The following is a 72,089-nucleotide window of genomic DNA, read 5'->3' as shown; positions in this document are numbered from 1 at the left end:
AAAGTAATGTCATAATTTTACAGAAACTTGAATATAAACCAAAACTTTTCTCTAAATCGAAAGAACTATACATATAATTTCAGATTAAAATATTTCAAAATATTTTTAGTGAGGAAGAGAAAAGTCAAAGATCCCAAAAGAGAAGTTAGTGCTTCTGAATTGAAACAGACAGTTAGATTTTCTGGAAGCAGTAACATCTTCCTAAGAGGTCTGTAAGGAGCGTGTATAAGTGCACCATCGTGCCTCCCGTCCCTGTCCTATTGTCCCCATTTATTCGTACCTATTTTCTGTATTCTTACTTATGTTTATACTTATACCTATTATCTTGTAAACGATTGACAAATCAAATAAATAAAATCATGAGACAGAAAGTAAAATTTGCAAGTTTCATAATCATGTTCCATTTACCTGAAAATCAAATTACTTAATTAGATAGTATTGGACAGTTTCTTCATCAACAGTTTCTCCTATATACATTTTAAGACCTGTACAAAGAAAAAAATAAACTGAGGAAAAGAACTTGTCAATCAAGTTTTTCAACTTCATACTTTAGTTTGTGCTTTTAAAGAAAAGAATGCACCAAGAAATAGTGCTTTAATTTAAAATCCATACTGCATACTACAGAAGTACTGCAAGATCACCAGCAGTTATTCCTTACTTTTAAAAATAATCTTTTACACAATCTTATCTTTGATTTTAACTTGACAAATAACTGTTCACTTATTTTTGTATCTTAAATTGGATACTGAGAATATTTGTTCCCTTGCTTAGCATATAGCTTGAACTACATATAGATTTTTTTTAAATTCAAGAACAATGTGAATTGCTCTCTAAACTCTAAAGCATTACTGAATTATATAACATGTTCATCATACCATGTGCCCTTTCAATGCTTATTGCTAATGTTGCATGGACAGCATATAGAATCCATATGAACTTTATGCCTGACTTGAGACATATGTCCATTTCAAAAGATCTTTTTAAAATCTAGCATTTGTTCACAGTTCATAACAGAAAGCTGTATACTAATGTCCAACATATATATTTCATAACTTTTTTGTGCATTTCTATTTTTCCTTCTTACAGAAGTGCTTTAAAAGGACATGTATTATTTTCTTCACATATGCACATACAATTCCATTTTATTCTTGCTGTAATTCAGTGAAGGTTGTTTATTTTGTTTATAAATCATATTTATATAGCCACCCACTTCACAGTCAAGTGACTTTTTAAGCCAAAAGCCATGGAGAGGTTAATCCGGTTTGCTGATGGGCTCAAGAAAGATTTATTTCAGACTTTCTTAAATTACTCCAAGAAATTCCCAGTTAAAAACTGTAGTAACAACATAATAATTTAATTTTCTATCATCTCTTTAAGTGACATCTTTTACTCTTACATAATTTACCTTAGTTTTTATGCTTTTCATTTAAGAGGATGCAACAACACATTGGGTGAACTGAGTCAGCTTACATTCATCTCTAACTTGGAACTGAAAGGAGGTTAACATATTATAAGGAACCTTTTATTACTTCCATAACATAGGTAGAGTCAACCTTTGGTAAATACCAATTTGCTTGCATTTTGGTTTTTAAATGTAATTATATAAAACGCAAAAGTGTTGAACGCTCTGTTCCACGTCTTGACTACATATCTGTTCCATGTAATTTGCACAGTAGCATTTGTAGAAACTGTTTCTTTTAAGATCTTGAAACTATAAAAACATATGCTATGTTTAGAGTATTACGTAATTTAGGTCCTTGTCATATGCTATAGTCCAGAAATTTCTTCAGAGTTGTAGTGCAGACAGCAAAGCTGGGAATGAATTCTGAGACATAATTTATCAATTCTATGATACTCTGAATCTCATTCTGATTTATCATTTTGTCTACTTTGGTCTGGTTTAATGCCATCTTTCATAAATAATTCTCCCATATACGAGACTGATCTGAAAATTAATTTAAAAATGACAGACTACAGGAATGATATGGAAAAAGATGCTATACTCAGGGGTGGGATTCTACCAGTTTGCACCTATTCACTAGAACCGGGTTGTTAACATTCTAAGCAATTTGGAGAAACCGTTGTTAGAAGAAATTACTGGCCTAATCCTGTAAGGAAGGCAGGAAGGAAACATTCAGGTGTTGCTTACAGAAACTGCCTCTCCGTTAACCCTTATTACATTCTTGGCAGGACTAGACTTCCTGTCTCTGGAACTTCTCTGGAGTTTTTTCCCCCTCCTTTGCTGGTACTTTGCTTGTGTGGAGTGACCATTCAAAGTTACAATGGCACTGAAAAAAGTGACTTATGACTGTTTTTCACACTTACGACTGTTGCAGCATCCCCACAGTCATGAGAGGCCAGGCAAGGAGATGCATGCCTCAATGTGAGTGATATTGAGTTGGCCACGCCCAGCCAATAGCATGGCCACCAAGCCACATCCACTCAGTCACATGACCACCAAGCTATTCCCACCAACTAAGCCACGCCCACAGAACCGGTTGTTTAAAAAATTGAATCCCACCCCTGGCTATACTGGTTGGACAAATGAAATTGGCTGATGTCTTAATAATTTAAAAGGGATGATATACCAATAATAAAACAAACAAGTGATATGGATAACTATATTGGATTTACAAAAGAGACATGTTAAAGTTTTGCAGAATTTTGTGAGACTGAACCAACAAGCAATGACATCTAAATCCTTATTTCAAGGAATTAAAGATCAAGATAGTTAAAAGTAAAAGGAAGGAACAAAAGTGGGTTTATTTGATTCAAATAGATATTCTGTTATCTCTGGCAACCCTTAATGAGGGTTTATAATAAATTAGTGATCAAGACTAAACAATGAGGAGTTAAGAATCTTTGTAAACATAAGAAATGGGACATAGAAAAAACAGATCATTTGTCATATTTTAAAAGATGATTGGTTACTAGAATTGTTTATCCTTGGTGATGAAGGTGTAAGTCATTATATACTGTATTTCTTTTCTTTTTGTGTATTTTTCTTTTTTCTTCACTTTCAATTTTTCCTTTTAATTTTCTTAGTTTGTATTAGTTTTTCTTTTTAATTGCAATGTTTAATAAAATTACACAGCCTGTAGCTTCTTGTTGCTTGCTTATAAATACACCCTCTTTTCTTGCATCACTGTCTTGCCTGTGGAATATTGCTGAACATGTTCATGCATGCTTCACCTGGTTTTGCAAACCCATAATAAAATATTTGGAGACTAAAAAATGGAGCAGCAAGGTTACTGGCATGGCAATTGCACCAGTCTAGAATAACAGCTTTTTAAAATTGGTTACCGGGAAGCTTTCAGAGCCAATCCAAATTATGTTAATTATGTTTGGAGCTCATACAATGTAATAATGGATTACATCAAGCAATGTCCTGCCAGACTAGATTCTGTTCTTCCAATAATCTAGTCATCTACAGAGGGTTTTCTGAGTAATCCTTCTTCCAAGATCCAGGCCCACAATTATATTCTCTTTCCCCAGGGCTATAGGCAGCCCCTATCTTCCTTGCATTTTCAAGACAACAAGCCTTTACTCAGGACTGAAAATACCAGTTTTTATAATTTTATGTTTTAGTGCTACATTATATTTATTGCTTTTCAAGATTTTGATGTTTCGACACAACATTATTCTTACACATTTGCTGATTTTTCTGCTTTCAAATGGCTCTTAGCCTAGAATTCTGATGAAGATTGGCCCAACATTTTCCTTCCCAACTGAGTCTGAAAAAAATCTCTAATGAACAGGGCAGTTGAATTCTGTAATAAGTGACTGAATCTCTCTTCATCTTGTGAAATAATCACATAATTTGTTTTAGGAGATAGGTCACACAACCTTTAAAATATGCACCATCTCAGTCCTCACTACAAGCATATATAGGTAGTCCTCACTTAGGACTAGTCAGTTAGTGACTATTTGAAGTTATAATGGACCTTCAAATGCTACTTACCTGGTTCTACAGTTCCAATGGCTACATAGCCCTCCAGTCAACATGACTGCATTTTTGCACTGCATAACTGGCTCACCTTTATAGCCAGTTATAATGTACTGCAGCCACGTGACCACAATCTACTATGTATTTTGCTTGTTTCTGGTGTTTTTGGACTTGTTTACAGCAAAAAAATCCATTCATAGAAATACTTGGATTAATTTAACAACTGCTGCAAAAAAAGTTGTACAATCTGATCCACTCACACAGATGCATCAACTTATGGCCATCATCACTTACAATTGCTCCATTGCCATCGTACTGAGAGGCCAAACACGGCCACCCGTACTGAGATGCCAAACATGGATTCCATTTTCTCCCACTGTTGCAGAGATAGGACACAGATATAAGACAACTTATCTTTCTGTGTCATTGCATACTTACCCCTGTGAACTTGCCTGAGGAACAGGGAACTTGCAAACTTGAATTGGAGAAAGAAAGTCTGGGCAGCCTGTTTTTGGAGAGATAAGACTGGTTATCTTGCTAGAGACATTTACATTCAACATTATCCAACTCTTAAGGCAGCTTGGTAAGTATTTAAGGCACCAGCAGGACACTGTGAGTTCAAGTCCCACCTGAGCCACAAAAGCCAGTTGGGTGACTTTGAATAGTCACTTTCTCTCACCTCAACTCACCTCACAGGGTTGTTGTTATGGAGAAAATAGGAGGAGGGCAGTATGTTGCATACGTTTGCTGCCTTGAGTTATTTGTAAAACTAATAAAAGGAAACAAATAAACAAACACTAAGGCTTTTTTTAAAAAAAAAAAAACTTAGGAACTATGGGAACAAAACCCTTTTTTACTTTTCCACTGTTTAAAATTTTGTATATAAATTAGGTTTTTTTTTTAGCTAGCTTGCATTTTTTAAATCCCCTTTTGTCAATTTCATCAGAAAGAATGGTATAAAGCAAAACAGATCTAGCTACAGTGTGAGTATATGATGGCAGAAATGAGATGCACAAACATTTCAGTCTAAATATGTGATGTGCGGGGACAGAAATATTTCTACAAAGTCTTCAGTAAAATGATTTATTTCCATATCTTTATCCTAGTACATTCATACAGTAATAAATTCCTGGAAGTTCATTTCAAGCAATAGGAATAAATTAAAATGACTACAAATGCAAATTTCCTGGAATGGCAATGATCCTTTGGATTCCATCTGAACAAGCTTTATACTTTGATTTCATAATGGACCATAGTTTTTATCTATTTACCCAGTGCAAAATTGAAAACATGTGCATCATTATCACATTCACAATTTTGCTTTCAATTTTACTCTGCTTTTCCTTCAGTTCCCCAAATCAGATGATCTAATTCTAAAGATAGGACTGTCTTTCTTTTTAAAGTAATATAGCCACACTTTGTTACCAAATGCTAACAGTTCTTTAATAGTTTACACAGCAGAAAAAGGGATGATATCCAAAAATCTCTCTACAGCCAGCTGTACAGTGACAGATAAAACTGACTACACAAAAGCAAAAGGAAACAATGGTGGAGACTGAAATGAAAAAGATATACTGGGAATGAATAATACACAAAAAAATGAAGACTGGGAGATTCACAACAGTTTTTTTTCCAGAATATGCAATGAAAAAAAATGGAAATCATGCCTTCATGATTTCAGTTTCATATTATGTTAATGGATTTTAGCCAGCTGTCAAAAAAATAACACTATTTTTCAAAAAGAGCTACAGCAATCAATAAGTACCGTAATTGAGACTATTCAAGTGAACAATACCTAAAACTAAATCTTCCTCCAAAAGAGACCTTTAATAAGACTAAACTCAGCAACTAAATAAAAACTACCACAGGCACAAAATTATCTCCATTTTAGAAAAAATTATTGCTGTCAAAGAGAGTAATTAGAACACACAAATTAAACTTTAGCGAATTAAAACTATTCTTGCCAGTTTTATAGTCTTCCATTTTTAATATCAGGTTTTTTTAAAAAAAATATTGCATAGAGTTTGCCTGCTTGAAAATGCATATATATTTCTCTGGTGAGGAAGATGATATTACTGATAGAGTAATATATATGTGTGCAATCATTTCTCCCCACTGGCCATGCTAACTGCAAAGTGGAAATATCCTTGGGTGGTTTAGGCTCTATAATGGTATGTGAGGAAAATCAAAGAAATTATCTTAGGGAACTGTCAGATAGGAGACAGATGGATACTGCAGATGGATAGCGGACAGAGCAAAAGTTCTGAAGGATCTCTTCCTGGTTAGGCTATAAAGGGAATGGGGAGTAGGAGGGAAGAGTACTTTCAGACTTGCAAGTTTCTATTAATGTAGCTTTGCAATAAAGTAGAATTAGTTTATCTGTTTGTATTTTCTACCAGGTAAGCTGATAGGCTCTTTTTTTTAACTATCCTTTCAACAGGAAAATAGGCTTTTCTGCTACAGAATTTACAAAAATAGAGTTAACATTTCCAAACCGAGCTTGTTTGATATATTCTTTCTTTTCATGCCACAAGATGTCAGTAGAGTACATTTTCTTCAGAATGAAACTGAATTCCTGAGGGATGTATTAAACCCATATAGGAAAAGAACTTACATACATTCAGTGGTTTAAAGGTAGAATGCACAGCTTTCAAGCAACGCAAATTGGTCCTCATATTGGGAGTTCAAGACAACCAGTGGGAAACGCAATATTCTTGTACAACTGGCTAGCTGATGCTGTTCCTTTTCCAGATAATGAGAAGAAGATCGTATACAGATACAGATTTTTTTTTAAAAAAAAGATTTAGTATCATATGATCGTCTTCAGGTTATTTCTCCTTCTATTTGGTGGGTTTTTTCCTTATATAGGTTTTCCACGATCCCAATAAGCATCTTGGGACTTGTATTGCTGTATTTGGAAGCTGGGTATTTGCCATACCTTAAAGGGGTGACAAACTGGTGGCCTGTGGGCCAGATGCGTCATGCGCAGGCCACACTCACCCCAGCTCCATGAAAGGGAAAAACATCACGAAGTGTCACATCATGGTAACGTGACGCTGCAAGTTTGACACCCCTGCCTTAAGAGAAAGATAAACATGTTTGTCAGTTGCACCAGACTCCCACGATGTGTTAAGGATCAAACTAAAAGAGGAAGAACAGGGTGCATTGGGAAGGCAGTTTCTGGAGTTTTAATTATCGAAATTGATTCTTTGTTCATATTTTTCTTTCTGCCAATTTACTGAAATGGAAGAAAGAGGGACACAAGTTTCACTCTACCCACTTTGCATTAAAATAATGGAACCCAGGAACTTCAGTGATATACAAGCGCTCATTGCTCACCAACGATAATTACGATCAGGAACTCCATCGCGAAGAAAAATGGCCATCAGTTATGACATCACGTGACCACACCAATTTAGAACAGCAGTTCCAGTAGTCCCAGTTGCTGTCATTAAGCTAAACACATGCAGCTGCAACACCCACAATCACATGATTATCCTTTGAGAACTTCTGCTGGCTTCTTTGCTGTTTTTGCTTATCAGAAGCTGACAGTGTAGTTCGCAAATGGTGATCACATGACCGCAAGAGGGCTGTGATATCTTAACTGCAGTTGCCAAGTGCCCAAAGCACAAGCATTTAACCACAGAGATGCTACAGTGGCTGCAACTATGAGGACCTGCCCTAAGTCCCCCTCGTTCAGCACTGTCATAACTTTGAGTTGTTTCTAAAGTGTGTGCACTAAACAAGGACTACCTATACACTATGAATTTACTTAAGAGGTACAGAAACTGATTTAACATGAATCTTTTACATCAAAGTTTACATTCATTTTTCAAGAGAGGCTACATAAGTCTTTTAAAATCTATAAATAAATCTGCCTGAATATATCAATATTTACCTGGACTATAATCACTATCCTTACCTGCTATAATATATATTGCCTTTGGAATACCAGATTGGATTGGATAAGAGACAACAGTATTTCAACAGAAGTGTTTAACCCTCTTTTGACCTTGGCCAGCTTAGTCTCCTCTGTCTCTCAGTCAGGGCTGCCAAGAGGATTATTAAGTCCTGGAACAAGACTAATATGGGCCCCCACATCTACACTTTAAGTTAACATCTCCTCATCCCCTCCCCACCACCCTGTGGATTTCACTTCACTCTCTGCACCGATATAACTCCTAACCAACCGAGAGGCTTGTTTACAAGGCGGGGGGCTGCCAGAGCAGCGAAGCAGATCAGGAAGTGCGGGGGGTTGAGGATGAAGTACAGAGAAGCGGTGTTGGAGTCCGTGCAGCCCACAAGTAGATACCAGTTACCCTTTGGCATGGCTCTCTTCATATTCTACATAAATGACCTCTGTGATCATATCAAAAGCAACTGCGTTCTTTTAGCTGATGATGTAAAGCTGTTCAATACCACAGACAATACTGCTACCCTTCAAAAAGACCTTGACTATGTATCAGAATGGTCAAACAAATGGCAACTTCAACTCTCAACAAATAAATGCTCTGTCTTACATATTGGCAAAAAAAATCAGAAAATAAAATACAAGCTGAATAGTCAAGATCTTGTTGATGATCCAAACTCTGTCAAGGATCTTGGAGTCCTCATCTCAAATGACCTACGTGCTAGAGCCCACTGTAACTACATAGCCAAAAAGGTGTTAAGAGTTATTAACCTAATCCTACGTAGCTTTTTCTCTGGTAATATCACACTACTAACTAGAGCATGCAAAACATTTGCTAGACCAATACTCGAATACAGATCATCAGTCTGGAACCCACATTACGTATCTGATATTAGCACAGTTGAGAAAGTCCAGAAATATTTCACAAAATGAGTTCTCCACTCCTCTACTCGTTGTAGAATACTTTATACCACCAGACTTGAAATTCTAGACCTAGAAAACCTTGAATTACGCCGTCTTCGGTCTGACCTAAGTATGGTATATAAAATCATACAGTGCAATGACTTACCTGTCAATGAATACTTCAGCTTCAACCATAACAACACAAGAGCACACAATAGATACAAACTCAGGGTTATCCTTGATTGCAGGAAATACGACTTCAGCAACAGAGTGGTCAATGTCTGGTATACTCTACCTGACTCTGTGGTTTCTTCCCCAAACCCCAAAAACTTTAACCTTAGATTGTCTACTATTGACCTCATCCCTTTCCTAAGAGGTCTGTAGGGGGCGTGCATAGGCGCACCAACGTGCCTACCGTCCCTGTCCTATTGTTTCTGTTATTTTTCTTATATGTACCCATTTCATGTATTCATAACTATGTATATACTTATATCTATTATCTTGTAAGCGATTGACAAATCAAAATAAATAAAAATAAAATAAATAAAAATAAATAAATGGCTGGCGCGCACAGATCCTCCAACAAAGCTAACAGTGGCACCTCCTTCCTTTTGGCATGAAGGATTTCAACAGGGTGAGAAGTGGGCAGGGCGATCATTGCTGCCACTGCTGCAATGCCTTTCTTCCTTGCCATTTGTCCTCCAAGGAGTTGATTTGATTCAGCTTTGGAGTGTTTTGCTGCAAGGCCACCTCCCACCACAACCCACCCCCGCCCAGGTGCATCCAGGTTGACACACTGTCCTACTGTTTTTAAAAATTTGATTTCGTAATTTTTTTAAAAAAAATATTCCCTTCATGGGCCCACTTTGAGCTCCAGGGCCCCCAGAACAATGTACCGGCTGAACCCCTCTCTCCTCAGGCCTGCTCTCAGTTCCTTCACCTCCATGGAAGGCACACTCAACAGTAGTGCAGTGTTTTGAACCTTGACAACTTAGCAAGCTGGCTAGGGAACTTCTAGGAATTGAAGTCCACATATCTTGCCAAGGTTCAGAAACACTCATGTTGTGTTACCACTGGAAGCTGTGTGAAGCATGTTCACCTAATGCCACATGAATTAAGCCAGTTTTCTGTTAAACGATTCCTGTCTCAGATGTAATTGAACTTTCCTGAATGAACTGCTATCATTATGAAAGTCTTCATTTCTCTGCATCACAATTTCAGCAGTCACTGACCTGGACAAAAAGATCTTACAACATAACTCATAATGTCACATCCACTGGGGAAGATATTTTCAGTTACATTTCTATGGTGATGGAAACATGTGCTCTGTTCTAACCTTTCGTTGGCAAAGTACAGAAAGTACGTTTAAGTAGTGAATTTATTAAAGATTAACTCTCTGCAAGTCTTATAATCAAACCAAAATGTTTTTCAGTATAGCTTGCCTGTCTGAAAGCATCTATAAAAGCTTTATATATTACAAGTTAATGTATACCTGTAGCATATTTTACTTTGGTATAGCTAAAACTAAAGTTCAGGGCTGATCTGAACTCCTGTGTAAATATGATCATGCTGTTCTGTATAAGCTAAGTAAACTACTTCACTGATTTTATTGAACTGCCTTTATACATTTCCTTAAGGATTTACATATGCGAAAATGATAATTAAGAAAATTGTTAACTACTCTGCTAGCTTACAACAGTGTACTTAAGTAGATGGCTCTAGGTCAGTGTCTCTCAATCTAGACAACTTTTAAGAGTGGAGAATTTCAATTCCCAGAATTCCCCAGCCAGCCAGACCTGATGTGAGAATTTCTGAAATATGCATGTAATGCATTTAAATAGTCTAAGACAGGGGTGTCAAACTCACGGCCTGTGGGCTTGATGCATCACATACTGGCCATGCCCGCAAACGGGGAAAGTCGTGATACGTCATGTGACAATAGCGTGATGCCTCGAGTTTGACACTCCTGGTCTAAGATATTACAAAAAGATACAGGGGTTGCCACAAAGAAGAGGGAATCAAGCCATTCTCCAAAGCACCTGAGGGCAGGACACGAACCAGTGGGTGGAAACTAATCAAGGAGAGAAGCAACCTAGAACTAAGGAGAAATTTCCTAACAGTTAGAACAATTAATCAGTGGAACAACTTGCCTCCAGAAGTTGTAAATGCTCAAACACTGGAAGTTTTTAAGAAGAGATTGGATAACCATGTGTCTGAAATGGTATAGTGTTTCCTGCCTAAGCAGGAGGTTGGACTAGAAGACCTCCAAGGTCCCTTCCAACTCTTCTCTTCTCTTCTCTTCTAATTATTTTACAGGTTTGTGCAAAGCATTCCAGATGGAAAGCTGGTGAGCATAAGCAAAGCTTCTGTCTTCCAAGGGTTAAAATAGCCTGATTCTCTAGAATGCTTTCTCAGCTGCTTCACAGCTGTCTGTGCATACATAAGCATGCACAAACAACTCTTCTGCCAGGATCATCAATGAAATGAAGGGACTGTATCACTCTTTAGAAGGCACACATAAGAAGACAGCTGAGGGCAGCCTTCTAAAGAGGGATATACAATACAGTTCTTTAAACTGGAAGGTGGGCTGCTAGCACGATTTACAAAGCCTGTCTTTCTAAAGGTCCTGTACAGACCATTTACATTTTATGTCACTTAGCCTGTACCTGGTATCTAGTATCGTCAGTCTTTTGCACAAATAATTACATTGTGTAATGTAAACAAAGTAAAAGCAAATTAACACCTGGACATTTTTTTCAGGATTTAGTGCCTCACTTCCCATTATAGGCACACTAGATATTTCTGCTGTGTCAACTGCTCTCCGGGGTTTCAGAAAAATGGGCTCAGTGATATCATTAGAGACACCATTTGCATTTTCAAACTAAAATAAAATATGTTGACAACTATGAAATTCCAAATAAAAATCCTATGGGGCATACCCAATGCTAGTACATAGTAAAAACTAATTATTTGTATATTTTTATGAATGTTTAGGAGACTATTTCTTTTTCATTTCAGTTCTGTCCTGTATTCAAAAAAACTTTTCCACTTCAACTGCAATCATTGGTGTGTGTTGAGCTTTGCACAAGGACGGTGTGTTGTGTTCCCAATGATAGGGAGGAATAAATAAATTGTGATTTACTTATAAGGAATAGAATATTTATAAACATGTTACCAAAACCAAGTATTTTCACTGAGAATGCAGAAATTTTCAACTTACTTACTAGGAAGTATGCCTTGCAGAACACGGCATGAGTCTTGAATACAATATTCAAACAAAAAATTGTTGACATCAAAAAATAATGAATGGAATTAGAATAAGTAACATTTATTATTCCTTCAATAAATTAGTGCCATCTTAAAATCCCTTTCTCTAAAACAAGGTAGAAGTATTAGTTATTCTACATTAGAGAATGTTGTATATACAGAGCTGGATAACAGACATGGAATGGAGCCCAACGCAGCGGTCCTGTTATAAGGAATGAAGCTGACAAGGCAATTCTCTTCTGAGCTAGAGACAACTTTGTCTTATGTCAACAAAAACTTGGTTGGTGCATTTCAAGATTCTCAAGAAAATGACAAGAATTTGTTGCTTCAGTAAAAAGAGAGAGAAAAAGCCTAGACTGTAAAATCTTGAGTATAAGTCTGTATATATGCTTTAATTTCTGCACCCTGCAGTAGGTAAATCTTTTGAGTGTATATGGCTTCATTCTTGTCTGCAACAAAGAAGTTAATCTTATCCTTATCCTGCCTGAGAATCTTGTCCCGAATAAGCCAATTTCTGAATAAAGTATTATGTTTGGAGAATTGAGATTAAGAGTTGAGCTTCCTGCAAAGCCTGATATATGCAGTACATCCTAATGTATACATTGTAAATTCAGATAACTATCCCAAACATGTGTTATGGTTGTGGAGATTTCAAAAAATGACTTAGAACTACTACATACTTCACATACACACAGCAACTCTCAGCTATACATTAACCTAGCTTTTGTCAAACTTCTATAATTATCTGGGAGAATGGTACCAATCAGGGGTGGGTTTCAAAAATTTTAGCAAAGGGTTCTCTGCCGGGTTGCTGGGTGGGCGTAGCCATAGTGGGCATGGCCTAGTCAGCCTCCTGCACCACGGCGGGGAGGGGATTTTTGCCTTCCCAGGCTACGCAGGCCCATTGGCCTGAAGATTCCTTTTTTGAATAGGAAATTGAGCAAGAAACCTACAAGGTGCTTCCAATCTTATGATTTTATTATTATTTTTAACTCTGCTCAATTTCATTATTCTTTACTTTTCCATTTTTCAGAGGCAATAGCAAGTTCAACTACACTAAGCAATAATTTTATTATGACCACTCAACAAATTTTTCTTTTTGAATTTACTATATTATGTAACACACCAGAAGCAATAAATTCTTACATTATGTCTGAGGAGAAACAGCTTACAGTCAATACACAATTATAAAAGTTTCTGGATGACTTTTGGCCAGTCATTATCCCCAAGTCCAAACTAGCCGAAAAACAGAATTTGGGAGTAAGTTGCAGAGATCTTTTTATTTTATTTTATTTCATCCTGTCTTTATTTTTATAAATAATTCAAGACAGCAAATGTAACTAATACTCCTTCTTCTTACCATTTTCCCTAAAACAATAAACCTATGAGATGGGTTGGGCTGAGAAAGAGTAGCCCAAAGTCACCCGGTCAGCTTTCATGCCTAAGGTAGGACTAGAACTCCCAGTCTTCTGGTTTCTAGCCTGCTGCCTTAACTACAAGACCAAACTGGCTCTATTTACCTGGAACTTTTAGAAAAAACGTAGTATAATTATGTACCTCTGTAACAACAACAGTAATATAACATGAGTGATATCTACTGGGGGAAAAAACAAAACCCTGCAACAGCTACAGCTTCTATAATTAGCACTCAATTGTCAACATTTCCAAAGCTGTAGTGTATGGCAGGGTTTTTAGTCACACCCAGGAGAGTGATAAGCTCTGACAGAGCTAAAAATATGAAGCTGCTTGAGCTGATCAACTAGTAGGCAAGAGGAGAAACGGCTAGATAGAAGGTATTATCTCAGGATTCTGTTGTGTTCAAAGAGATTATCAGCACTATCTCATCAATGGAAAAAATTGTTCTATGCCATCGGGTGAAAACTCCAGTGCGGTATCAGGAGCATTTTCCTGATCAAGATTTGGAAGCCTACAAATTAAACCACTCCTTGTTTGCATTGCCAAGTCCAGCAGGGCCAGCACAGATAAGGAACGTTCACGCATCCAAGAGTGCGGCTGAAACAGAGCAGAAAAGCATAGATGAAGCAACCCCCAAATTTCAAGTCTTACTAGATGTGGTGCAGTTTCGTCCTGAAGATGTCATAATACAAGTCTTCGAAGGGTGGCTCCTAATCAAAGCTCAGCATGGACCCAGGATGGATGAACAGGGCTTTATAGCAAGAAGTTTCACTAGGCAATATAAATTGCCAGATGGCATTGAAATGAAAGATCTGACTGCTCTCTTCTGTCACGATGGCATTTTGGTTATTGAAACTAAGACATTTGGCAGTAAATAAATTCTTGGCCGTTTTGTTACTGGTGAGACCATCTTATTCCTCCTTCTGATGTTGAGCATGCATATTTAGAGTTAAAGCAAGCTTTCACATACTTTTATTCAGTTTGTTGAGAAAAAAAAACGTTTGATGAACTTGTTAGCATGATGTGAGAGACAATATTTTTCTCCTTACAGCTGCATGTATACAGTCAGACATGCTTAACAAATTTGAAATAGCTTAAAAGGAAACAAGGCAGATCTAAAACAACATATAGGTTCTACAAAAGAGAATGAAAATGGAAGGCTGCATTTCAGGTCTCAAAGTTTTATACAGAAGGAAAAAAGTTACAAAGGCTTTAATTAAATGATCTGCTGTATAGGTTTTGCTGCAAATCAGTTCATACTCCTGAAGAGACATGGCTGCCAATCTAAACAAAGCTAAACAGTCTCAAATAGAGGCAAATACTTATTATTTATTGCATGTAACAATTCAACTTCAAAGAATTATTGTTTCCTCCAAAGATTTTTTGTATGTTGTTTCTTTAAATACTTGAGTATTCTTCTTTTGGTAGATAACAGCTGTTTAAATCTGACTGCCTTTTTTCAAGCATAGTTATTATGATAAGTATGATCACCATTCTAAGTATAGTCAAAGAATTCAGAAAAAGATCCAAACTAAATACAGGCTTTTATTAGAGGCATATTTGGAGACTCTGAAAGAAAGATAAATCAACAGCAACTTTGTTCTATGTTTTAACATATTTTTGAGAGATCAACTCTTGATATAGAAATACTGATCAAAGAGTTCCACCAACACCGGCTATAGTTTCTATTAGATGATCTCTTGGAAGAGTGGAAAGGGGGGAAAAACTTTTAAGAGTCCTGAAATCCACAGTTCCTTCTCTTAGAGATGATCAGTATGGATACAGGGCTGACTGGATTTTTTTTTTTTTAAATGGGCAATGCCCAATTCAATTCAAACCTTTATTTTCAGTGCACAACATGTGTACAATAAGATTGGCTGAGCCTCCCTTAGTGCATAGTGATTGTTCATTAAAAGCTTCCTGCCGTTTCCACTTTGTTCCATGGCTTATATTTCAATGGAATTATGAACAAATAGGTATACCTTTTACCATATGAGTATCATTGGCTGGGCTTGTGTCAAAAGAAAGTTGAATTTTGTTTTTAATGAAATGCTTAAATGCTTAAGAACCATTTTGTATACCTTCCCCACTTTACTTATACATTTACAGATGATATTCTACATGTGCACTTAGGATGAGAGCTGTATATTTAGATTGTAGGATACCACACAAGAAATCACACTGATATGTTGAACAAAAAGAAGCCCATATCAATATGGAAAATATATCATCATCATCTTTATATTAATATAATTTTTAAATGCCTTTTTTCTAAATCTTCTTTTTAAAATAATATATGGCTACTTGGACACACTTAGACATATAATCTGCTAATAAATATGAATTATTATAACATATGTAATATTGTTGGAAAAATTATGCAGAATTTATGTTTAGAAATAAGGGTTGTATTTTTTTAATTTTTGCCAAGGGCAAAACTGCTACATAGTCAGAAATGCTGTTGTAATTAAATGATGCATTTGTTTACCAAAAATGTCCAGCTTCTAAGACTCTGAATGATAGTAAGATAATTATTTGCAAAACAAGAAACAAGAAATATTGTATGATTTATAGTTAGATTTTTCTTCTTATTTCATTATGTCCAATGTTTTGTTGATATTTTATTTCTGTATTCCAGTGGTAGGATTCAAATTGTTTTACTACCGGTTCTGTGTGGGTGGCTTGGTGGGTGTGGCAGGTGAAGGATACTGTAAAATCTCCAGTCAGGGGTGGTATTTGCCGGTTCTCCGAACTACTCAAAATTTCCACTACCGGTTCTCCAGAACTGGTCAGAACCTGCTGAATACCATCTCTGCTGTATTCTATTTACTATACATTGTGATTATTTCTATAATTTGTTACAATCTCATAATATTGGACTGATCTCAAAGTATTTTAAATATTTTAAAAGAACATTTGAAAGTATAACTATATGTGACAAGTTTGTAATCTGTTATGATACGGAGATAATGAGATGTGAAAAAAATCTACTAATACTGTTTATGAACAGAACTGAGATCATGTTATATTACCATGTCACTGCATGATATACAGTATATTTCTTTACCAAATTTATTAAGACCCCCTTCTCCATAATGACTCATGGTACTTCAGAAACCAGGTATCTCTCAGAGTGATAATCAGCACTCTGATTTGCATTCAGAAGCAACAGAACACAAATGCTATGATGGTTTGCCCATAACTGCCTGGGCTGTTCATTTCGAAGTAGCTGCAGCTTCCATGTAGTTTTCAGTCCCAAGTAGATTGCATTACAATAGTCCATATAGAAGGTAACCAAAGCATGAATAACTGCCCTGAGGCCTTCTAGACCAGAAACATCACAGCTGCCACATCTGGCATAATGAGACACAGAAATATACTTTTGAAACTGCATGTTAAATTTCTTCAACTGCTTTGGGCATAAATAAAATCCACATTTCATTAAATAAATTAAAAGAAGATTTGTATAAGATAAAGAAATCACAAAAACCAATAGAAACCACAAAAACCAATCCATAAATACAAGATTATTTCTCAATCTGAAATTTTAATGTTCTCTTTTGGCACAGCTTATCTTGCATTTATTATTTACTTTTGTTAAAAATACAAACTTTATGAACAGTGAAACAGCAGTTTATCACAAATAAGGAAATCAGCTCCAATCCTATTCAAATACAGGTGATTTTTTTTTTAATGTCATCACTTCAAAGAATTGCTTCCGTATCAGCAGTCAGTTCAGTCCTATTCAATCCCTTATCTCAATTCAGAAAAGTAAATAGTCTCCAAATTGATTCAGAAGGTTAATTTGATTCAGAGATTTGGTCAAACTGACTTTGAATGTACTCTCCAAAACAATGATATGTACTATTTTCATCCTTTTTACCTGTAAGGAATTTTGACAGCCAGATGGTGTAGTGGTTAAGGCATCAAACAAAAAACCAGGATACTGTGACTCCCTCTTCCCCTTAGGCACAAATCCATCTGGGTGACCTTAGGCCAGTCACTTTCTCTCAGCCTTAGGAAGAAGGCAATATCAAAGCATTTCTGAAATCTTGCCAAGAAAACTGCATGGACTTGTACAGGGAATCTCCAAGATTCAAACACGGAACAGCAGATTTTTTAAAATTAAATCATCACTCATTGTTATATGGCAGCAATTTTGCAGAATTGTATTTAACTCTTGAGCAGATGTGCTGGGTCACAGAGTGCACCATTACTGCTTTTAGCTTTTTTGTTGTTGTTGTTTTGAAGTCTTTGCAATTTTGGTGACCCCAACCTAGAGCCAGCCCTGTGGTGCAATAAGCTAAAGATTGCAAGTTGTATCACAAAAGTTTTTATTCTGCAGTATATTTATATACTGCATTCTAACCACTGTGCCTTGGTGACGCAGTGGTTAGAATGCAGTATTGCAGACTACTTCTGCTGACCGCTGGCTGCCAGCAATTTGGCAGTTTGAGTCTCACCAGTTTGGCTCAGCCTTCCATCCTCCGGAGGTCGGTAAAATAAAGACCCAAATTGCTTGGGGCAATAGGCTGACTCTGTAAAGAGCTTAGAGAGGGCTGTAAAGCACTGTAAAGTGGTTTGTAAGTCTATGTGCTATTGCTATTCAATTTTGTTTGGTTATAAGGCATGCTTGGAGAAACTTTTGCATTTTTAATAACCCTGTGGACAAATCTGGAAATAGGTTGAGATTTGCCTCATACTCCTTATATCTTATACTTTTGCATAAGAATGCAAAAATTTGCATTCTTCTTTGCTTGTAATGCTGTGTCATGTTCAGAGGTGCAAAAAAAATTAAACAAGAGATTTGGAAAAGTATGTAAAGATTTCTTTCTTGGAGCATCTCATAGATTACATCATTCCAGTGAACACAGTTTGATTGAAACAATTCCCTGAAAGCATTTTTCTATGACATCTGCTAAAGCTTCTTTATATTCCAAGAAAGGAAATTGGCATGGTGATTTCTCTTCTCCCACATACAGGACATGGATTTTATTCAGAGCATCTTGGCAGGCATCAACTCTTTCTATCTTGTTTAGTCTTGAGAAATTAACAAAAGCCCTCTTCCTTTTCCTTGGGTGAAACTGGCAGGCCAAAGAGCAGAGTAGTCATTGGACAGCATCACCCCACTAGCAAGAAGGTTGATGATAGCTTTTCCCCCCACCACCCCTGCCTCTTACCCTGAGCCTGAATGAGGTTCAGGCCTGGGGATTTGCCATCTGCCTGCCCAGCCATTCTTGCTTTCAGGCTGTACAAAATCAAGCAGCAGGATGGATTTGGCCCATGGGCCAAGGTTCTCTTTGGCCCTGATCTATATGATCAATATACTCTGAGAAGTGCTGACTTATTGCTTGTAACTGCACCACCATCTCAGAATTGGTTATATCTTGAACAAAAAAACATTCGGTGGAGTTTAGGATATTTCTGTATATTCCATTGGAGTTTAAGCCAGAGTCAAAACTTGAGAAGAGAAAGGGAATGTTGTCCCTTGAAACTTTCTTCCAACTATGCTAAAAGAGGTATGGTGGCTCAGTGACTTAAAGAGACTGGAGAAGGTCTGTACTCCAGGTATTCGAATCCTAGCACTGTGTGATGAGGTGAGCTCCCATCACATGCCTTGGCTTAAGCTAACCTAGAAGTTTGAAAGCTTGGTACATGCAAGTAGATGAATAGGTACCACTGTGATGGGAAAAATAATGGCGCTTCATGCAGAAGTACGAACCTAGGTGATGTTGGACTCCTGAACGCAAAGCAACATTGGTAAGGAAAAAAGCCCCAGATGATGCTGCAGAATGCCATTAGCCATTCTGAGTGTGGAGCTAGTTCATCACCTGTGGTTTACTTCTGGATAGCACACAAGTGTGCTTTCAAAAGGATACATGAAGAATATAATTGGCCAGGAATTCAGTTAAACAACAATTCAGTTTTATAGACAATTGCAGAATGTTATTAAATATATATGGATAATTCTGCATACAACAAAAATTGAACACTGAATTGCAATTCCTTATTTTACAAATGCAATGGTCTAAAGAGTAAAAAAAAAACGATAAATACAACTTATCACCTTAAAAGGAACTTAATTCATCAAAAATGTTCAGTTCTAAGGAATTCAAAGTTTGTTAAAACATTGTTGAACTGGTTTTTGAAGAGTGTTAAAAAGGACTGGACAATATGATTTCTATAGTCAAGGTTTATTAACCACAATACTACTATTGTTCTATCTGATTTCTTAAATTTCTGTTTGTTATTTGTTATCTTAATTAAACCATTCAATTAAGGCTAATTAAAAATTAGATGATCATGTAATGTATACTCAGTGTCCTGATATGTTTTTATGGTTTAAATTGCTTGGAATAGAGCTGCCATTAATCTCTTAAACAGGCAACATACAATGAAAATAAATAAACGAGAAATTTTATAAACTTTGTGAGAACGTTTAACTTCATCCTATATAATCAAGTCTTCTATGTTTCCCCGACCCCAAGCCAATTTTTATTTAAAATCATACAATTTATTAACTTCAGGAGCAACAATATTATTTCCCCTTGGCTGCTGATGTCATGGTAGATATTATTGTACATAATATTATGTACAATAATATTATTGACTTACAAACATTTCTTTAGTGACTATTTGAGATTATAACAGTACTGAAAAAAGTGGCTTATGAATGTTTTTCACACTTATGACCATTGCACCATATGGTCACATGATCAAAATTCAGGTGTTTGGCAACCAGCGTGTATTTATGTGGGTTGCAGTGTCCTGAGGCCGTGTGATTACCTTTTGCAACCTTCTGACAAGCAAAGTCAATGGGGAAGCCAGATTTATTTAGCAACCGTTTATTAACCTAACAACTGCAGTGATTCACTTAACAACTGTGATTGTCAACCCTGAAGTAAACCTGGCTGAAGCCATCTTGGAGGCTTCAGGGTTGCACCACAACAGAGGGAGGGGGAAATAGTTAGATGGGGTTTTGTAGCCAAAAATAATAAAGTTTTCCTGTGGGAACCAAAGTTATTGTCACAGGTGGCTGGCCAGAGGAGGAGTGAAGTAACCAAGCAACCGGCCAGCACCTGGATTGGACAGTGTGACCAGTGACTTGGGGGGAAGATGGAAACTTTTATTTTTTTAATTAGGTAAAACCATGGGAACTTTCAGAGTCAGCTTTCACCAATTGTGCCAATATGATGTATCCAATAAATTGTTTTTTGAGGAATTTGCCTACCTCAAAGTTCTGCTTTCTATGGTGCATTACTTGGAACACTGACAGTGATAAGAAAGGTCATAAAATGGGGCAAAATTACTTAACAACTGTCTTAGAAATGGAATTTTGGGGCTCAGCTGTGATCATAAATCGAGGATTTCCTGTATACTCATCCTATGGCTTTTAACTTTAACTAGATGGCACCAAAGGGTTTCAGAAAATCAGGCTACAGCATAACTTTATGCTGTAGCCTGATTTTCTGAAATCTTTTGGTGCCACCTAGTGGCATTATGAGTTGCTAAAGTGACAAGGCACACTGATAGGCTACGAACTAGATAAAAAGTAATTTAAAAATAAATTAAAAGTTTTTGCAGCTTAGCAACAAAAACAATAAAAACGATTATCAAAGGAGCTACCAGTGGGAAAAGCAAAACAAAATTGGCAACACTTTTGAAGAAAAGAGAGCTGCTGAGCAGAGTGGAAAAGAGAGCTGCAGAGTGGAAACAAATATTTTTGCAAAAGTCCAGAAATTCCTCAGCCAAGCTACAAACCTCCATTACCTTGAGAGAAAAATTATGCTAAAATGAAATAATAAATTAATCAAACATTTACTCCAACTATCAGGTCATAAGTCATTCAAATAAGAGGTTAAAAGGTATTAATTCCAAGCAGCAAATCATAAAAGTATATTATTGCTAGAATAAATTAGAATCAATATTGTTTGCATTTCTCAAAGCAGTGTTTGAGCCAAAACAAGTTTTCCTTTAACATTTATTTCTTTTTTCAAATTATGTAGTGAAGTCTTTGAAACGTGTGTAAAAATCTTTATTTACTTAATTTAGTGACTCTTAGAAATGTAAGATATGTAATACATGTTGATAGGAAGGGGTATATAATCCATACTCAAATTAAGGATATATTTGTTATTGTGTGATATTGGGGGACACAGGGGATGCTTGAAGCTAATCAAAGGCCAAGATCCAGTGGACAAAGGAGATATAAAGATGAGATAGCATGGCTGGGAGAACTATACAAAAATGAGCCTCGCATCATTTCCACATGTACAGATAGAATCAGCAAGCTGGAACATGGCATCTTGGAAAATGAAATTTAAAGAGACATAAAATTTTGCTAATAATAATGCTGCAGGCATTGATGGCATGCCAGCAGACCTGTTGAAAACCATACGACATGAGGACATGTTGCTCACAGTTTGTAAGCAGCTATAGAAAATACATCAGTGACCAAATAACTGGAAAAGAGAAGGGTATATTCCAACAGAAAAAAAGACAGTACTAAACTTTGCTCAAAGTACTGAATGGTTAAGCTTATCTCTCATATGTTAGTCAGAACATGGTTAAAGTTTTCCAATGCAGACTTCCAGAATAAATGCATAAATGAGACCCTAGCACAAGTTCAAGCTGATTTCAGAAGCAGCAGAGGCACAAAACATCCGGTGGGTAATGGGAAAATGTAAGTTCCTGAATTAAATTTGTTTTTGCATTATTGAACATACTAATGATATTGATGAGAGAGAAATAAATCAAATTGTGGGCACCTCATCTGCATCCTAAGGAATCCATAATAACTAGGAAGCAACAGCCAGAACAGCATATGGAATAACTCATTGGTTCAAAAGTAGGAAGAATGCCAAAGTTATACATGGTCACCCTTTCTGTTTAGTCTATATGCAGAACATATCTTGAGAAATGCTGGAGTAAAATAAACAGAAATCAGAATTTAAAATCCTGGAAAAATATTAATCCGATTGGCTTATGAGACCATAATGAAGTAAGGAACATTAAAGAACCTCTTGATTGGTCTGATATTTAATATTTAAAAGAAGCTAAAATTATGTCAGTTGTATCAATCTGATACAAATATATGAAAAAATAATGGAAGTAATAATAGATCTTTATTTTATTGGTCTCAAAAAGCCAGACATGTGAGTAAAACTGTGAAACAAAGAAATATCTGCTTCTTAGACAATACTATGACAAAGCCAAGCAAAATCTTAGTATGTAGATATATTATGTTGACAACAAAGGTATGTTTTGTAAAGGCCATAATTCTAGTTGTAATACACATCTATGGAAGATGAAGCCCCATAAAGGCTGGAGAGAAAAAAAGCAATGCTCTTAAATTATGGTGCTGAAGAAAATCATTAAACAATATTTTGGAATACTATTTTTATATAATTTAGGGTGGCCTGGCCAGTAGTGAGAATGTTGAATAAGGAGGGCCCGCAGTGTCCATGGATAGTGAGAATATCTATTAATATTATATCTTCCTAGGTATAGATCCTGCATGGTATTTTAAATAGTTTGGTTTTGGTGGATTCTGATTTGAAGGAGATGGACATTCTTTCACTCTGAGTGGGCGTGAGTGGCCCCTACATTGCTGAGTAGAGGCAGAAGCTTGGGGCAGAGAAGACATGGGTCTCCATTGCCCACATTAGGTTGGGTTGGGTTCAGGAGTACATTGGATTGGAGGGGAACATGGCTGCAATATCCTGGTTTTATTGAGTCAAGGAAGTAGGCTAAGGGGAAGAGAAGATTCCAATTGGTTTTGACTCATTTTTCTGACCCAGTCCAGATCACTGGGGTGCCAGCACTCTATTAACGATGGTTAAAGTCTGTCTGTCTATAATAAGACCATGTCCATCTGTTTTGACATATGTCACTAAAACCCAATTGGAGGAAGGTTGCTCTCTCAGAAATTTGCCCAACCAGGTTTCAGGTCCTTCACCAACCTCAATACAAGGGCCAAAAAAATGTGGTGATGTTAATCTGTTATCATATTTTATCTGAAACTAGGATCAGATTACCGGTACCTAACACTAAGTAGCTGATTATGAGTACTTGTGTGTTACATTAGGCCAATCCTAAAAGAGCAACTTTCAGCTGTAGAATTAAATGTGAATGTCTCATATTCATTTCTGTCTAAGTACAGGGAAGAAACTAATTCAATTCTAATCTACACAATTTTAAATATAAAATATATTTAAAGTTGATCACCAGTATTTCCATTTGTACTTTATATTGGGCAAAAGGCAAATAGTGGAATTAATAGTGGAATTAATAATATTAAAAAACACATCCCATTAAAAGCATTTTACCCAAATCAAATTAGGGAAGGAGGGTATGTCCATAAGTTATTAAAACGTATGTCAATTTAAATTAACATTCAATTTAAGTCAACTTTTAATTTTTATAGTTTCAATCATAAATTTTAATTTAAATCATTATATGTTTAAGTATATTGTGTGTTTAATTTCTTTATGTCCAATTTCATTTTTCCTCTGATTTTCCTACCATCTGATTTCCCTACCATCACTACCAGGATTATTAATTTTTGTTTAGTCTTTATGTATAATCTCTCTATATATAAACAGCAACTACCCAGACTTGGATGATCTTAAAAAGATAACCAGGGTTTGGCCTTTTAAGAGGGATCCTTAATGTGGGAAAATCATTACAAAACGCAAAGAAAACAGCCTTATGTTGCCAAGAAAACAAACAGGGAGATATGCTCTTGATGCCAACAATAGTGCTCCGATATTTAAATCCTCGACATTTGAAAACATAAAGCAGAGTCAGAGGCTCCTAATTAAGATTTGGATGGGAGACCATCAGGTAATACCAGGGCTCTAAACTGAACACAAAATATCCCGGGTTTATACAAGAGATTAGCAAGAAAACTGTACGGCGCCTGACTGGAGTTGAATCGCTATTGAGGGTTTCCCGTCGAAGGGCCCTGACTCAACCTCAGCTTACCGGTCCCCGGAGTCAGACCCTATTTTCCAGCGCCTGAACCGGTTTCAGCGGCTGCGGGCTTCTCCCTCGTTCCGAGGCGGCGTCCCTCCCGCGCCGAACGCCAGAGGGCAGGCGGCGCACCGCGAAGCCAACCCAAAGCATCGGGCCGCCGCTCCGGCCCCATCGATGGGGGCGGCAGCTCTGGGCTCGGCTTCCCGGCCCTTTCTCTCGGCTCTGGATTAGTGAAACTGGCGACGTGGGACAGTCCCCCGGCCCGGCCCCTTCCCTGGGCGCCTCGAAGCGGCACTCGGTTGGGGAGCGCGACCGCCGAAGGAGAGGGCAGCCCTTCCCGCCCGAGCAGCGGAGAGGGAGCGGGGCTCGGGTTGAGGCGGAGGAGGCGCCCCGGGAGAGAGAGGCGGACCGGCCGTTGGCCCGCCAGAGGGCGGGCAACGAGGCCGGCCGGCCGGCGGGGGCGCGAGCTGCGCCCGTTTGGCGGCGCTGTGAGGCGGCCCTTCGGCTTCCATCCCTGCCTGGGCGGCGACCAGAGCAGCGGCGGCGGCGGCGGGGCCATGGCTTTGCTGCGGGCCCGCGCGCTGTACGACTTCAAGTCGGAGAACCCGGGCGAGATCTCGCTGCGGGAACACGAGGTGCTGAGCCTGTGCAGCGACCAGGAGATCGAGGGCTGGTTCGAGGGGGTGAACAGCCGCGGCGACCGCGGCCTCTTCCCGGCCTCCTACGTGCAGGTCATCCGAGCTCCGGTGGCCGAGCCGGCGCTCCCGCCGCCCGCGCCCGCCCCGGCCCGCTACGCGAACGTGCCGTCCGGTGGATTTGAGCCTCTGACGGCGCCGGCGACCGCCTTCAACCCCCCGCCCGTCGCCACCACCACCGCCCAGCATCACCAGCTGCCTCCGCCGGCCGCTGAGCCCTTCCAACTGCCTCCGCCGGCCGCCTCGTCGGGCTTCTCTTCCTTCCCGACGGCGCGCTCCTACGGCGGCGGCTCTTCTTACCAAGCCAGCCAAGGCAGCGACGACGACTGGGACGATGACTGGGACGACAGCTCTACCGTGGCGGACGAGCCAGGCGTCCTGAGCTGCTCCTACCCGGACTACGAGAATGCGGCGATGGGAGTCGGCGGAGCCGGAGGCTCTGCCAGCAGGTATTCCCTTTCCACCCGGTCCGATCTGTCGCTGGGCTCCCGGAGCAGCCAGCCTGGCGGCCCCTTGCATCACCCGGCCGGCGGCGCCAAGAGCTCGGCCACCGTCAGCCGCAACTTGAACCGCTTCTCCACCTTCGTGAAATCCGGAGGCGAAGCTTTTGTGCTGGGTGAGGCGTCGGGTTTCGTGAAGGACGGGGACAAACTCTGCGTAGTGCTGGGCTCCTATGGGCCCGAGTGGCAGGAAAACCCTTACCCTTTCCAGTGCTCCATCGAAGACCCCACCAAGCAGACCAAATTCAAAGGCATGAAGAGCTACATTGCCTACAAGCTGGTGCCAAGCCACACAGGACAGCAGGTGAACCGGCGCTACAAGCACTTTGATTGGCTCTATGGCCGTCTTGTGGAGAAGTTCCCGGTCATCTCTGTACCCCACTTGCCAGAAAAACAAGCCACGGGGCGTTTTGAAGAGGACTTTATCTCCAAGCGCCGCAAAGGCTTAGCTTGGTGGATGGACCATATGTGCAGCCATCCTGTGTTGGCCCAGTGTGATGCCTTCCAGCATTTCCTCACCTGTCCCAGCACTGATGAGAAGGCCTGGAAGCAAGGCAAGCGCAGAGCTGAGAAGGACGAGATGGTGGGTGCTAACTTCTTCCTGACCATTAGCGTCCCTGCTGGTGGCCCTGCTGCTCTGGACTTGCAGGAGGTAGAAAGTAAAGTAGATGGCTTCAAAAGCTTCACCAAAAAGATGGATGAGAGCACCATTCAGTTGAACCAGACTGTCAATGAGTTTGCCCGCAAGCAGGTTGCTGGGTTCAAGAAGGAATACCAGAAAGTGGGACACTCCTTCAGGGGCCTCAGCCAAGCCTTTGAAATGGACCAGCAGGCTTTTTCAGTTGGCCTCAATCAGGCCATTGCCTTCACTGGGGAAGCTTATGATGCTATTGGTGAACTATTTGCCGACCAACCCAGACAAGACCTGGACCCAGTGATGGATTTATTAGCTCTGTATCAGGGACATCTGGCCAACTTCCCAGACATAATCCATGTCCAGAAAGGTAATGTAAAGCTTTAACTGTATAAATATGCTTTTAAAAAACTGATATAAATGTCATGGACACAAATCTTTCCTCAGTTTTTTTTTACTTATTGATAAAAACATCTCAGATGAGTAATTCACATCAATCTATTAAGAAAAATATGAAAGTGTTTTGAACTGTAACAACTTTATTATGGCATAGATTTCTATCCATTTGATTCTTGTAAGCTGTGACACAGGCTGTGTTCTCTAGATTTCCCGATCTTTTGATTTCACTGCTTATATGTACAGAGGTACACAGAAAGAAAGAAAAAAATTCTCTAAACTGAAAATAAGTTTCTTCATCTTTGCCTCAGATGATGTACATTTTAGGTTGCAATCCTACATATACTTAATTAGACCTGAACGCCACTCAAATAGTAACTTCCATTACATCCATTAAAGTATAGACTTTATTAACAATCAGATGATTTTTACAGAACCATGAGATTTACAGTGATGGATGGAGGATGGGGTCATAACCGGAGCCAACTACATCAAGCTTTTTACTCATTGTTCACTTGCAAAATTTTAGAAGTATTTACCATCTTAATTACTATGGATGTTCTGGTATAATATTGTGTGTGCATGTGTGCACATGTGTGTATTGGAGAGAGGAATTCTCTAACCCCCATCATCCTCCCCCCAATATGTATTTCTCTGCTCCAGACGCTTAAGGCATGCAGAACCTTTGTCTTTTATCTCACAGGTTTTAGCAAGGAGGGAGATGCCTGTTATATCCACAGCTAGGTGTGGAGCTCTTGACCAAAATTTTGGATCCTTTAATTGAGGAAAATCCTAATGAATCACTCAGAAATTAATAGTGGCCAGCAACAATCACAACACAACTAACTAGGCATATATACATGACTAGAAATGCTTATTGGCTCTTTTTCCTCATTATATTCATTTAAATGTGAAGCTGCATATTGGTTAACATTGGCAAATATATATTTGAATGTGAAAATTCTTACAAAGAAGGGAACTGGGGACAAGAGAAGAGAAATTAGTAGTTGTGTGTTTACATGGACATCTGAGATCCATCCTTCATCTGCTGGCATTTCATTTATTTTCCTTATTTCATTAAGTTAATTGCGTGCGCACGCGCACACACACACACACACGTCAGTAAATTTTGGGCAGTTTACAAAACCTGATACTTAGTAAAAAGTTAAAAACATAAACAAAACCAGAGCCCTAACTAAGAACAATCAAAGTAATAGAGACATACCAGCACCATACACACAAACATTAACCCCAGGCCTGTTCTCAGCCTAAAATTATTTTGCTTTCACTGCCAATTTAAAAATTATTTCTTTCTTTTAAATTTAAATAACAGTTGCAACTCATACATGAAAACTCAATCACTCTTTCTCTGGCTTCATTATCATACTGCTGCTACCCTGTGTATCTGACACAAATCACAGACTCTTCCTGTTTTTATTCTGTTCAAGTACAAGACTAGAGAACAAGGCTGTTGAGCTATTCTGGGCCAATGCCAATTTGTGTGTGTGTGTGTAATCTGAGGCAGTCATGGGCTCTGAGCATCAACCAGAGATGCTCAGTTTACAAGAACAGAATAAGCAACTCAAGTGATCAGATTGGTTTTGGGGAAATACAAAAGTGCATCAGAAATCACATTTGGCAAACAGTTCTGTCCTTTTATGTACTCTGCCTGTGTGCCTATCATTAGAATGTGCCACCATGGCAAAACAATAACATTGCCAGAGAATGATTATACCACATGTGAATGATAGCAAGAGACTAAGAGTAGATCTTATTGTTTATTTGCTTAGATTCAGAATAGGCAAAATAGAAGGGGGGATCTCTAGGTTTGGAGAGAAATGGGTTCCTCCATTAACAATAAAAATGTTTTTGTAAAATAGCATATATACTTTTCAAAAAAAGACTAAAATTCAGAAGAAAAATTTGTAAGGATACTTTTAAAAAGGTTATATTTCTTTAAACAAAATACTGCTGTAGATGTCTATTCATTTAATGTATGTGCAGCTTGAAGCTCAAATACCTTATTATTTTGAAATATTTTGTTTCATTTTCCATGAAGGCCTGATACTCTTTGTAGTATCAATTGAGTAGTATCTTAATATGTTTTTATGAAGGAAAAATAAGCCAAATATCTTAATCAATTTCAGACCACATATGACTTGATTGCTTCATCAATTACTTATTTTTTAATTAGCTGGGTAATTATCTTTGGGCTAGGATCCAGAGTACTGTATATTATAAATCCATTATGATTGTAAGTAGTAAGTTTCATTGATCTAAATTTGTCAATGCAGAAGAAGATTTAATTTGGATTTGAGCCATATTTCTTGGCTCATTGCATTTTTGTTTTTGTGTATTCTTCTTCCCCAAGAATCAATTTCTGTGTTTAGTTTCTATGTAAGTTATGATACTGAAAAATTACATGGATTCTAATGTTTTGTCATTAAGAACTCTTCTGTGAGAACTTTCTTCAGATAAATTTATAGTTAGTTTTCATTTATAATGGTATGTTTGTCACACTTGTATCTGATTTCCTTTTTAGTTTTAATCAGCTGATGTAATTCTGAATAAGTAGGAAAGGATAAGGGAATCTGGCTGGTATTGGGTTTGATTTAAGGGTTTTTTTGCCATGCAGATGGAAACACTTGATGTAACAAAACATTGAGGAGGAAGAGAAAGATGGTGATACTTAGGCTGACTGTTTAAATAAGATCTCCGAGGAATATAAAGAGACATTTATAATAGTTTAAACATGAGTAATTCAGATTTAAATACAAAATATATATTGTAATTACTAATACAGTATTTTATCATTAGATGTTATTCATGTATGAATATAGCAAGACTACTGTGATTAGATGGATGGATGGATGGATAGTGATAGTGTTATATTATCATTCTGATTTAAAATTAGAATCAATATAGATTTTTCAAAGACAGATTGCTTAATATAAAACTGATAAAAGGCCACTGTCCTAAACATTAGTTTGGATATTCTCATGGGTTTTGTGGCATCCTAACAAGAGAACAAGAAGGGCAATTGAATTGCTTTCCTCAGTTTTTCGTTCTTGAAGAATTTTCTGAATAAGCCAAGTGAGGGATACTTGTTTTAATCAAGTAATCTGATCTCTATTATATTTCAGTGCTATTCTTCAGACTCCTTTAAGGTAAGGCCTGTTCAATCAGTGCCAGTATGATTAGTGCTTAAATACTATTACATTACAGCAGACTAGCACAAAGTGACTTTATGGTATTAATTCAGCCACTTAATATTTGAAGAACATCAAAATATGGAGATTATATATATATATGTATTCAGCTTTGTTCAGGTTTTTCCCATAGTTGTGCTTTTAAAGTTGTACCAATGTTTTGGCAGAATCTTATCTGCCATCATCAGGCTTCTGTATTGTGTTCGTCTGTGAGTCAGACTTTCACAGCTGTTTCTGTTTTAAATTTGGGGCTAGCCTACGTTGTGCCAGAATGGTTTTTTCTTCATCCTGATTGGTTGGGAGTCTTGGTCTGTGTTTATTGGTCTTGGAGTTTGCTGTGTTCTGCTTGATTGGTGTTTCTAATATCTTCTGTCTGTTTTGTAGCTTTTTTTGTCTTGATTGGCTGCCAACATTGTGTTTCCTGTATTGGAGGCTTTAAGTGCGGCTTGACTCCGAGTAAACGGATGGCTATCATTTATTAGGAAGCTAAGTTTCATCTGGGTGCCTGGTAGGGGTGTGTTTGAGCTGGAGGTATCGGGGGGGGGGTCTGTTTGTGCCCAGGTGTTTGGCTGGCTTGTGGTGTGGATATTTTTTTGTTTGAGAGTGCAGGCTTCCAGATAATTTACAGTCTGGTGGAGTCATCTCTTCTATACTCGGAGCCAAGCCGCACTAAAAGCCTCCAATACAGAAAACACAATGTTGCCAGCTACGAAGCCGAAAGCACCAGCCTGAGGATGGCGAGTGGGACCTCGCCGAAACGTCGCCAAGATAATCTTACACAGGAAAAGACCCGAACACACCTAGACATATATATATATATATATATATATATGGCATTCAGCTTTGTTCAGGTATTTTCCCACGTCATTGCAGTTGTGCTTTTAAAGTTGTAGCAACGTTTCAGCAGAATCTCATCTGCCATCATCAGGCTTCTGTATAGTGTTCATCACGTTGCTGCAACTTTAAAAGCACAACTGCAATGACGTGGGAAAATACCCGAACAAAGCTGAATGCCATACATGTAAGTACCCGCGAAAACTTAAGAATATATATATTTGTTGTGGCTCCGGGCTTGGATTCAGCTCCTGTGGCTGATATGAGTGAGGAGGACATGGCAGAAAAATATGAGCCGGCAGGGCTCAGTGATGGGAATAGTAACCAGGATGAGGAGATGGATGTGACAAAGGAAGACAGACCTGAAATATTAGAATTGTCAGGACCTTTGACCTCCTCTGGTTCCTTATCTGATCAACAGCCGGGAATGGCTGACAGGGAAGTTTTGAGAGAGTCTTCTAGTGGAGATGAGAACTTGGAAAACTTGTGGTTAAATGTAAGGAACAGAAGAGCGATTAAGGAGGCAAACCCAGTTAGAGCGAAGGAGGAGGGCGAGTCAATAATTAAGGAAATTAGCACGTTGCCTCAATGAGTATAAAAGGACACAGCTGGGCTGGTAAAATTTGCCAGGAACAAAGTGACTTATTGCGTGAAGACGTTACAGCAGAAGCTCTGAGGCTTCCAATGAATGCAAGCAACTTGTAGTTAAAAAAACTTTAAAAATTGCTTTTAGGTATATGCATCTATATATATACACACACACACACACACACACACACACACACACATTTTAGTATATATTTGCATTTTCAGTAATGTGTCTGTATGTGTGTGTATATATATATATATATATATAGATAGATGCATATACCTAAAAGCAATTTTTAAAGTTTTTTTTAACTACAAGTTGCTTGCATTCGTATTGGAAGTACCAAGGTGCTTCCGGGTTGAAAAGATTAGCTGGTAATATCATTGTTGCTCAGGGGACGCCAGTTGGGGCTCCTTTTATGCCCCATGTATGTTAATGTGCCCACTGAAGTGGTACCTATCTATCTACTCGTGATTACACTCTTTCAAACTGCTAGATTGGGAGAAGCAAATGGCAGGAGCTCACCTCGTCATTCAGGGTCTCAAACACGGACTTGCTAATCATCAACCCAGTGTCCTACCCACGTAAACTACCTTCAGATTTTAAGTACAAACTACAGATTTTAGTATTGTGTAATCTGACAGTGCCAATCTCTTGATAATTGATTAAATTGCTAGTTGGGACTGGGTTTTTAATACCTTTGGTGGAGGAACATTGACCCATAAAGCAAAATATTTGTAGCTCAGAGTTGCAATGAGGGGTCCTTGGTGTTCTCTTGAGCTGGGGCTGCTTTCTTTTCTTGTGTTTTTTCAGACACTTTATTACTCAAACTAGGTGCACTGCAAGAAAACAGTCCCAGCTCAGAGAGCACCAAAAACATTGACACATTAATGGCATTCTTCACAAAACCCTGACAACCCTAGTTTTGCCAACAGGCCTGGGGACTAAAGAATGGGATAGAGCCTATCAAGTGACTTATTTGATTGATTGAGTCAGTAGTGGTATTCTACCGGTTCAGCCCGGTTATACAAAGCCGGTAGAGGCGATGAGCAGTGGAGATGGAACCGGTTCTCTCCGCCACTTTGCTGTTCAGCCCACCTGCCCTCCCAGGCTCCCATACTCATCTTTATCCTCTGAATTTGAAGCGCAGCTGCTTTGCGCGGCACAACAGAGTGCCGCGCGGCAGTTGCTGAAGTGACCAGGAGAGTGCAGGCTTGCAGGAGGTGAGTTAGAATGCCTGGGTGGGTTTGGCACCCGCCCGCAAAGGTTGTGCACACGCACAAAGCACTCCCACCAAGCCACACCCACTGAACCGGTGGTAACAATATTTGAATCCTACCACTGGGGCGTAGGTGAGTTATTGCTATTTTTTTATATGGGGTTTTTATCTTTATAAGCAGCCTGGAGTCACTAAGAGCCAGCTAGGCAACCATATACATTTTCTTAAATAAATAAACATGTCACATCCTATTCAAATGAGGTATGAGTATTCCCTTAAAAGAAAAACCAATAATGGATATTTCCAACTATTAGAAAACTTACTTGTAAATCAGCCCATGTTAGAATTAATCTACATTGGGAAAATCGTATTACCTGGGATTAGTTCTCTTTACCATCTAGAAATTGCCTCTGAAATGTTGTCAAGGATCACTCTATGCATGCATATAAAAACTATGTCTGTATATAACTCTTTGCAGAATGTTTTTATTTATTTTATTTTTAAGAACAAATATATTTATATATGACTGTTCAACTCACTCTCAATGATTCCAGGCGGCTTACGAGGATAAAACCCACAAAACCCACCCGTACCCACACCCTTGACATCTCAAGACAGAGGTCACTTGATTAGAGCTTCACAAATTGTAGCTTGTAGAGCTAAACAGACAGCTGAAATCCACATTCTGTACCTGCTTTATAATCTCAAACAGATTAGCAAAAACAAGAATAAGCCATCAGAAACACAGATACTTAGTGAGTTGGCGATGGACTAGTATGCACTGGGCACAGCAGTTTCTGCAGTGAAATACTGTATGATGATACCAAAGTGATAAGTGTACAATGATGTATGTATACAAATGCTGCCCTTATGTAGTTGCATCAGGATGGCTACTACAGTTACATAAGTTATGGCCTTTGCATGACTATATCATCTTGTTTCATCCATGGACAATCATGATCAGATGCTGAGTTTTGCCTCTTAATAGCAAAATAAGCTGATATGATATAAATGCTGAAGAACGTTTCAGTGTTGCTCAAATACACACTTAGCATCCGCTGGTATAAGAGTTTATCAGTACAAGCACTCCTCATTTAGTGACCACGATGGGGACCAGCAAATTGGTTGTTAGTGATGCCATCACAACATGAACCATCACAATTTTACCATTTTACTTCAGCTTTTCTTTGCTTTAGAGACCTGCAAAGATTGTAAACATGGCTATCTGGGACAAAGTTACTTTTTCATCAGTGTCATAACTGGAATGGTCACTATCAGAGGCAGTCGCTAAATGAAGACTACCTGAACTGAGGCTCTAAGGGTCTGAGATATTCCAAAATGTGTATTTTGTTAATTATATTTTAAAATCTGCAGTATACTTTACAGTTTCTGCAGTGATGTTATAGTCAATAAAGTGCTGGACTTAAAAGACAGGACATTTAGACCTGAAGACTGCTAACTGACTTTCCTTTAGTAAACTTAAGGGATAAAAAAATGCATGTATTGTATGTTAGACTCTGCTTTCTTGGACAAAAGAAAAGTTTGTAAATCTTGTAAAAATGCAGTTGTAATTCTTTTAATTCAAATCTCAATGTGCTTCTCAGTATTTGTAACCATAAAGCAAGAACACCCTTGAGTGGGATTGTATGGCAAGTACAGGGGACAGTTGTGCTACCCAGCAAAAGATGGATCACTGAATGAGTACTGTCAAGTCAATATAATATTGACTACCTAGATAATTTCCAGAATAATTTACCTTCATACTGGCCTTTTAACCCTTTTGTGGTATATTCACTGCTGATATAACTGAATCTGTCACCTTGTCACTGGTCATGCTCTTCCTCTTTTTCCTTCAACTTTTCCTAATTATTTATTTCCACATAATGATGTGTCCAAACATGATACAAGGACTACACAAGTTTAATAAAAGCAATTTATAAAGGATAATGTAAAGTTAAGGCAGAGTATTTACTATGCTAGTGCTGCTGTCTATGCAGAGCCCAGTCAATCTCCTATTTTAATGAGTCATAAGGAATGAAGCATGTAGTAATATTGAAGAGCACAAATGACAGGAATATCTAATCAAAGTAACAATTCATAATTGAACCTATTCATAGTCAGTAAGGTGAGCATATTTTCAGTTTCCAGCATATTTCCATTCCATTGGCTGTCCCACAGGTTTAAGAGCTTATCTTATGAACAAAAACCCTCAAAGGTCAGAAATGTTCACAAAGTATTATAAAGATAAAGTTATTCATCTCTACTTTATCTTGGATGTAGCAAATCTAATCAGTTGTCACCAGTGCTGTCCATCAGCTTTCAGATGGAGTATCTTTTACCACTAAGGCAAGTTATATCTATTCAGGGATTCCCCAGCCTCAGTTACTCATGCTTTTACCACTTTATTCTAATGTAGGATTACCTTTGACAATTGCTTGAGATCTGCAGATAGATTACTAATGAGGTCTTGTTTTTTGTATTTGCTATTCTTTCCAGTTCAGTTAAAAGTTTGAGTTAGTTTTATGTACTGTATATGTATGTGTATTACTGCCATAGGCCACCAACCCCCAGGCAAGCGGTGGGCAAGCACATTCATGTGTGCAGCTCCATTTGGGCCGGCAGCGTTCCATCCGTGCAAGCAGTGGCTATGTTAACCCGCAACTTGTGCAGATGAGGCTGCACACACTCATGCCTGAGCCTACTGCTTGCATGAAACCTTCCTCTCCCCCCACCGCCGGTCTGCAAAGCCAGAACACTTGGAGACTACTCTGTTCACTATTACTACTAATAGCAAGAACAGAATAAGAAGTTAGCAAATAGTGTTAAACTTTTACATACCTTGACTATCAGTGGTTCTTGAATGTGCTTGTTACGATTTACAAGTCCTCAAAAGCAGAATTTTCAATGGAGGTGTCCTGTTTGCTATCTGATATGACGGCAGTGGGCTATCAAGAAGAATATACACTTGTTTAGTAGCTCATTAGCAAAGAGTTCAGCTAACATTTACCTTTCTATCTATTCCACACTATAAAAACTTTTATTGACGTAATGTAAGTTACCTAACTTTAAGTTAACATTATTTTTGTTTTATTATATTTTATTATTGTTGTTATATTTATATTTTAATTTTAACATGAGATTGTCATTCAAAAGACATATATATGTAAATAAAACTATTACTGCTTAGCTATTTCTAGCAACAGCTAAATTTTGTATTTCTTCCTTCTCTCCCTTTCTCTTTCTCTCTCTCCCTTTCCTTCCTGCCTTCCCTCCTTTGCAGTCTTTCTGGAAAATCTTTGAATGCTGGAAAGAAGTAAAGGGAAAATTGTGATTGAACAAAGTAATTGTTCTGCAGCAATAACAATGGAAGAATCATATGCATAAGATGGTAGATATGTTTTCCATTCCTGTCCAAATACGAAACTTTGGACTCCTGAACCTTTCACGATAAGAAGATATTCTTGTTCTAAGCAATACATGCTGCCTCATCTCCATCTATACTATTGGTTATACTTTTTCCTCCCCTTTGTCTCTCTGCTTTAATTCAAGGCTTACTGAGTTACAAAGCTGGAATCTGCTGTGCTTAGAAAGATAGATCAGCACTTTGACTCCAGGATGTTAAAGGGTACCAAAGCTGTCCATTGCTCAGGGATATGTAGCACCATTGTTTATCAAAACAAAAACAAATGAAAAACTTGGTGCTTAATGGAAATGCAGCTGATAGCAAATAGGCTATCTATATGCAAGGTCATAGAGTTAATAAAACTATTCTATATAATTTATAAAATACTTAGGTCTTGAGAAAACTGGAGAAATTCCATTTTAGAACAATAAGAAAGGTAGGATGGAATACATGCCATCCCCAAACTTGGCATACTGTTTTTGCTGAACCTTCTGGCAAATAAATTTGCTTTTGCATGCTACCCAATTTTTTCATGTAGGGGTTGGTTTTTTTGCCAATGGGAACAGCTAAACAAATGTTGACTATCCTTCCTTGACTATTTACATCCAAAAATAATTTTAATTCCCCCAAATGCTAGAATCTTAAGAGAAAGACAAAGCCCAGGTTAATGTTGGCTTGTTAGGAAAAATCAAGGTAGAGATCCTAATTCAAATTTTATCTTCAAACAAACAAATTTATAAACATATGCTGATTTGTTTAACAACTCTTTCTGAATGCAGGTGAATTCAGTTGGAAGGATACAATAGCACCTTCAAAAGTCAGCCATTCTGGGTTGCATGACCCAGATAATTTTAGGAGAATTTTCACTAGATTTCCCTCATATTTTGACCACCCTTAATATGATATAAAGTAATAGATATCTGTTGGAGACGTGTCTCTATTCAATTTCTGTTTGGTTGTTGATGTAACCAGGACCAAGAAATGTGAGGAGCGAACTGGGAGCTGTGGTTTACCTCCCACTTTGCTTTAGGTTCATTCAGTGGCAATCCAAAACCCACTCAGACTTTTCATTGCCAGAGTTCAAAAGTTTCACATTAAACTTTGTTCATATGCAATATCATGAAATGCAAAACTTTTGAGTGTTAGGAAATTCGGAAGCAGAATAGTTGGCAGTCTAACAGAAGAAATAACTCCATTCAGATTAAATTAGATCCAGGTAAACAGTTTAGCCATAGAAGAAGAAACATTCCCAAGACTAACAAAATCTATCTCAATCAAACAATAAAATGTATTGAAGAAAATATAAGCAGAATAATGAAGAAAGAATCAAGATACAAGATAAAAGTAAATAAAATTTTGCACTGGAAGACTCTGGATAAAGTGATAAACTATTCTATGCCAGTAGACCTCATCTTTAAATGGAATCTTATGTATCTGCCTTATTTGATGCAGAGAATCAATCAAAAATTTTGGCTGTCCACAGGAGCAAAAAGAAATAAGAACAAAGAGCTTCAGGTGATAGCAACAGCAATAGCATTTAGACTTTTATAGACTTATATATTCGTGGTGTTTTACAGTATATTGCCCCCAACAATCTGGATCCTTATTTTACCAACTTTGGAAGGATGAAAGTCAACCTTGAGCCAGTCAGGATCGAACTCTTGGCTGTGGGCAGAGTTAGCCTGCAGTACTGCATTCTAATCACTGTGCCCTGTCCAGTGAGGAATAGAGTACAGGTAGTTCTCAACTTACGATCACAATTGAGCCCAAAATTTCTGTTGCTAAGCAAGACAATTGTTGAGTTAATTTTGCTCCATTTTACATCTTACCAGAGTTGCTAAGTGAACCTCTGCAGCTGTTAAATTAGTAACATGGTTGTTAAGTCAATCTGGCCTCCCCGTTGCCTTTGCTTGCCAGAAGGTCACAAAAGATGATCATATGATTCCAGGACACTGCAATATCATAAATATGAGCCAGGTGCAAAGCATCCAAATTTTGATCAGGTGACTATATGGAATGTGGATGCTACAATGGTTGTAAGAGTGAAAAACAGTCATAAGTCACTTTTTCAATGCCACTGTAACTTTGAACAATCACTAAATGAAATGTAAGTCGAAGACTACCTTTACAGAGACAGGTGAAGAGCCATTTGTGGGGCAGTTATTCTCAAAATGACCTAGGCAGTTGAGAATGAGTCTTGTTCATTTTCAGGGGTGACTGAGATGTGAGTAGAGGAAGGTATGAATTGGATCATTTTGTTAATCAACTGAAAAGGCCAGCCAGGACCAGACTGCATTCCAGAAGCATAAAATGAAATTGCACAAACTACCTGAGAGTTTCATGTTGCCAGTAGTTGATTCACAATGGACTTGATTGTGATTACAATTATAAGTAAGCTACTTAATTTTTTTTAAATGTCAGCTAAAGGTATTTTGTATGCCTGCTGAAAAAGACTTACAATATGGTAAATATCTAAGTCTAGAATTTGTTTTTGTAATCAATGTCTTGATTACATTTTTTGTAAAATGGAAAAGCAGTAGGGGCAATTAAGATTAATTTATAATACCTCCCGATTTATTTTATTTTGGTAGCTTATACTTGTACATACCAATTCAGTCAAGTTGATGACTGAAGTTGATTAAAATGTAGTTTTAGCATTCTGTTTACACTAATCACAATGTGAAATAATATTCAGACTAATTGAAACTTTTCCAACAATGAACCTGTTCACAAATGAGGTATTATATGTCCATATTTTTATTTCTGAACTTCAGTAATTTGAAAGTATTCCCTAAGCCAACATTCTGTGAGTTGTAGTCTATATGTCTTCAAATTGCCAAAGTTGAGAAACATTAGTTTTGTCTAATAATTTTGGAAGTGTCAGATAAAGAATGCTCCATTCAGCAATTTCCACATAGTGAGGTGGGATGACGTTGGTGGGATCTAGAGTCCTGTCAAAGTCATAGATGTGAGATAGGCAGCCATTAATTTTCCAAATAAATCTAAGGCTTCCCCTTTTGGGGGGTACATTGAAGTTGTAAATATGTACCCAGAAGACTGAACTTGGATCACAGGTTGTCCATCAACTATTTTGCAGATTTTGACACCTCCCTTTCTGTGCTCATGGTTCCGACTCATGTTATGCTTATTGGAGCATACCAGGCAAATGTTACCTGGAAAAAGCAGAGACACTTTTGCAAAACATCCCAATTAAGTGCAGTCTGGGGGGAAATATTTTGCTAGGCCACATGAATGGATGGGTGGGACAGAATTAGAGAGTACAATTGGAAAGCCATTTGGAAATCCAAAGATGAATGAGAATGATGATTATTTGATGAGTATCTACTTTTGAAAAGGTGTCTTTGTTTTTAATCAAGCATATGTTTGCTTATGCATACACATGGTAAAGGAATGAAATTACTTGGATAGAAACTGAAGCAAGAATGCTGGAAAAAGTATTCTGGAGATTTGTTCAAGAATAATAGCAGTGTGTCAAAGAGTTGAAATGTAACAAATGTTATCAGTGTTAACATCCAAGAAAAATATGGCTAACAGCTAAACTGAATCTGCTTTTTTACCATTTCACTGGTTCCATTTATGCCTACAAAAGCAACAGAAAGCAAGCCTAACTGCTTCACCCAATGGCAAACTTTTGGAGTTATCTAATAACTGCTATGATACCTTCTATCAATAATTTCTTCTACAGGCTAACCATCCTTTCTATAACTGTTTCTGATACAACTTGGCTTTCATTCTTTTTATCATCTTAGTAGTCTTCCTGATTTGGTTTTACTTCTTTAATAATGAACAGATGAAAAATTATTGTAATTAAAATTTTGTTATTTAAAAAACACTTAAAGCACATGTTTTTAATTGTAAAACATAAAATTTGCATACTTTCATCAAATCTGTTCCATGATACAGAATTTTTAAGCTATTGCTTCCAGCAAAGACATTCAAGCTAAAGTGAATTCATATCTTGGTGCCCTCTGTGCTTATGTACCATTTCTTGTTTTTCAGTTATCTGAAATTTAGGGAAAGTGGTTTTTCAGGATATTAATATTCAATAACTTCAGAATCTGAGTGCAGAAAAATAACAATAACTGCATGGAATCAAATTCAGTTCACTCACTGATGGATCTGTTCCTCTCAGAAACATAGTATCTACCTGTAACAGTTTCCTGATTTGGACCTGGTGATTTGTCTCAGTATTACTGTAATTGTCAAAACCAAATGTGTGAAATAGATACGGATCTGTATCAGTTTATGCTCTTGAATGGTGCAATATGTTTTTCATGGGATTGTGGAGAGTTTGTACTGTAGAACGAAAAGTTGGACTTTGGAAACTATAATCATTGAAACTGCGATTGCATACCATCTTGAACCATACTAAAAGGTTAATGTAAGCATTTTATTTAAGAAAAGAAAGTAATTCAAAAAAAATTGTTATATTTTAATTTTGTCATTACACTAAGAATTATATTAAGCTTCTATAGCAATGCAATACTAACCTTTCATAACATATCTGGGTATGAAACCCCTTATCAGGTTTTGGTGATAAACCAAATATAAGGGGTTAGTTTTACTTTTCTGGGAAGAGAACTGCTGTTAAGAATAATATTTACTGAATTAGTCAAGACAGAACGTTACTTGCAACAAGGAAGAGGAAAGCAGGGGTCCGGGATATCTGAGGAGCCATCTCACCCCAATGGGACTAGGCTAGTGGAAGAGGCCAGTTATGGACTCCATCTGCAAAGTAATTTCAGTGGGTGGAGCCAAGGAGAAGATCTTTCTCCACTGTGGCCCTAGCCCTGTGGAATACTCTACCACCATAGAGTAGAGTATGCCGCCACCCTTTTGGTCTTCTCAAAGGATATTACCATTTAGTTCTGTTGGTTGGTTTGGTGCCCTGAGTGGGGGCAGGGAGGGCACTCACTGCTGATGGGGTTGACAGGATAAGAAGACCTCCTTTCATTGCTATCTGGTGGTTGTTGTTGGGTTTTGTTTGGTTTTGGTTTTGGTATAATTTTTAATTTGCACAGTTTTAATATCTTAATTATTTTTCTGTTTATCTATTTATGATCTGTAGAGAGTCACCTAACTGGGGAGATGAATGGCATATAAATTTAAATAATAATAATGGGATGTCATTAAGAAAGGATAGGTAAAGGTTTTTTGGTTAATTGCTTTGTAGCTTCCCCTAGCCCTTACTCCTCTGTGTAAGAAGCTACAGGAACCACGCAGAGACCAATTATTCTTAGTTGGTTGCTGCGTGGTTCCTGTAGCTTCTTATTTTGAAAGTAGATTTTTCTGAGGCAAATGGGACAACAGTCTTAAGTCTCCCTAGTTCCAGCAGAGTGGGTCTGTTACAGTTTCTGTTGTCTAGGGAGCTCTGGTGCCTGCATTGTGGAATCTTCTCCCAATCTTCCTTCAGCAATAGGATTCTCTATGATACCCATTTTTAAAGATATAGTCTATACTTTTTTAAAACAAAGTGCAGGTAGTCCTCAGCTTACAAACACAATTGCAACCAGCATTTCAGTTGCTAAGTGATGCAGCTCAAACAAGTCATTATGTGTTTAAAATTGATCCATTTTTACAACCATTTTTACCCCAGCCGTTAAACTAATTGCTGTTCTCCTTAAGCTATGTGGTCATTAAATGTGTCACACAATCATTAAGTGAATCAGCTTCCCCAATTGATTTTGCTTGTCAGATGCCTGCTGGGAGGTCACAAATTGCAATCACATGATCACAAGATGCTGCCACTGTTGTAAATGCTAGCTGGTTGCAATTTGTAATTTTGAGGACGAATTGTAAGTCACTTTTTCAAGGCTATCATAGTTTTGGTCATCCTTAAATGAACAGTGGTAAGTCAAGGACTACCTATATAGAGAATGTGAAAATAATATCTAACCAGTTCATCCCTTCCAACCACCACTTGTGGTAAATATTTTACAAACTTAGGACACTCCCAGAATCAATCAGCTCACTCAACTGTTACGCTTATAGTACCACCTACTGTAGTGTAAGACATAGATTTTCTAGGACATAGAGTTCTAGGAGTCTTGGAAATCCTGATGCTATTTAGAAACTTGCATGTCAGTAATGAATTCAGAATAATGGTTCCTTGAAATTTGGCAACCATTGTATCTCACAGTACTTTTATGAACTGACTCTGTGAAAGAGATTCCGCAGCAATTTGAAAGAGCTTCTTCAGCAAAGTCTCTTGGAAAGTTTTAAAAAGTTTAAAGCAACTGCTCCAGCAAGCTTACTTGTTCCATACAATGCTCACATATTCTACTTGTAAGACTCAGGAGGCAGTTTGGCTTAATCTAGTGATAGCTGCATCTTTTTTTTAATCCAGTAGGTAAAATGACCTAGTAATTAAAATCCTATTATGGCTGGTTAATATTAAAATGACTTTAACATAATGCTGGTTTGAGGAGACATTGATTCCAGGGTTACCTTTCAGAGTTGCCTTTCTTGCAGATCCAGCCTGCCTTAATCTCTGACAACAGACTCGGGAAGGATGGAGATACCCTGGGACACTATTGATTTATGTTGGGAGGTTTATGGCCACTGTTTTTTTTAAAAAATAGATTGAGGGAAGCTAGGACAAATGTTTGATATGTATGTCTTTCTGAATTTGGAGATGTACAAATTTAGTCGCAGATTTAGATGTACTAAAATGTGTGTAGCATTTGACATTTTTTAAATGGCTTATCTGAAAGATTTACAAAATAAAATTAACAGAACTATGAGAACATATCCAAAACATGGTTATATGTTTCAGACTCTTATGCAATTACAATGTGATTTTCAACCAGCTGGGTGGGGAATTCTGGGACCTGAGGTCCTCAAGTCTTAAAGGTTGGGCACCTCTGCCAAGGTTGGGCACCTCTGTTCTAAATGGTTTTTCGAATTTGGTTTTATTTACTTCAAATGACTCTGTGCAGACAAAGGTTGTTGGCTTGAAGTCTGTTTAAGCAAACAAGAAAATTCTAGGGAGTGGTTCAAAATATCTCTAGCAATACCAAATGTTCTCAGTGAAAAAAGAATTCTTATTTGGTTAATAAACAAGTTTGGATGATATTTTGTTCACTTTTACTTACTTTTTGTTCCCTATTCTTAAATACAGAACATTACAGAATGTGGAGAGATAATATCTTAGATTAATAACCACAATATTTACCTACTATTTTGAAAGAGAAAAGCTATTCCAATTCAAGCATGTATTAGATTCAAGGCAAAACATACGTTTGAGTTGCTGAATTTTTTTGGTTTTTGTTTAGTCAAACAAATCAGACATAGGTTATAATATTCAACATGACAAGATTTATACCTGCAATGTATGTCATATAGCATTGTAACTATTTATAATTTCTGTATAAATTAGTAATATCTTTTAATATTTTTCATCTTTCAATAATTGTTTTGTTTTTGTTATTTTTATCCAACGTGCAGGAGCCCTTACCAAAGTGAAGGAAAGTAAGCGGCATGTAGAAGAAGGAAAAATGGAAATCCAGAAGGCTGATGGGATTCAGGATCGTTGTAACATTATTTCATTTGCCACTTTGGCGGAGATTCACCATTTCCATAGAATTCGAGTCAGGGACTTCAAATCACAAATGCAGCATTTCTTACAACAGCAAATCCTTTTTTTTCAAAAAGTGACCCAAAAGTTAGAAGAAGCTCTTCACAAATATGACAACGTTTAATGTTGCTTAATTAATAAACTTTACAATGGTGGCTATTTCTTGGATTGCAGATGGAATCAACCACAGAAGCAAATGCTGCTCTAATGACCGTTAACACCTCTCGGGGTGTTTTACAAAGCTCTTTTTTGTAATTGTTCTGAATTCCAGAACCTAATAATTGCATAAGGAGAAAATAATTATGCATTCATAGCAGAGACTATACTATACATTGTAACTAAATTATACCCAAAATGCCTACACTACCATCATAATGTCTTTTGAAATAATGATTATACTATTTGCCTTATTGCTTTTTTGAAATATGGTATTTTAGTGCATATGCTATAGACCTCAACATGTCGAGGTCTTTAAGGAAGTGGGCTAATGCCCGCTTCATACGCCTTTTAAAAATTCTCCTTGGTTTGAATTTCTTAAATTCAGCCAATTCTCTGTTTACAAATTCCTATTAGAGCAGCTATGCGATTTTGTGCCTTTAGCATTTTTCATTTTTTTTTCTAGTAATGACATTTTTATGATTGAATGAAGGGTGGCAGCTCTGACAGGGCTTGATTTCAAACCTCATAGTGACTCAAAAATAACTAGTTATATAACTTGCACACTAGACACTATGATAAATGTTGGTAAAGCAACAACAAAATTTAAAATAATTTTAGATTCTGTGTTGATTGAATAATACTATTTATTATTTTTACCAGAATATTAAGTACACAAGCAACAATGCAGCATTGCTGTATTTCCTTTCTTAATATGTCAGCATAAAATTTTTCTGTGTAATACATCTTTGGATAGAAATTTGGACCATTTATCTAATAAAAGGATACTGAATTATATCAGTGGGATGCGACTAAAGGTTCAAAGAATAATGCTTGCATGCATGTGTCTGTTGTTTGGAAGATTTTTCTGGCAGTTGATTTGTTTGATTCTAAACATGGGCCCACATTGTCACTTGAAACTTGCTAATGCCAAAAAGCATTACTGTTCAGTGAAGGTATTTGTTGGTTAGAAAAAAATACATGTATATTAACATATTTGGTGTTCATGATTCCTGTTATTTAGAGGGTTAAGAATCCACTGCGTGAAAATGTTAATTGAGGCCTTAACACAAAGAGATGCTGGAAAAGGTATCAACTTACATGCCCTCTATCACTTTCTTCTGCTGGTGTCTCATTTTAGTGGTGGCTGGGAGAATCAACCTATTTCTGTATTGTATTAGAATGCTTTTTGAATATATTCTGGAACCTGATACATTCACCAGGTTTTAGTAAATCAATCTAATTGTAGCCCTACAAGTTTGTTTATACTGGGCTGTTAATTTACTGCTAGACAAAAAAACTTTTGACACTTGTGACTGATCTCACATCCTTCCCTTGTCCACAGAGGAATTTAAAATAGCCAATCTATTCACTGGCTTTTCATTCCACTGTGGTCACTAGTTATTTCTCTGTGGACATCTAGTTATTTCTCTACTGCATAGATATGGCATATTTAAATTGGTTCCAAATTTAGACAAATGATATTCTCCTGGCTTGATACTGTACAGAAGTACATCTGCATATTGTTGGAGAAAAAATTAACACCATACATTGAAGTTGCTCCAGTCTTCCTGCTTGAAGTTTCAGTAGCAACATTACAGTACACAGGCATGGAGATTGATCGCTTGGGCCCAAATATTTTTTTTTATTTTAAAACTTTTTTTAAAGTAGAGTTTTATTCCAGCATTTTAAAATATAATTGGTAAAATTCTAGAAAAATACATAGCTAATTATGCACAATCAAGTTAATTTTCTGCATGTTGACCAAAACATGTAATTTTATGGTGGTCATAAAAATGTTGACTTTTTTAGGTTAAGATTGACTCCTATTGATTGAATCTATGAAGTTTGTTAACAATGTGCCATCTTACGTTTTTGTTTGTTTGTTTGTTTACCTCTATACCTGGCTAACCGCTCTGAAATTTTCAGCTGAGCTTCATTTCCAGAGAAAGAAATAGCCAACTGAAAATGGCTCTGTGAAAAAGCAGAGCTAGTGACCACAGTGGAATGAAAAGCCAGTGAATAGATTGGCTATTTTAAATTCCTCTGTGGACAAGGGAAGGATGTGAGATCAGTCACAAGTGCTCCAAACAGTTGCTCCCTGCAAGGAGATCACAACACAGTGGTGTCCAGCAGGTTTTAGAGTCCTGGGAAATGGGACAAGTCACTTTGCTCAAACTACAGTTGATGCGTTTGAAAGGAAACTGGGTTTGTGACATTCCATTTTTAATGGGAAAACCTTCAGAAATCCTTTATTAACTACTTTTCAGTTATGAGGTATAAAAATTTATTTTAAAAAGCTGTCTGACAGCTGAAGAATCAATCTTCAAGGAGGGGCAGACAGAGAAGGGAGAAAGACTCTGCCTTGTTTTTAATTTCCCTCAATAAAATAATATAAATATGGAATGTATGAAGTAGGAATAATATTAGGACAAATGAACAAGTGCTGCAGTTTTATTTGTTAAAGAAAATGGTGCCAACATTCTAGATGTATATATGCATTCTATATTGTGCTTGTCTGAATATAAAAGCTTACGCAGTAGCTTTTGTTTGAGAAATTATAGCAATTTTTATTCTTCCTGATTCTTATCCTTCCTGATGCTAATGAAGTGAAGCATTTTGGTTAGAGACAGTGAAACTCATCAGTAATTCCTACGGTCTCGTTGAAGTGCTTCTCATGTGAATATGTTCCATAGATAGATAAAGATTCAGATTTATATGTCTATACCAACTAATACATAAATATGCAAAGCAAATTTAAAATCTGCTGGTTGAAGCTCTACCCCTTTGATATGAGGATTGAATGCATAAGGCAGTTGGGCCATTGATTGTGCAGTTATGGCCATCACCATGACTAGTCACCACTACATCAAAACACTACTATTACTGATGTTTTTAAATATAGAAAGATATTGCATATCCCACTGCATCAATATGAAAAGATGCCTGTGTTACCATTTTAAAAGGCCAAACTATCCTTATAGATTTATGGCAAGAAAGACATTCTTCTATTCTTTTACTAACACGAATCCACTAATTTTATATATAACTTTGTTCAGTCACAACTTTAAACTGTTATTAGAATGGGATTGTGTGTGTAAATTAGGCAATTATGTTCTACAAATCATCATTAGGTCCTGTGCAGAGCACATTGGGCAGCAAGTGTTTTCCAGCAGTTTCAATCATTTACAGCATCTTCAGCATCGTCCCAAGGCACATTAATAATTTTAAGATCTTCCTTAAGTGTCTGGCATCAAGTTTTCCAAGGCCAGCTTTGTCTTCTCTTTCTTCCAGAAGGTATGTTGGCATAGTGCAGTTTTTGGATGCCGGTCTTTAAGATATGGTCAACAAGCTGCATGTGATGTTCATTCACAGTTCTCGATAGGTGTTCTAGATTTGATCTTTGTAGCACGTCTTCATTAGTGATGTGGTCATGATATGAAACATGGAGGATTCTTCTCCAGATGAGCTGTTCAGAGCATCCATGCATGGGAGGTGCTTCCTTCTCTCATCTGATAGGTTGAGCTGAATTCTGAGGACACTCCTCCTTGAAGGCTCCTCCTTAGTTTCCCCAGTTTTGTCTCAGCCGTCGTAACAGACGGGCTTTCTTGACTTGGCTGGATTCTCTGCAATGAACATTTAACCATTTAATCATCTTGATTGTACACTTCCACGTTCCACAAGCATATATTGCAGCTGGTATATCAACACTCTTGAAGAGTTTTATTTTTGTGGCTTATGGCTGCCGTAGAACAAATTGGACGCAGGCGTCAAAATACGGCTGCCACTCCATTTGATGATTAATGTTCCTCTCTGTACCTCCATCAATAGACATAATGCTATCAAGATAAATTTATGTTCTACAAATGATGGTTTAAAATCCTGGCTTGATATTATCTGAGAACTACATTCAGATGAAAGAAAGTGTGATGACCCAGGGTGGGATACAAAACAAACAAAATCACAAAAAATAGGTGAAGCCCCTTTTATTCCTTCACTTTTCTTCCATGCTCCAAATATCCTTGACTGGAGACAAAAAAAACTCCCACATAAGCAGTTACAAGAAGGAGGAAATGTCGTTTAAATTATAAAGAGTAAAAAAACAACACAAACCAGGCAAGATAAGGGCTGGAAGACGTCCACAGATATCAGAACACACACTAGGAAGGACGCCAAACTCAGGTACAATAAACTAGAGATATTTCCACTCTTTGTTTCCAGCACTTGCCAGTACGCATGTCCGTCCTCTTATCCAGTTATCACAGCTGCAGCCCATGAAGAAAATCAAGGCCCCCTCCTCCCAAGTAGACCACGTCTCTCTTTTATCCTCTACTCCCTGCATGCCCTAGGATGGAGAGGGGATGGGCCTGGGTCCTCTGACTGCCCAGCCAGCCTCTGCCCTTCCCCAGCCTCCTCCACAATCTCTGGAGCCATACTTCCACTCCGCTGTTCCTCCTCTCCCTCAGAGTCAGTCTCCACCAGGGGCATCGTCTGATTTGAAGATTTGAAGTGACAGTGAAACAACCATAAAGAACAGGTTAGAACGGAATGTAGCACATGAGTAAAAAAAACAAAAAACTTCCCTTGAATTTTGTAATTGTAGTTGAGTAACTTGCTCAAGTATTTCAAATGATTCCTTAAATTACACATCTGTATAACTTAAGAAATAATTTAAAATATTTCCACAATAGTTTGGAGGTACTGATCGGATTTGTTTCTGTGAATATATTAAATAAGCTTTGTCACTGGATTTTTTTTTTAAATGTGGATGTTATATGCATGTTAGAATTAATAAGGAGGCAAGTGTGGGAATACATATGCAGGTTGTTTACTTAGTTTTGGAATAGGAAGATATATAGCTGCATTTCTCAGTTGTTGCTTTTTTCAGTGGAATTCTTTCAAATACCAGTAACCACAAGCTAATTCTTGTCCAGAACTTCTTGTTTCTTTTCATGGGAAATGAACAACTTTCTGTTCTGAGTTTCTTCTCCCCCTAAACACTCAGTGTTCTAGTTTGTTTATTTTTAACTTATAATGATGGGTGAATTCACTCATTACAGCATAATATTATATGCAAACCATGACATTTAGTTTTGTTCAGTGAACTGTTCTTTAAAAAAAACTCTTTATCTGGGGGAAAAAGCATGATAATAATGCAATGTTGGATTATTTCTTTTTAATTACTGATTTGTTTCAAAAATACTTACGTTGTTGTCAGCGTTAGCCTTGACTTTCCACAGTTGCAGTTTAGGCACAAGCACTCTCAACTGAAACATAACATAATATTGTGCACTGAGGCTTCCTGAACAATTTTATTTAAGCACATTAACTGGGTTGAATACTAGCTTTAAAGAGTTCTATTATTAGTCTGTTAAAATTTTCAAATTCTTATCTGTTATTTTGGATATATATTTCTTGTTAGATACCTTTAGCTTGTAAATATACTCAGGTTTAAATTTGTTAAAATAACATCAGTTATCAAAAATCAAGTGGGAATCAAGAATCAGTGTTTCTTGAATGTATCCACTTTTTTTCTGATATCAGAGTGCAAGAGCTGAAAGATGAAGTCTTCAGACATCTAGTTTAAAAAAAAAAAAGGAGATTCTCTTATATTTTGCCCAGCCTCTCATTTGAAACTACAATGCTTTCTGGCAAGGATACAACTTTAAAACTTGAATGTGCTAGGTTTCTATAAATTAACACAAATATTATTATAATAAACTATAGATTGGTCCATTGAACTAGGCCGTGGTTTTTATCATGGTTTGCTGATCAAGCCATAATGACTTGGTTCATGTATAACACCAACCCCTAAAATGTGTCAAACGCTTTTCACTAAACCAAAATGAAGCAACAGGAGTTACTATGATATAATGATTAGCCCAAACTAGTACTGTAGTTCTCTTTGAGACTGGATTATGTGACAAAACTTTGCTGGCTTTTTTTTACTGCACTTTGTAGGATATTGATCTTTATGGGGTTTTTTTGACATGGCTATAGTTGCTACAAGCACAATTCATACCTGATTTGGCCCTGGGAGAATATAATGAAATGATCACACAAATACCCCAAAAATCTAATGCTATGCATGTCTAGTTAAAAGTGATTTTCACTAAATTCAAAGGGATTTTCTTCAAGGAACCAGCATACAACCGCAGCCTGGATTTGAGGCAATTGCATTTTGAAATATTTAGTACACCTTCTAAGAGTCTGTGATCTTATTGTGATGATCCATCCATAGAAAAGCTGTGTTACTTAATTTTAAATGAATAGTTCTTTCTTGGAATGTATTTAAAGTAAAATTGTTCAACTAAAATCCATTAGCTGACGTCAAGGTTTATATACAAGTGTTCCAAGTAGTTGAGAAAAGATGAATTAGTGAAAAAAAGACAAATAGGTCTGGGGTAGCTCTCAAAGTTCCAGTTTAGTTTTGAACACTCCCTAACTAAAGTAACTGTCGGTTTAAACTTTTTTTAAAAATCTAACTTTACTATGATATCTTTTGATTTTTGCCTACATTTTCTGAACATTGAAAAACAATTGTGCTGCCAGTGTTCACTTAAGCAAAACTTTTTGAACGTAAAATATATGCAACAAGGATCAGATCTTACAACACAGTTTGGTTTCCTGCATTCCTCTGCTGGCAGGCCTCCAACTATAATAAGTTCCTATGTGGGAAAAAAAAAACCCAACAAGGTATTGCAGTAGCTTGTTCTCCAACATACTCTAATTATTTTGTCCTGTGTTAAATAACAGTAACCAAGAATCATATTTACTGTGCAGTGCTAGTAGATTGACATTAGGGAGAAATACTTGGATTTTAAAAATGGTTTCCCTCAAATGGAATCCATTATCTCATTCCATTCATTAGCAGAGCCCTGCTTTTAGATAATAAGTAATGATCTTTGGGTTACATGTCAGTGGGTTTTCTAAAGCACAAAAGGAAACTTTTATATCCCTGTCTGTATCGTTATCATATACATGATTGTTATGGATAAAGATCACATATAAACATGCATATTTAATAACAGTCAATTCAATTATATTTATGTGCAACTGTTGCACCTAGGTTTTTTTAAAACTTTACAGATACAATAAAAGTAGTGTTACTATTATCCTTTAAGGTCAAAAGAGTATCCATATGAAAGTGAATGAAACTAAATTATATTAACAATTGAATTTATCATGTTAATAATTTAATTTTTTTAATAATTTAAACCTTTATTTTTCTTCTGTAAATTGAGAGCCTCTTATAAATATACAGTTATTGTTCTACAAGCATAATATTGGAAATCTCACACTATCCATAATACACATCATCAGTTTTTCATTTTTCCCCTCAAATTAAAATATATATGAGAAGAATGTTAACCATGTTTTGCCTAGTGGGAATTTTCAGAATAGACAGGTTTTATTGCTGGTCCCACAAAATAAAAACAAAAGGAAAATATTTCATTAGTCAACCTCTTAATTTAGGAATATATAGATTTTTTAGAAATATTTTATCTTATGATTAATAAAAAATTAATTTCCCCATTTCATTTGTTTCTTACATTAGAAGTTCAAATGAAACTGGCTTAATCTGCATCTGATGTTAATGGAATGGAAAGTACTGCAATCACTCACAGAATGTAATCAGAATCCACAAGATCTCAATACAGATAGTCCTTGATTTACAACAGTTCATTTAGTGACCGTTTGAAGATACAATGGCACCGAAATAAGTGATTTATGACCATTTTTTATACTTATGACCATCCTCATGGCCATGTGATTTGAATTTAAATGCTTCACAACTGGTTCATATTTATGACGGTTACAGTGTCCTGGGATCATGTGATCACCTTTAATGACCTTCTGACAAGCAAAGTTAATGGGAAAGCCAGATTTACTTAACAATGGTGTTACTAATTTAAGAACTGCAGGGATTCACTTAACAAATGTGGCAAGAAAAGTCATCGAATAGGGCAAAACTCACTTAACAAATTTCTCACTTAGCAACATGGATTTTTGGCTCAGTTGTGGTCATAAGTCAAGGACTATATATCGCCTCTGGTTTTTCCTTATCTTTTTTTTTTTTTTGTAGACAGTCTGTTCAGGAGGCAGATGGAATAGCTGTAGAGTGCCTTGGAAGCATTAAGAGTCCATTCATTGCTTAAAATAGTGTACTCAATTCCACTCAAGGGAATGGAAATCAATATGTCTTGTGTTTGCCATTGAATCTCCTGGCAAACTCATACAGAATTTCAATATACTATTTTGAACAGAATTTGCAGGCCATGCCGATGAGCCTGTGAAGCATGCTAGGTTTCAGAAAAATATTTTGCAGTTTGACCCTTTTGAATTCTAATTTTTGAACAAGAAAACAGTGTGTCCTTATGTGTCCATTGATTGGGGCAGCATAAATGGCATTTAGCGTAGTTGTTCTTACTGTGAGGATAATACCATCTGAATCTCGGGTAACTGTAATTGATACATTTTATTCTAAAATTAAAAAAAAACATTTGTTAATGATATCTCAGGTTATTTGGTGGAAAATGTTATGAACACATTGTAGACTTATCACAAAGCCTGCCAATAATAAAATTATACGGGTAGTTGTTAAGTAAATCATTGCAATTGTTAGGATAGTAACAAGGTTGCTAAGTGAAGCGGCTCCCCCACTGACTTTGCTTGTCAGAAGGTTGCAAAAGGGGATCACATGATCCAGGGACCCTGCAACCGTCATAAATTTGAACCCGTTGCCAAGCAACTGGGTTTTGATCTTGAGGGAGATGCTGCAATGGTCGTAAATGTGAAAAATGGTCATAAGTCACTTTTTTCAGTGCCGTAACTTTGAACAGTCACTGAACGCACTGTTGTAAGTTGAAGCCTACCTGTATAAAGTTGAGATGTTCACATTAGGCTTCTTTCCTGTTATAACCAGTTATCTAATCTCTGGGATAAATAAGTTGCTGTTTGCAATTTTAATAAATATTTAAAGTCTTTTCAGTTAGATGATGAAAATGGAAAAGTACATAGCAAATAGAAGAAATCCAGGGGTTAAAAAAGAGACATTTTTAAATATTCCACACAAATGGATTCCATATGTTCAAAGCATTTCTTTTTTATTATTCCTTTAGTCTGCTTCAGTATGTTAGGTTTCCATAAGCAAAATCCTCATGCTCCAACATACTAAAGTAAATTTCTAGTCTCTTGCTGTTTCCATTCCTATGCATGCAAAGGCCTGGAAAGAATACTTTTTGTTTACTTTAGTTACATACTGTATGCTCAGAATGGCAGAGACACCGCACAGCTTCTCCCCAAAGTCACCATCACTCCCTCTTGATCCTTGAGATGCCAGATACTCACTTTGAGATCTTTCAATGCTGTTTGCTCTTTCCCTGAAGTATTATGGTGCCTTTATATCAGCACAATTCTGCCACAATGAATTACATCCTGAAGGACTGAAATAGACCAACATTTGAAAAAATAAATAATATAATGAAATTACCTCTAGGTTGATCTCATGTTGTTTTCCCTCTGGGTACAATTTAGTTTTCTAGCGCAAGGCAGCACACAACTTTACCTACCTACATTTATATTGGCTTCCCCCGATCTAGTTGCACTACAGTAGTTCAGAATTCCTAGTATGGCTGTGCGTCATGGAGTAATATTTAAAATCATCTGAAGGACATCTGATTTGGAAGTACTGACTACTATTATGGAATGCCATTTGAGTACCAAATTCTACAGACAGTAGCTCTGCCATCACTCAGGGCTTAGAGCTTGAATAATTTTAAGGACGATAGAAACAATTAGGGGGAGGATTTTACAAGTAGTCCTTGTCTTACGATAAGTTTCTTCAGCAACTATTTGAAATTACAACAGTGCTGAACGCAGGGACTTACAACCCTTGCCCAAAGGTACAGCTGCAGTCATGTGAACAAAAATTGGGTGCTTGGTTGGATTGGACCAATTGCAGTGATGTCTTTGCCCCCGTCCCACTCTTCTCGGTCCCACACCTTACACCCACCCACCCATCACAACTTGAGCCACTTTTCTGTACATCTCTGGAAAGCAGATGATCTGCCATGCAGTCTTTTATTTTACACTAAAGCCACAAAGTGGCTTCCTGGAAACAGGCACCATTTTGGGAATGGGTACAATGAATGGAAAATATTACATTATATAGCAATAGCACTTAGACATATATACTGCTTCACGGTGCTTTACAACCCGCTCTAAGCAGTTTACAGAGTCAGCCTATTGCCCCTAACAATCTGTGTCCTCATTTTATCCATCTCAGAAGGATAGAAAGTTGAATCAGTCTTGAGCCAGTGAAAATTGAACTACTGGCAGTCAGCAGAATTAGCCTGCAGTGCTGCATTTAACCACTGCAGCATCATGGTTCTAAACATACAGTATGATTGAAAATCATAAGGATATTGGCCGACTTGTTCATGATTATTCCTAAATTGATTATATTGTTCCGGATGGGCTTTATAGGTCAGTGCAAATATTATTGCATTGTGAATTAGGGGCGTAGCTACTCCTGCCATTAGGAAGGCTGACATAGCTGGTTTAAGTAGCCAATGTGAGTGATGAATAACAACACATTAGAAAACAAAATTATGTGTGTTTTACACAGTCACCTGTATATCTTAGGTTATGACCCTCTGGTGCCATGGCTGAAATGTGCTGTCCCCACAATTAAAGATAAATTCAGCTGCTGGTTCTATCATCTTCTGCTCATTGGAAAAAAAGAAAAGCATCCTCTTCTTTTAGAAAAACTCATGGTTATAGATTTAATGTTACAGTTTTAACAAGATAAATGACAGCATAACCCCGCCCCCAAAATGTAAAATACTATATAAACAAATGCCAGAGGAACACTTTAATGTTCAAATAGTGCTTCACCAGAAGCATTATTATTAATTATTGAATCTGAATTTTCCAGTACATTTGAGTAACTCAAGAAACACAAGGGTCAAAGAATGAGACCTAAAAATATTTGATTGGCCTCTGTCCATTAGACTGTGGTTGAATTGGGATTAACATTTTATGTAAATGTAGAGATTGTGCTCTCAATTTGAATTGAGTTGGCTGAATAAACCTACCCCGTGTTTTAAAAATGAATTCTTTTGCTATTTTTATGATCTCGTCATAAGTCTCTGTACACATCTAGAAGAGAACAATGTGCATGTATTTCATTGTAAATGAATTTGCATGCATGTTGCAAAACAACCATATTTTAAACTTTTCCTGAGATCAAATCAAATATAAGAGAGTAACTTAGTGATGGAGATGGAGGTGGAAATACTTCTTGGGAATAGGTCCATTAAGCACCCTGATTCATGGTAGTGAAAAATAGTTTTCTGATCTATGGGAGAATGTATCCGGTCCTTCATGCACCTTTTACATATTTTACCTGCCTTTAGGTGTGCGGATGCTGATGGAGGCTCACAGAGAGAAGAAAATCCCGCTCCACACCACCTTCTTGGACTTGGAAAAGGCCTTCGACCGAGTCCCGCACGATCTCATCTGGTACGCACTGCAAGATCACGGCGTGCCCGAGCTACTCGTACAATGGGTCCAACTCCTATACAGATGTCACAAAAGCCGTGTAAAAGCGGCAGCTGGGATATCAGAGGAGTTCAATATCACCGTCGGCGTACACCAGGGCTCTGCTCTCTCACCACTGCTGTTCATTCTGGTGATGGACACAATTACACACGACCTGCACACGCCCGCCCCATGGACGCTGCTCTCGCCGATGATGTGTTCCTGGCCAACCTGCGCAAGGCTGAACTCGAGCACCTAGTCCAACAGTGGCACGACCGCCTCGAGCAGTTCGGGCTCCGGTTGAACCTAAAGAAGTCCGAATACCTGACCACTGACAACGAACGACAGGCTCCATCCATGTGAACGGGCAGGAGCTACCGCGCGCCTCCACCTTCAAGTACCTGGGAACTACTCTTGGGAAGAAGGCCTACTACAAACTGAGGTGGCAGCCAGGATCAACGCAGCGTGGGGCAAATGGAAGTCCGTCACGGGCGTCCTCTGTGACAAGAAGATGCCGATGCGCCTGAAGGCAAAAATCTATAACTCTGTGGTGCGCCCTGGCCATATACGGCGCAGAGTGCTGGCCGACGACCAAAGAAGTCGAAAGCAGACTCCAGACAATGGAGATGCGAATGCTCCGATGGTCGGTAGGCCTCACCCTACTCGATCGCGTCAGGAATGAAGAAGTGCGCAGACGGTTCAACGTCGTGCCCATCCCCACGGTCATGAGGCAGTCCCGGCTACGATGGTTCGGCCATGTGAGTCGCGCCAAGGAAGAATCCATCATCAAATCTGCGATGAAGGTGATTGTCGGAGGAGCGAGACCGCGTGGTAGACCTAAGCAACGCTGGATGGACACAATCAAGGCCGATCTAGAGATCGCGAAGGCAGACCCGACATACGTGGCAGACAGAGAGGCGTGGAAGCAGTACTCAAGGACATTAGCGGACCTCGCCAGAGCGCGAGACAAACGCTGAAGAAAAAGAAGAAGAAGAAGACCTGCCTTTAGGACATATACTGTCTTTGGCTCTTTGACTCTATTCTCTACTCTGTCTCTACTCTTTACTCTGCCTTAACTGATGCCAACAGCAAGAGAGAAAGAGAGGAGAGAGAGAGGAGAAAGGGAAAGAGAGAGGAGGGGAGATGGGATAAATTTTATTAATTCTTCTGGAAGGTCAACCTATTCTTGCATTGCTTCCACCCAAGAAATATTTAACTTTATGAACTTGTTTTCCTTCTTTTCCTCTTCACTCCCTAAGGGAAAAAAATGGAATGAAAAGAGAATTCACCAGGCAAGCAAGCAAAGTACATACAGGCATCAATCATAGGAGAAGTGTGACAGCAGAGCCCTTTGGGAGCTGCTTGATAACACATGTTAGTGGATCCAGCAGAAACATTGTGTGTGCGTGCACAGGCAATCAGAAAGAGAAAGTTTTGAAAGAGTCACAGGAGTCCTCCAAAGACAAAGCTATCTTTATCATATGAAGAAGAGTGCTTTACATGGGTCGTTCCAAAAGTGCTTTTTCAAAAGGCAAACTGGACTTCCTAGGAGGAAAAATAAAGTCCAGTTGCCTTTTGAAAAAGCACCTTTGGGTGGGACAGTCAGGACCTAGATGACTGAGAATCTCCATGGGTTAATACTTTTTTTGAAATACCTCTTTCAATTGCTTTACACAGCCCTAATTGATATGAATGTACGCACAAACAAGGATTACACAAGAACCTAATGAAATTTCATAACTCAGGACTATATCTGCCTACTTCATATATGTGAAGATGGCATTGAAATATTCCTATACTTTGTCAACTGTTTTCCTAATGACAATAATACTAATAGCACACAGTGTCCCATCTTCTTTCTCAAGCAATAAGAACAGGGTGAGGTATATAAAGAGATGAGCCACAGGATTATCAGGTGGTTCAACTGAATGATCACATCATCGAGAAGAATCTCATTGTTTAGATCAGTTGACTTATAAGACGTGGTTAGAGTACGTTAAGATGGCAGAGCTGGGAATAAATCATTTGCTTTGAAGTCTGTCTTAAACCAGATAAATTTCTACTCTGACTAATGAATTTAAGAATTCAATCAGATTACAAAAAGAACAGTAAGTTAATTGGTAACTGGTCTCCAATCAAATTCAGTTTAAAAAAATGCAATTTGGAAATATCACAGAAACAGAGGAAAGAGTTGGGCTTTTATACAAAGAGAGTTTGCTATCAGCCAATCTCATGCTGATTAGGGATGAAGATATTTTCCTACCATATCTCTAGGGAATCAGGTTCAAGAAGACTCATATAGCTGTGAAAGAGCGCGTGTTGATAGGGGGAACTGGAGCCAATGCACACAGTAAGAATTATTTTGATCTCACTTCTGCGCATCAGGGTTTAATGTGTGGTGTAAACTCAGCCAGTTGGGTTTTATTCAACAAAGCAAATTTAACACAGTTCCAGCAACACAGACAGCTTGAACCCAGTCAGGATCTCACAATTCCATTAAAACAAGAGAGGAAGGGGAAATTACCCTGTCTATTTCTGTAACTCCATCCCACTTCTCAGCCTCTTCTACACACATATACTGGATAATTCTATTTTATGTCCTAGATTAAATGCTGACTAACTGAATCTATTTAAACTCCATAAACAGGAAGCTGAAGTCGTGGAGTATGAGCCACTGATATAAATTGCTGAGTAATTTTCAGGTACAAAAACATTGCCACCCTGTCTGGGTAAAATTGTTTTTTTTCCCCCTCCACACTCCCTTCTCCCCAATACGCTGACTGTTCTTACTATTTGATGGTGCAAATTTATTATAGACAGCTCTAACCCCCTTGGAGACACCCGAGAACATACATAAATGCATCTTTCTATGGCCTTTGCATATCTCCACCTATATAATCTCTACAACTTCTTAAGATTAGATGAATTATGTATTATTTTTCTATTGCGTTATATCTAAAATATTCCTGAGGAATTTGTTAAAGGGTAAGCAATTAACAGATTGGAAATCTAATTTGTACATGTAAAAAAAATGTAATACCGGTAGTAGTTGGAAATTTTAAACAGATTATTCCATAAATATGAGGTGAGCAATATCACCTCATCCTCTTTGCCTTTGAGATTTTATAAATCATCTCATTATTTTATTGCCCATAGAATATTTCAGTTGCAGCATCTTATTTTCATTTTTCATCGTACACCCCGTATTTAAAGAAATAAAAACATGCTGAATAGGGTACAGCAGCTCCACAGTATTTCGGCTACACCAATTATGCTCACCGAAGTGTGCAAAAGGAGTGTAAAAACAGCTGTTTGTTTGTTTAGCTTTTTAGCCTGGTGCCTCAACCACTAGACCAAACTGGATCATGACATCATAGGTAGTGGTATCCCTAAATAAAGGTGGAATTCTAAAGGAGTTCTGAAACTAATGGTTGGAAATTCCAAGATTTGGATTAAAAATGAAGATAAACTCTGTCATGGTAACATTTTAAAATTCTTCGATGTTATCATTGGAGCTGACATCTACTGCTGTGCCAGAACATTAGGACCAGCATTACTATAGTAGATGATAAAGTACCTTTATTAATATTGTCCTATGAAACCAGAAGTTTATTCAATTGAAATGGACCGGCTTCTGTCAAAGCGAAAGGATCATTTATGAATTATTTGTGAATTGTTTATCTAAATCAATACAAGCCAATTTTCATCTAATAATAAATATTGCTTTCTTTATAATTACTTTTGCCTTATGTATGCTTTGAGATTAAAGGCTAAGCCTTAGAGCTTTTTCTGCAGCATCTTAAAAAGTACATAATATAGATCGTTGTTTTCCTTTGATTGAATTTAAGTTTCCCTGTTTGTTGTTTCAGAACTAGCTCCGTTAAAAAATAACAAAGGGGACTATCCTTTGCAAGAAAAAGAGAACAAGATTATGAATGTTCCCTCCCGGGACACAAGGTCACAAATGTTCACACTGTTCATATATAAACAGATTATTGCAGAGGGAAGAAATCCATTTCCTATTACACATATTTATTTTACCCTCTAACAAAAGTGTGAAGTGCACTTTCCTGTTTTTCCTTTGCATTATTTTGTAAAGTAATTTTTCTCCTTAGCACAACTACAGTATATTAACTCTTAAGTCACTGGAGGGAAGAGAAAGCATACAGAACCCAGGCATCATCAAAATTCATTCTTTGTGATCCCAGGTCAGGAGGTGCAAAAAAAAAAAAAAAAAAAGCTATGTAAAATAGAATCATTTTGGAGCCAAGTGGCCTTTTAAATGAGCCAATCAATCAAATAAATATATAAATGTCATTTATTCAAGAAGATGGTTGATTACAGATAGTCCGGCAATGGGGTAGCATCACTCCACTTTCCTCCAGCCAGGTGTGAGAATGTCCTTGGTTCCCAAGAGAAAGTATTTTGTTTTGGCTACAAGATGCTCTCTATCTCAAATCCTTCAGGGTTGACATAGTGACTGTTCAGGGTTATAACAACACTGGGAAAAGTGACTTACGACCTCTCCTCGCACTTAGAATGGTTGCAATCCCCACAGTCACACAATTAAATTTCAGCCACTTGGCAACCAGCATGTATTTACGACCCCATCCTGGGATCACTGATTGCCATTTGCAACTTTCCCTGCTGGTTTCTGATAACCAAAGTCAGCAAGGGAAGGCAGATTCCCTTTAAGGATTCTCTGTATGTTTCTCGTAATAACTGCAGTGATTCACTTAACTACCATGGCAAAAAAAGTCATAAAATCAGGCAAGATCACTTAACAAGTGCTTAACTATGGAAATTCTGGCACCAATTGTGTTAATGGGCTGAAGACTATCTGTACAGAAAGGGTGATTTTTCCACAAGGGCATTTAATCATGCAAGTGACTCATAATACATAAGCTATAGGTACTTTTAAGAATTGATTTATACATATGGACCATCATCAAAGCCTCTGGCACATTTCTCTATACTTATGTCATTCTGTGTAGTAGACACCCTTGTGTGATGGGGCAAGAGGATGCATACTATGCTCATTGTCAGCAAGCAACATTAACACATATCTGGCATGTGATATTTCTGAATTGTAATCAAATCATCACTTGTTGACCATGCCGATTGGGAACTTAAGAAATTGTTGCCCAAACATTTGGAAAGCCCCAAGTGGATTATTCTAATCAAATAGAACTTAAAATATGGATACTGATATCCTTCACAGAATGAAAATTGACTAATATTTAGAAGGCAGGCTTTTCATGTAGACTATATGCCAAACTAATTTAAATCTTATGAGTATATCTTTGCTCTGTGATGTTTGGGCATGGAATAAAAGAGTTTTAATTAGTGGGACTATGTTCAGGATTTGTAATCAATATGTATGAGGTGAGTCAGATACTGACACTAGAAGAAAAGGCATTTAGCCTACCTGTGTGCCAGATTTTTGTACCTATATAAATGGGTGTGATAAATTTGCTATCTATAATGAATGCATGCCCTAGTTGAGAGAGCAATGTTGGAGCACAGCACATGACCATCTCCCGAGGCTGTTGCCATTAAGCTCCCTTATGCTCATTAATCCATTATCTACATTCAGCTTAATCAAAACTGGGAGGAGCACAGATCCTAAGCCTTAGACAAACCAGCCGAGCAATTATCATGGGGCCACTTTGACATCTACAAAGCTTTCAGCTTTGTTTGGGTCTAATCTTCACTGAGTTTTCTATTTTTAAACACACCCTCCAAAAGGATGGCATTTTGCTTTTTGCTTGTAACAGAGACTCCCTCTCAGATTGCCAAAAAAAGATGCTTAAAGTACCTTGTTCTTATTGTTTCTGTTCTTAAAGCAAAGGTTTGGATTTTGTTCTTACGAAAACTGCTTCCCTCCCTTCCAAGTATGCAACCGCTCCACTATGAAGAGGAAATGTGCACACAGAAAGCTAGGGATGGGGCTGGGCAGGAAAAGAGGAAGCAAAGTCAGGACTGAAAATACTGAGACTTTCGCCCTGGTGGAAAGTCTGAGCTGCTATTGGCCAAACAACAGAACTCTAAACACTAAATCGGATGGACTGGATTCATACCCATTGTAGAGTAAAATGGGACTGGTTAGCTTGTGGCTCCTTTGATCATGCAGCCAAGCCATTGTTGAAATGAATGGATTGTATTACAACATAAAAACGGCCATAGGGACTGTGGTGTTGGAGCTGTCATGGTGGAAACCACCCTGATTCCAACTGCTCCCACTCTGAAGTTGCTCCATTCCAGTAAGAGAGGTTTACATTATTAACCAGTGCCATTATGAACATTGTAAGTTTATGCTGCCAATCCACTTGGGCAATGTATTGTTTATTGTTAAATGTCTTTAGAAAGGCATCTAGATTTATAATAAACAGACTAATTGGGCCTCTTCTATACCTCGTTTTTAATACACTTCTCCATTAAGAGATAGTCATAAAAAGTTACACTGCTAATGACTTGGCAGGTCTGAAGTAGTTCAAAACTAAAGACAGAGCCCCAATCTATTATTTTTGTATGCAGATAGTGTAATGGTTAAAGCTCCTGCTGGCATTAACCTAACTATGTTGTAAGTGGTCCAGCAGCATAGCTTTGTGATGTGGAATAGAAGATTCCCTTTTTATGCATAAAGACCAATTGTTGTACACTAGATACAGAGCAGAAAATACATGCATAATAAGAAATTAGCCCTGAAGCTTTGCAATCACCAGAGAATGTTGTGTTCTGGACCAGAAGAGAAATGTTTCTCCATGTTTTGGAGTCAGGAAGATTAGTTTCTGAATTTCTGCAGCCAGACATCTTAAAAAGATTGAATATTTGGTTCTTATTTCTTTTTTAGTACATAGGAAAATGTGATTGCTGCTAGTTTAAGTCAAGACTTCTTCTAATCCAGACTTTGTTTCTAACATTAGCTAGCCAAACTTCTTGGAAACTTAAAACAGAAGCACAGTTTGCTTTTCCTGTAGTTTGCAAGATAAACTACTTTAAAACATTTGAAGTTCTACTACCTTGTTAAGGATAATACCTTTTGCCTACACATATTTTTCCTAATTTTGTCTATTCCAAAGTAATTTAAAGTGATACCATCACTGTTTTATGATACTATCTTATGATACAGATTGTATTCTATATTACCCAGCCAGCAACTCTCTAGGGAATTCTGAGGTCTATGCATCTTCAAGTTGCAAGGTTGCAACTATTCTGCTTACTTTAGTTAGCATCTTCTACTTAAAAATATTTAGTATTTTGGATTTCTTTCAATTACACTGTACTTTTCTATTTATGACTGTAAACATTTCATATTGCCATCCAAGGACTCAGCAGAAGTCTGAATATTTAAAAGGAAGCCTTCTTAAGACTGACTTTTCATACAATCTTATCCTGGACTTTGGGCAAAAGCCACAATAGCATCTTAATGGCTCTTTGTGGCTTCCAGAAGAAAAGCATTTTTTTTTTTATTGGAAAGAAAACTATTCTCGCAAAAAAGTTTCCTCAACTTAAACAATGGGAAACCCAAACAAATAGCTGATAAATATTACAAATTAGTGAAACTAAACAATTGCAAAAATGTATTTTATTAACCTAACATGTATAAATCTATGAGGAAATAGCTTGCGTTTTCAAGGACATCACAGCATTTCTGGATGACAATATCCAAACCAAAAAGAGTAGTTTCTGTAAATGGTGACCAAAGAAGCAAAACTCTGTGACAGAAGAATGGTGTAGGAGGTAATTCGTAAAACTATGCAGGAACAAAAAGAAACAAAAAAAAGCATCCCGGAAGGAAATAGGATGGATCAGTAAAGCAGAACCTGTTCTGAAAAGAAAGAAAACAAGGAAAGGAAAATCAAATCTCAGAGCATAAAGGCAAAGAAGATGTGATTAAAAGAAATTAAAGTCCAGATCTATTTGAAGCAATTTCTTTTATTCCAGTGTTTCAAAACTTTGGCTTCCAAACCTTGGCAACTCTAAGATATGTGGATTTCAACTCCCACTGTTCTAAGCAGGTCCCTTGACCTTCCCACAATTTCTTCCAAAACTTTTCACTGTGCAAAAATAATTGGGCAATGACAGTTGCCAAGAAGACAATTCTTCTGTCATGGTCCCACTATTTGCAGCCCCATAATAACTATTTATACTTCTTTTAAAATAGAAATTAAAAAACACAGTCTCCGGGTTCCTAATGTAATATCTTAACCACTGTATCAGTCTGACTCTGTTTTTCCATTCTCATATCAGCACAGCAAGGAAACTAACTAACAACTTGCTGTTTGATGTTATGACATGTTTAATTTTCAGTAGTGTTTTACACGAAGGAGAATTCACAAATAATTATCTTTCTTCCTACCTGATAAAGTGTTACACTCCTTTTGTTTTATCAGTGCTGTTTAGCATTTTGCTGTATGCATAGAGTGGGCCAAGCTGTAGCTATTCTCTGAAATATTGCTAAAGACCCTGAGAAGTTTCCATTCTTGTTGATCTAGAAATGAAAGAAAAAATAATCATAATTAGCCAGGGTTGAGAAAGTGACCTTGGCATGTCAACTTAAGAATTTTTATTCCACAATCTAACATTTGAAAGAGATCTTTTATGCATTTACTGAGGAAAGAACAGAGCAGTCCAACAGTTAAAGTAAAAAAAAATGCACATAATTAAAGCATATGATTCAGATTAAGATAAGATCTGAAGTTTTGTGTTAATATGCCAGTAAAGGCTAGGATGTAATAGATGGGCTTATTGCTAATTGGAAAGTCAGAGAGCTGCTTTTAATCTATGTAGAAATATTGTATACAAGTAGTGCAGGAAATCTCAAATAAATAACTACAGAGAGGGCAAAAGATTTATATACTGCTTCACAGTACTTTACAGCACTCCACAAGCAATTTACAGTGTCAGCATATTGCTGGGTCCTTATTTTACTGACCTCGGAAGGATGGAAGGCTGAGTCAACCTTGAGCTGGTCAGAATCGAACTTCTGGCAGTGAGCAGTGAGTTAGCCAGCAATACTGCATTCTAACCATTGAGCCATTCCAGATATAGTGGTTCAGATATTATATTTCCCCCCTCTTTCAGTATACATTCCTAGAATTTAGTTCTTGCTGAATTAACCTATCTAAAATAACATGGTATTTATTTGATGGCCATTAATTAAAACATAATTTATTTTACAGGTAGTCCTTGATTTACGGCTGCAATCGAGCCTAAAATTTATGTTGCTAAGTGAGATATTTGTTAAGTGAGCTTTGCCCCCATTTTATGACTTTTCTTGCCACGTTTGTTAAGTGAATTATTGCAGTTGTTAAGCTGGTAACATAGTTGTTAAGTGAATCTGGCTTCCCCATTGACTTTACTTGTCAGAAGGTTGTGTTGGTAGAAATATCCTTCTGGGTTCAGTTCCAAGTGGGGAAAAAGACACTGGAAACATGGAGGCACTTGGAAAGATGGTTTAATGGTAGACAGGACCACATGGCTTGAAGCTCCAAAGAAGGATGATCACATGCTCCAAGGTGAAGGAAAAGAGAAAAAAGGGCTAGCCAAGATGCTGAGAGACCCTTATATACCCACTGTTGGGCCCTACCTTAGTGTTTCCTGTTCTTGTGCAAGAAATGTATCCCATTGGCTGTCAGACTCCCAGGGGCAGGGGTCTTAGCTAACTTTGTAGGCTTTCCTGAGTTCCAGGCTTGGTTGAGCCTTGCTGGATGATGATGCGCTGAAAGGGCTCTTGGGCAATTGCTATACCTTTACCTGGAGATCTTTGTTATGTAAAGTATTCTGGCCCAGGCCTTAATGGCCTACCCATTAACAAAGATGGGGGTGAGTTTCTGCTTCTGAAGTGAATTTCTGCTCTTGAGTTTCTACTCTTTTTAGGGGAAATATTCTGCCTTTTTAATATTTCCTAGGATATTTCAATTTTCTAGGAGAGTTGTGGGTGCTAACTTCCTACAGTTGCAAAAGGGGATCACATGACCCCAGGACACCGTCATAAATATGAATCAGTTGTCAAGCATCCAAATTTAAATCTCACGATCAAGGCGATGGTGCCATGCTCATAAGTGTGAAAAATGGTCATAAGCCACTTTTTTCAGTGCTGTTGTAACTTTGAATGGTCAATAAATGAACGGTTGTAAGTCAAGGACTACCTGTGTATTGATATATCAATATGATAAATATAAATATGATAACTGCCCCCCATGCAGTTTTCCCCTTCCCCATCTTGCAACTATTATTTTATTTGATGGTACTTTCATTTTATTGTGTTAGAAATATTCATCTCTGATGACTTTAATGTTTCTGCTTTAAGCGCTGAAGAGTGGCTTTGAAATGAGAAGGGCAGCAAATAAATTCAATAAATTAAAAAAATATATGACCTTCCTTGAGCTCATGTTTCCTATTCTTTGTAAATCTACTCTAAATCTGGAAGCCAGCTGGTCATTTGCCCATTTTCAAATGTTATAATGAAAATAGTCAACCACGGCTAAGACGACCCATAGCATATAATGTAGTTTGGTTTTGGATTATTAGCCTTTTGTCTGCCTTCAATTTTGTTTGTCAATAAGCAAAGATCAAGCAAAAGCTACGATAACTTACTATGACGGTTCATACTATTCAACTTCTATAATTCCCTAATAGGAAGTTCCAAAGGTAAAAAAAAAAAAAATCTGCCATCCAAAGTCTTTCTCATAATGATGGCACATAAAGAAAGCTCTGATTTCTGCTGACTCTGAAGCCTTTTCATTCTTTTGTGAAGCCGTTCAGCCACGCTGCCTGGAACTGACAGGGCCTCCATGGTTTCCTGCCCATTCTATATGTTGGACAGAGTTGACATGCTTTGGATCCCATTGATGAGACAATAGGATCCAATAGGAGACTTAGGAAACACGGCTGCTCTGTCACAGTTCTTTGGAAAACAAGTGCCTCCCACAGATTCAACCTGGCTCTACCCTCCCTGTCTTTAAGTACACCTTGATATCTTTGCTGGGCCTTGTTGACTGTCAGCCTCATCTAGACTGGGTGTTGCATGGGGAGGGGGGGAGGGTTTTCATTGTTTTTTTCCAAAGGAGTAATTGTGTGACAGTCTGCTTAGAAGAAGAAGAAAATATTGGATAGTTTAAAACAGAATCCACAATAACTGCTAGACCGTAAGGTGCCAGGAGACTATTGAAATTGCTGATTGGACTTTTTTTTTCCAGGTGCAACGGAAAATGTTTTCTCTTAAGCTTTAAAGTATTAAATAGACTGAGGCCACTTCATTGGAAGAAATGTATTCTGTCCTGTAAGAATCTATTCCTTTCTTTCCCAATCATCAAAGGATTCTGAGACGTTAGTCTTCTTATCCAGAGCACACCCAGCTTTTATTCCAAACATAGAAACCTTCAGAAACTAAGCTAGATCAGGGAGAGAGAGTTCAGCTACTGGTTTGGTTTGAGCTTGGTTTAAGACCTGGCTATCCCAGCACCTATGTAGTTGACCAGTTTTTTAGTGACCCTTTGAAGTTACAACAGCACTAATAATAAGTGACTTACAATCAGTCCTCACAGTTACAACTGTCCCAGCATCTTCAAGGTCATGTGATTGTGATCTGGGCACCTAGTAATTGGCTCACCTTGTAGTGTCCCAGGGTTATCTCCATTTTCAACCTTCCCAGCTGGCTTCCAACAAAGTTAATAGGAAGCCAGCAGGGAAGATTGCAAATCACGATCATGGGACATCTCATTTAATGAGTGCTGTGATTTGCTTGAAGGCTACAGCAAAAAAAAAACTGTCATGTGATGCCTTGCTTAACAAGTGCACTGCTTAGTAATGAATTATCCGGTTCCTGATTGTGACTGTAAATGTTCAGCATCCTGAGCCAATACTGTTCTATGAATTCAGTCCAAATCCTAGTGAAGCATCTACTTCCTTATCGCTTTAAACATCGGTGCAAAGATTTTCTGAAATTCAAGATTGGCCCTAAGCCAAATAGTGCAAACTGAAGTAACTAATTAATTATGATGTGAACGAAGGTTTTGAGGATTAGATGGTGCTTCCTTTGTCTGTTTTGTTTTGCTGTTAGGCTACCACTGCTCCCCACCCTCCACCCTTTGCTTGCTGTGTATTTTTACACTTTTATGTTCTTAAAACCAAGCTGAATAATTCCATGCTTGGAAAGGCAAAAGTATACATGTCTTAAATACTGAATTAAATAAAAAACATGAACAGCATAAACAATTCTGGAATGGATCAATTACAATCATTCTGTCTATTACACCATTTTCATCAGAAAGGAAATGAAGTGCATCCAGACTGCTAGCTTTCCAAGAATCCTAGTAGAAATCACAAAACGGTAGAAGTTACAGCAAAACAGAAAAGTAACCTGTGACCTTTTAAACATAAGAGCGTTATTCAACAGAATTATACAAATTTACAGTTTGGAGATTTCACGCAAATGCATTGCTATCAGGTTTCTACAATGAATTGGGTTTCTGAATCAGAACAACAATTTAGTTTAAATAATCAAATCAAATTGGATTGCTTTGGACTAATCAGGAGCCTTTTGCATGCTCAAACATACTAACATATTTTCTCCACCCAAATCAGTATGAATTAAATTGGTGCAATTTGGACAATTGGATTCAAATACATCTGAATTCTATTCAGATTGAAAGTTTGGATTCAGTCAGATCCAATTTTCCCAGACCTAGTATCCAGAGGTAAGTTTCACTGTTATCAGTGGGGCTTTCTATCAAATAAGTATGCAAAGAGTTGCAGGCGAGAATTTGGAAATATGACTCGCTTATTTATTTCTCCTTGGAAAAATAAATGTTAAAAGCACACTTGCTTGGCATATTTTGCATATTTATTCTGCAAAAGCATTAAACCAATTTTCATAAGCAGTCCATACAATATCGGACAGTCGGGTGTTATGGCAGAAAGGAACAATTCACACACCAACATCCCTAACTGTAATTTTGAGTTATTATTTCGGCTGCCACCTGTTTGAGTTTGCAATTCCTCTTTTTCCCTGCTTCTGCTTGAGCAGATGATCTGTCAATATCCAACCTTGGCAACTTTAAGACTTATGTACTTCAACTGCCAGAATACCCCAGCCAGCTTGGGAACTCCAGCTTGGCTGGAGAATTCTGGGAATTAAAGTACACAATTCTTAAAGTTGCCAAGGTTGGACACCTCTGGTGGGGTGTCCAACCTGCTTTCCAACTGTTCTCCTGTGCAGGGCAACAAAAGAAGACCCAGCCGATCAGTTGGGATTTGGGAGGCAGAGAATACTGGGACAGTCAGAGGTGGAATTTGCCAGTTCTCTGAACTACACAAAATTCCCACTACTGGTTCTCTAGAACTGGTCAGAACCTGCTGAATAGCACCTCTGCATCTTAGTTTTTTGCTGGCTCCAGGTAAGAAAAGAACATGTTAATTGGAGAAAAGCTCCAAGTTAACCCACAAAAGGTTATTCAAAATGTGAGCAGTATAGTACATTCTTCCAAAATCTACATGGGTAAAGGACTTAATTTAAATAAAGAAACGGGGCATTTTTAAATATGTGTGTATATTTTAAGAGGATCTGTCATTTTGTTTCATCATCTGCAGCCTGGATTGGATCACTTAGTACATTTCTATTCCAGTCCCAGGACATATTTGTGTACATAGCCTGGCCTTCTATTTCTAGCTATTTATTTTATTTCTAAAATTGGATATAAACCTTCCACATATTTTCTAATATGCCTACCCACTCATTCCGTCAATTAGTACAATTTTCATAGCACTGATAAAAATAGCCCCTTTTTATTTACATTTTCTGCCATTTTTAATTAGTAATTGTATGGCATGTTTGATACACAATACACATATATTTATTTTATAAATCATAGCAAAAGAACTCTGTTGTTTTCTAATATAAGGATGGATTGGATCTGTTTTTTATTAAGCTATACTGACATATGCCTTCCCATCAGCAATTCTAAGCATGTTTGGGCCTGATTATATTCTCCTTTGCTACAGTTTATTTTCCTTCTTCAGCATGAATAATTGGTAGAGTTCCAAGAGGAATCTGAGCTTCTGTGTAATCTGTGTTTGATTAAATAGAAGAAAATATAATTATACCTACATCACTAAGAGTGTTCCAAGTGGGACTAGACTAGTGGTGGGATTAATTTTTTTTTTACAACCGGTTCTGTGGGCATGGCTTGGTGGACATGGCAGGGGAAGGATACTGCAAAATCTCCAGTCAGAGGTGAGATTTGCTGGTTCTCTGAACTACTCAAAATCTCCGCTACCAGTTCAGAACCGGCTGAATACCACCTCTGGACTAGTCACATTTTTGCTGCATTTTTTACCATGAAAAATAGCTTGCAATCTTATTTCACCAGCTGGCATCTAGTTTGCAAGAAAGAAGAGAGTCACCAGCTACTTTCCAGCCTCACATTAAAATAAGAATTCTGTCATAAGAGCCATGAGGTAATTAGCATCCAATCCAGTTCTTCTGTTTAAAAAATGCAGAATAAATAAACCTTTGGCCATGATTATATAAACCATGATTTGTAAGCCAACAAAAAAAAAACCCAGCTGGTTGATTGGTTGGGCAGAGCTCATCATAAAACTGGTTTCAGATGTTCTGCAATGCTCTCTTGTCTTGGTTTGTATTTGCAACAATAGGCTCCATACTCTAATACAACTGTCTCCAGCTGTTTCCCACTCAGCAGATCAGCAGAGGTGGCAGTGGCAGGGAATGGGTTAGGGTTAGGGAATGGTTTCACATGTGCTGCTTTCACCATACAATTTCGCATGCACATACACATGTGCTCACTTCCATGGCCTGGTTCCAAACAAGCTGCATACTGGGGATTAGGGGGCCCCTGCTCAAATATGTAGATTAGCTTGCTTCACATTATATACCTAACCTGGTTGCCTAATTTTTTGGGTCCAGATAATACACAATGAATCGTAAATTAAGCAAGCAAGTTGAGTTTCAACTACACCCTAAGCAACACACAAATCTAATCAATGTTAAGCTTAGCATTGTGCGTGAATACATTTGACCTAGTAATAATTTGATACAGAATTTTGTTGGTGCCAGGATAAAATGGTCTCCCTTTAACCTTCTGGCAACTGATAAGTAAATGACTTGAGGGAAGATTTCTTTATTCTGAATCAGAGTAGAACTTGTATGGAGAATAAGCAGCACAAGGTGGCAAAGTTTAGATTCTAGTCAACAAAGCTTGAAGTTCAGCCATAGCTTCAATAAGGTGTCAACCTATAACAGCATTTCCCTTCATAACATAACTTCTTGCTTGTTTGCTTATTATCCGATACACTCCCTATCTTGTCCTCCTAGTGTTATTATACCCCAGATTTTCAACACTCCATATGGCTGCAGTTGCCTTGAGCTCCTACTTTATCTTTATGCAAACTTGGCAGTGTTATAGCTCCTACCAGTAGCAGAGTGTACAAAACTAAATAAATTGTTTTTCAATATTTTCTCACCTTTTCTTTGGAAAAATGATTTGCAAAGAATAAATATAGTTGCTTTTTAATGTATCTTTTTCCTTTAAAAGGAAATCTATATGCTACACAGTTGTGAATAGTTGCACAACATTTACTTTTAAACCAGTATTACTGCATAACTGTGTAGGTATGTAAGAAGTTACTAGACTTCCTTTTCCACACTGATAGTTGCACTACCCACACAAAGCAACTGCTTTCCAAGATACCAAAGCAGTTTATGGAATTACTTGAATATCATCCAGTAATCAATGTGTTTCAACATACGATGTTTCAAGTGTGTATGGAAAACAATCAGCCTGTAAGGCTTCAGAAATGGACAAGCTCCAGGACAAATATGCAAACAGTTAGGTTGCCAAATTATTTAACATGGTATCCAAATGGATTTGAAGGTGCTCAGCAATATCTTCAAAGTGGGCATATAATTAAGATCTGGTACATTCTTTGTACATTCCTCGTGCATGTACATGAAAAAAGATCTTTTGTGATTCCCAATTCTGAGTTACAATTAAATACACTACATTGTATATTTGGGTTTGCTTTTACCTTGTGGGCCCCACCTCACAAGTCCAGGTGTGCTGCTATAGTGTGGCCCAGGGTGTTCCTGGGACAAATGAAGGAGAAATGCAGTATATGTATTGCATATTTTAGAAGTTTACATTCATAACAATAGAGCAGCAGGTTCTGACTGGTTATAGAAAACCAGTAGTGGAAATTTTGAGTAGTTCAGAGAACCGGCAAATACCACCTCTGACTGGAGATTTTACAGCATCCTTCCCCTGCCACACCCACCAAGCCATGCCCACAGAACCAGTAGTAAAAAAAAAATGAATCCCACTATTACAAAGCAGGTTAGAAAGAGTATTGATACTTTTGAACTTCAGTGCTGTATAAGACTCTCAAGAAAAAACAGACTGCCAAATAATCATGGATTGTCCAACCAAGAGTTCTCACTTGAAGCACAAATGACCAGACTCAAATTATCCTTCTTCAAATGCATTATGCAGACATCTACCTCTCTGAAGAAGGCTTTAAGGAAAGAGAAGAGGAGGAAGACCAACCGCAAAGTGGATACACTTAATTGTAGTGGTCTTGCATCCATCGTTGGAAAACACTAGAGGCAGATTGTCATGGAAAAGATCTATCTATTTGATCACTACGAGTGGGCTCATAAATTATCAGTCATGATAGAGATGAACAACCACGGTCATAAGCCAGATCATAGGTGGCATCCCAGAACTGCTATGGAGTATACAACCCTGAAATATTTTTTGCAGCGGAGATGGACTTTTAAGGAGGGAAATGGATGCCATAATTTTAAAACGTCTTTTACTCCATGACATCCCTGATTATAGTTGGGTTTTTTTTTTAATTCTCTGGGAAAATC

The 72,089-nt window shown here is 37.6% G+C and overlaps 2 protein-coding genes across 3 annotated transcripts; both read left to right on the top strand.

The window, feature by feature from the left end:
* The first annotated feature begins 13,756 nt into the window (after positions 1-13,756).
* HSPB3 (heat shock protein family B (small) member 3) lies at positions 13,757-15,936 on the top strand. Its single transcript, XM_087958432.1, has one exon. The coding sequence runs from the start codon at positions 13,874-13,876 to the stop codon at positions 14,318-14,320; it is 447 nt and encodes a 148-aa protein (XP_087814558.1). The 5' UTR covers positions 13,757-13,873; the 3' UTR covers positions 14,321-15,936.
* Positions 15,937-24,562: 8,626 nt separating this feature from the next.
* Positions 24,563-44,645, top strand: SNX18 (sorting nexin 18). Of its 2 annotated transcripts, XM_087958430.1 has the most exons (3): positions 24,656-26,618; positions 29,788-29,811; positions 43,366-43,493. In XM_087958430.1, exons 1-2 carry the CDS (start codon positions 24,977-24,979, stop codon positions 29,808-29,810), a joined length of 1,665 nt encoding a protein of 554 aa, XP_087814556.1. In that variant the 5' UTR covers positions 24,656-24,976; the 3' UTR covers position 29,811; positions 43,366-43,493. The 2 variants fall into 2 exon arrangements, with proteins under 2 accessions (XP_087814555.1, XP_087814556.1); XM_087958429.1 differs by lacking the exon at positions 29,788-29,811 and having other exon boundaries at positions 24,563-26,618; positions 43,366-44,645.
* Positions 44,646-72,089: the final 27,444 nt, after the last annotated feature.

Source organism: Notechis scutatus, chromosome 2, assembly GCF_049901735.1.
Source record: "Notechis scutatus isolate UNSWTSFEM ecotype Mainland chromosome 2, rNotScu1.2, whole genome shotgun sequence".
Lineage (NCBI taxonomy): Eukaryota > Metazoa > Chordata > Lepidosauria > Squamata > Elapidae > Notechis > Notechis scutatus.
Note: the sequence above shows the minus strand (reverse complement) of the source record. Positions and strands in the feature narration are given on the sequence as shown.

What these genes read in the sequence shown, in the direction of transcription:
- SNX18 (XM_087958429.1), top strand. Translation starts at nt 24,977, where the DNA reads ATGGCTTTGCTGCGGGCCCGCGCGCTGTACGACTTCAAGTCGGAGAAC. An exon ending in CATAATCCATGTCCAGAAAG is followed by an intron (nt 26,619 to 43,365) that starts GTAATGTAAAGC and finishes TCCAACGTGCAG; the next exon opens with GAGCCCTTACCAAAGTGAAG.
- HSPB3 (XM_087958432.1), top strand. Translation starts at nt 13,874, where the DNA reads ATGGAAAAAATTGTTCTATGCCATCGGGTGAAAACTCCAGTGCGGTAT.